We start from the raw sequence: 72,089 nt of genomic DNA on the forward strand, positions 1-72,089 counted from the left end.
GTGCGGAGACAAGTTACACATTGGAGAGGGCAGTGAGCGAGCAGGGTGCAGGGCAGGGAAAAGCTGGAAGGCCAGCGTGAGGTGGGGCGGGGTAACGAGAGAGAGGTGTTGCAGGATGCAAAATGAAGTCTCACCCATCTGTCTCCACTCTTGTGACCGCAGGAGATAGTAGCAACCCAAAGCCACAGAAGAAGACGAGGGGGCCAAGTGATTCTCAACCTGGTGCACAGTAGTAGCTCAGGCAAGCAAATTACAAAACACTGGTCTCTCGAGCCCCTGGCCCATGATGGAGTCCAACCTGAAAGGCCAGAGCCCCTCGGGAGTCAGAGGAGGATGCAATGAAAACCCCACTCATTTCTCCAACGGGAGTCACTCTTACAGGTGGGCTTCCTCCCCTTTACATAAAATGTGTAAACAGATCTTCTAGCCCACCCTGGCGCGTCTGCTTGATACTTTCTGGAAACTACTCAGCCCAAAGTTTACTACCCAACCAAATCCCTCCAGTGAAATTGCACCCACTGCAGTGCAAGTCACGACCTTTAAAGGTAACGTTAGCAGTGGAAAGAAGAGTAGGGGAGGGAAGAGATCTTAAACCCTACCTTAAGAAACATTTTATTAAAGCAAGATAAGAACAGTACCTTTGAGCTCGAGCAAAACCTGGAGTAAAAAAAAAAAAAGGGGGGGGTTGCGAAAGTGGCGCGAAGATAATATCATGTGATCTGACCCCAGGGCGTCTCCTTCCCCTTTTGCCAAACTCCCCTCCCCCCCAAAAGGGGGGTAGGGGAGCTACATCCGCTCCTCACAAACTATTAGCATAATTAATTGTGTCCTGCAGCTGCAGACCTAGCTCCCGGTCAATGAGTAAACAAATCCTCATCCTCTTCATTATCAGAACAAAAAGACCCATTACCCTGATTTTGGAAAATGTTTCCAAATAAATCTCGTTATCCTTAACGTCAAAAGTTTTAATCTGGTGTTCTGACTTTGTCTATGTGCGTTGTTTCGAAAGAAGAGAATTAGAAAAGAATTAAATCATCCTGTTAAAAGGGAACTAGCAGAAGTACCGCCCCAAAAGTGAGAGGCTTTAAATGGAAATACATTTTGGAGGTAATTCACTAGTTTAAAATTTTCCAAAACTTTTAAACAGTTCTTCAAACAAGACATCCTCCCAGAGTCTTCCTATTCGGCCCCTCAACTCCCACCCCTCCTCCCACCCCTCCTTCCCTTTAAAGCCAGAACAATACCCGGAATAAGATATTTTGAGATTGCTTTACCAGGATATTTTCTTCTTAATTTTTTTAGAGGGTTGCAATCTATAGAATGTCTGGATCAAGTTCCCAACTGACAAAAATAATTTATTCCATTTCAGTACCTGTCTAGCACAAGGTAAAATTAAGTACAAGATACAGGTTACTAAAAAACCTAGGATATTTTGATACACAAACTAATTTATTTTTCTCCTTTTCTCTTGGAAAGAAATGTAATCATCAGCCAAAATACCTAGAGAATAAAAAAAAAAAAGCTGAAGAACAAAGCAGTTCACACACACACACACACACACACACACACACACACACCCAGAAAGTCAGAATAACTAACAGCTCAAAGAAAAGCACGTGATCCCTTCATGCTTTAAAACTTGTGGTCATGCTGAGGCTAAAAGCTAAGAGCTTGTGACCCCACAACCCCGTCCCCTCCCCCAGACCACAGCCCAGGGCTTAAGGCTCCAGGCTCCCACCAGGCTCCTGCTTGCTCCCAGCATTGTGAGACAAACAATACTTAGGCATTCTGCAAAATAAAGGAGCCGCAGCTCCTAACCCCAGTCCCTTCATTTATGCCCAAAGAGAGTGACCTGTGTATGTATGCGTATATGTGTGTATATATGATATATATGTCATATAGAATATATGCTTACACTGGAGCTGAGTTGTTCTAATAGAATGTGTAAGAAAAGGTAACGAAAACTGGCCAAAGGGAGGGGCTACTTGTTACCTTCTGAGACTAAAAATGCTAATCACAATTTTAAAATCTTGCCACTATTTTGAGTTTATAATGAATTTAAAAAACAACAGATATCTTGTATTTTCCCTAAAATCAAGATACTCCGACCTTTTATCTATCTGAAAAGGGAAGGAGGGGCTTCTCTATACTGACCTCTAGATTTCATTGTGCCGTATAAAGCAGCAATCTAAAGTAGTTTGGATTTTAGCGCCTTTAAAAATACTAGTAACTGACAATTACCCAGTTGAGAAATCATTTCATTTGATTTAGAAATAATATTAAGTGGCTCCGTTAAACCTAATGATTGGTATCTTATAACAAAAAGGTCCCCATGGAAACCAGAAAGTAATTTAAGAGTATTATGTTCCTCACACAACTAGAATAGAGCTTTTGTTCTATGTGTATTTACTACTTTAATTTTTTGGACTACACTTGCATTTAAGGTCTCTCACACTCTAGTTTTGGCTGGCATCAGAAATTCATTGTCCTAGTGCAATATGCGTTTTGCTACATTTGTGTGGTTCTACCTTCACGCAGGAGTGTGTGTGTGTGCACATGAGGCCTAAAACAAAGCCAGTAGATCAGAGCACTCAGTGAACAAAATGGGGTATGTGTGTGGGGTGGGGAGGTTCCAAGGAGAAAGTATTTCAGATGCTATTATGCTATTTGATTCTAGAGCAAAAACTGTGATTTCCTTAGAGTCAGATAAAACTGGTCTTCACTAACTTTGTTTAAATATATATTCCTTTATTTACAAACATTCAATATTTTTTAAATGAATCCGTCTTGTTTTAATGGTCAGAATATTAAGATAAATCAACACGATTTAAAATTTCTAGGCCTTCATTTGCTCATGAAAATTTATGTCAGCAAAACAAAGGAAAAAATTAGAGTTAATGAGTAGCTGCATGTTATTTCTTTTCAACAGCCTATACCAAAGTCCATCATAGAAATAAACTAGTACATCTCCAGCTAAATAGTGTCAGTGAGAGTTAAATCTCAATTTCAGAAGATTTACCCCTTGATAAGAAGCAGAAAATTCCACTAACTGAATATGCACAGTTAATATAATTTGGTTTAAAAATGTAGGAATTAAAAATGTATTTATATCAGTCTCAAAGGATTCTATCAAGATCTATGGCAGCAGGAAGTAGATTGACCTTCTGAAATGAATATAAGTTTAAGATACACAATTTATTAGATTTCATTTGTTAGTAAGCTTTACTTTTATAAACTGGTCTTGGCTAACTTTGATTTTTAAAATAATAAGTGTTTTATTATTTACAATCATTTCTTGTTTTTATTAATGAGTTAATATTTTGAATGATAAGAATAAATTACAATAGCTTACATCTTTAATAATTCAGATGAAGTATGTTGGTACTGGATCTTATAACATGGCACTAATTTTGTTAATATATGGTGGCTTTAAAATCACCTTGTTCTGTGGATCTTTGCTTCTTTCAGTAGTATGTTGAAATAGTTTCCTTTCACTAACAACTGTATTTTTACATGCTGAATATTTTAAGTCAAAATACTTATGTAAATATTGAAAATATATAAAATAACCTGCCTTCCATCAGTAGAAGAAATGTTTCTCAAATTAATTCTCCGACCTTGAGAATAGAGTCAGTAGACATTAAAGTGATTCACTATTAAGATTAAATAGTGTTAAAGGTATTTTTACACTGTTTGAAACACTTTGATTTTCCTGTTTATGTGACCTTAGAAGTGGAACTTCTGGTATTACAAACCATAAAATTGCTAGCAGACTGTAATACTATAATCAAAGAAAAAGCTATAAAATAGAAATGTTTTACACACATCCCTTTTTTTCAATCACTTTTCTGATTAAATTTGTCCATCTTTGCACCATTACAGATTTTCTAAGTGAAAAAATAGTCATGGTATGGACCATGATGAAAAATGAAGCTTTATTTTCAAAACACAATCTCTAAAATCTTACCACCATAATAACATTTTCTTCTAAAGCCAGCAAATCATGGTGTTAAATATTATCTAATTATATAATAATTTTACACTAGTAAGTTTGTTAATTGAAAAATGTCATGATGAAGAAGTAAAAATTCTAGATCACAAACATTCACTTAAAGTTAGAAAAATTTAAATCATTTCGTATTCTCTCTGTTACAACTGAAATAAAGCATGATAAGATTCTACTACCTACATTGAAAGAGAGCACAATGGCATTTTTAGGGCTTGTCTCTTTTTTTTCTCCTCGAAGATAACCTTTATCCTCAGCTTGGTAGTCCTTTTAAAGTTAGAGATTCACTTTAACTGTCTCCTGACTTGTGATTGCTGAAGGAAGTAGAACTATTGTCTGGCCTTTTTCATGCTGAGGAGGAAGACACAGTGAAATGTGTTGAATTATCCAGATGCCTGAAAGGACTGCAATGAAAACATACAACCACCTAAATAACAGCTAACATTCACTATAAAAGAGAATCTTTCAACAGATACAGCCTACAGAGGACATCAACTTTAAAAATGAGATTTTATTTTCTCAGAACAAATGCAATCTAGCTTACTTTTTAAAATTTTAGAAGGTTGTACAAGTCAACAGGGAGACTAATGATTAAAACTCAAACATGGAAAGACACATTTTTTTTAAATCATATAATTTATATACCTGCTTGGAGTGCTACATGTATTTTTATTCTTTCAGAAAGGAGTGTTCTAGACATACCACCTTACACTGTTTCAAGTCCTAATGAATTGAACTACTTGAAATTTTACTCCCTAAATTTAAAAAAATGATTCACATCACTAAGACAAACAGCTCTTTATGGCTGTTAGTGATCCCATTTCTATTGCTACAACTTATTAAAATATCTTTAAGAACTAAAACAGTTTATGTGCTAGAAGAATAAAGAAAGAAGAAAATGTGGAACTTATGATTCAACATGGGTTGCAGATTTGTGAAAATGTTTAGATATCAAATTGATGAACTTGCTGAACTAAATAACATTATTATAGGATGTTTTAAGTACTGAAGAACTCAAGGTTAAAGAAGCAAACATGTTGGTTGTATTACAAAAAAGTCAGTACTACAGCATGTTAAAACTTTTAATGTTTTTTATAATTAATTAACTAGACCAAAGTTCAGTGTTTCCTTGGAGGATATCAAGACTAATAAACAAAACCATTTTAAATATAGAGTCTGAGTCTGCTTGTTGATTTTGGAGAAATGGCAAGACAAATAACCATAGTGAATGAATATCTAGGGTTAAATTATATTTTTAGAATGTAATACTTGACTAATCTGTAAATCCTTTCATGTTTATTTCATTTTTAAGTTTGTTTCAAAATGCATTTAAACAAAGGCATGGAAATCACTAGATCTTCATGAACAATAGTATGTAGCTTCTTTAGAGTAAGATATATGTATACCTTGCTAATGGTAACAGCCTTCAGATTCAATTATACTACTTGGGGCTTCCTTTAATTTGATCTAAAATAAAATTTGTCTTCTTCCTTTGTATGTTTTAATCATGCTTTTCCAGTTCTCAGAAATATTCCTCTGACATTATTTATATGTGTCTGGATGTTATATCTTTTATTAGTTACCAGATATATTTATAGCCTTATATTTATTCCTCAACCTAAATTATTTTTAATTTTTTAATATGTCTAAGGATAATAAACAAAGTAGAATTTGAATAAACTCCATCAGTTTGGTTAATCACCTAACAAACACAAGGCCAATTTTTATTTGTTGCATTAGTCCCACTCAACTAATTACCCCTTTTCATTAAGCTTCAAAAGGCTCTTCATAAAATACTACTTTATAACATCTTTTAAAATCTGCTGGGGGGAAAATCATACACTTACTTGATTTTTACTTTCAGAAATTTAAATATGAAAATTAAGATAATTTATTTTATATTTTGATTTCCAAAGTGCCCCATTTATGCTTGTTTTCAGGCTACAGTTCTTTGGTTTTCTGCAATTTCAACTATTTCATTTACAATTCAAACCCACCATTCTTAAACTAATCTCTATATTTGGTTAATCCCTGAATGCATACTGCTTCTTTCTTAAACTCCAGTAACAAAGTTACCAAGTTTACACAAAAAAGTCTTGATATTTAAGATCTAAAGCTCTTATCATATTAGTTCTAAAATTATTTTTTTAGCTTTCAACACTACCACATATTTTCAGCTACAGAAGTTGATCCTAGTATTTGACATATTAGCACAGACTGTAAAAAAAAAACAAATTCCAATTTGCTTTTCATTACGCCTATCTCCTAGTCAAGTTCTTATATTCTTTTCAGTATTAAGTTTATGATGAAATAGTGTACCTAACATCATTAAATTTTGAAATGGCAGAGCAGGGTATCTTTTAAAAGATAGTTTGAGCCAATATTTTAGGTTGGCAATTTTTTAGTGGGCCTCTAACCTAATTACTTCATTTTACAGACGAGGAAACTGACCCTCCCCCCAATAACTTGACTAGACTAAGATGTCTCCACTAATTGTCACAGAGCCAGAATAAAGAAAAGCACTAGTTTGGTCAATTTTGAAAGGTAATTTAGATAGTCCTTGATTTATATTCAATCTTGATTTTCCTGTAAGGCTGTTTCGAAGGTTAAATTAGATAATGTGTGAGAAAGCAACAGAATGATCAACAATGCATAGCACTACAGAGTGCCCAATAAATGTCCTTTTACCACTTATTTCTTTCCTGTGGATGACTTATGACTATTTCACAGAAACTTTGCCAAGATCTTGACTTCTTATCAACATATGTGGGGCACCAGAGATGCAAGCAAGACATTGAAAGAGGGTTTGGGGAGAATCATGCTACCAAAAATCTAATATTCCAGTCATCCTCACACTTGAAACACAATCTGATTAAACCATCCGAAAAGACACAAAAACCACCATCCTCCTGCTCAAATGTTCCAAGAAACCTAACACAGGGAAATGAGTGCATGCTTTATTTTTCACCCCTCACACCCTCACTTCAGATTGTGATCTCAAATCGTGATATCAAATTGAATGGAACCAAATTTTTGCCACCCTGAGCTGCTCTGGGGGATATTGGTTTTAAGCTGTTTATTAAAAAACAAGTCTCAGAAAGAACCTTTGCCCCCCCCCCCACTTTCCTGCCCAAGAGACTCAGACAGAGAAACCTGCACCTAATTTGAATTAAGTATGGTAGATGGCTTCAAGCAGGAGCCTGTTAGCTAGATATTCCCTTTGTCCCCTTGTTTCTGAGTTGCCTAGCAAAAACTTTTCCGACTTGTATATGTTCCATTCTTTGTCAACTACCTGTAAATAGCCCATTCTCACTTGAAATCTAATACCCTGGCCCCCTTTTATCCTTTGTCCAAAATTGTCTTCAATACCCAATGTTGCCTCACTGTCTTTGGAATTTTCATGCCTATGTGAATTTCCCACGTACATGTATTAAACTTTGGTTTGTCTCCTGTTACTCTGTCTCTGTTAATTTGATGATTAGCCCAGCCAGAAAAACCTAGAAGGTAGGAGGGAAAGTATTAATATTTTAGCTTCCACAAAATAATGAACATTTGACCAACAAATTGCTACTATATATTCAACTTCATAAGCTGCAATTAAAATTTTCCTCAGATGTTAACTGCTTCTTAGTTTTTCTTCAACTATATAGTTAAAAAGGAGAAACACAACTCACTCTCTGATGCCTTTATATATACTAGCTTGACATTAAAAGAGCTGTTAATATTATATAAACTGTTATACCATCTGTGTTATAATTCTGCCTCATCAGGTTTTATGGAATGCCCCCCCCCCCGCCATTTCCTTCATTCCACCAGGCATGTCATCAAAGGAGAATAAATTAAGTATTGTGCCAGGAAATGTGGTCTACTTTCTAAAAGGCATCTATCTCTAGCTCTCAGAAATGCCTTTTGGAATGAGCAATGTGAAAACAGTGTCTCCATTGTTGTATAGGAATGTCATGAATTGGATCCCCACCCCAGCCTTTTATAGAGAAAAAGAATAAAGAGCGTTCATCTGAGTTTAAAATTATCATATTTTATAGCATATGCTAACATGCTAATGAGATGAGGTATTATCATCTTTGCTGAAGCCATTATGGATAATTGAGCTTTGTCCATCCGCCCGCCTAACTAGATTGTAAACTCTGTGATGGTGGAGACTTCAACTTTGTAGTTTTATGAGACCCCTGTTAGAGCGTGTTGACACTCCTATTGTTGATCTAGTGACTAGGTTGAATATTTGTATTGAGGGAATATCAGAAATGCCAGCTCTTTTGAACTTTGTAAATTCCATTTCAACACTGTTTACTAGTAACTAAAAACCGTACAGATAACGTGGGCAATTCTTTAACTCTGTGTAAAATATGTAATGGACAGATCAATGTTCCCCTAGTAAATAAAGATAACTGGAGGGAGTTTCTCTGTAAAGATTTAGACAGTTTACAGAGAAGTTCCTTTTGGTGGTTTGTAATAGAAAGGAGTAGAAGATTAAGGGATATGCCAGTTCAAAGTGTTCGACAGAGGTTTTTGCATCTCAAAGAGGGGGAGGGGTTGGGAATCTAAGAAGACTGAGGCTAGGAATTTGGCCCTTTTCCTTCCTACTGACTTCTCTAAACTCTCTCTCCCAAAACCTCACGGTGGCGTCAAAAGGGACCTGGAGTGAGAATCAGAAGATCTCAGCTTGAGTCTGCACTCTGTCACTAACTACCTGAATGACATTTCAGCAATCACTTACCAGATTACCTCTGAAGTCTCTTCCCACTCCATAAATCTTTGCTCTTTATCTCATTCTTGCCCCTTTTTTGTTCTTCCTTTCCCCCCACCCCCACCCATTCTTCCTGGTCTTCTTTTTAACTGCAATAATAGTAATAATTAATTAGTTACCTCTGGAGAGAGCTGAGATGGTGTGTGGAGAATTAATGGAGACTTTGGCTTTTTATCTCTATCATGAACTTTTTTCTCTATTTCTGTGGGTTTTCTTTATTGATTGAATTGCAATTGCTCATAAATATAAGATGCTTATTACATTTAAGTATTCAATAATCTACCAAAAATGTTTCTTCTTTGTAGATATAAATGTTAACACAAAACATTTGGCCACAAAGATAAATTAGAGATTAATGTGGAATTATTCTACACAGACTCACCGTGTAGAAAAATACTCCACAAAAGTAAGCGTTGGAATCCGTGGCTTATGTTACATTTTGTTTCATCTTCTAAGCTATAAATAAGGGTTTGCATTCATGTATGTCAGCAGAAAGATTCTGCGAACCTGTTTGACTATGATAGTGTCTGAAGTGGATTAATGTTTTATCTCATGACAGGGACACGTGACTGGCAGAGGTTTGAGCAGGTCAGTGGTCTCCAGTTCTCTGTCCTCCCATTCTCTAAGGACTCTTTCAAGTCACACCTCCTGTAGGAAGCCTTCCTGATTAAGTTGAGCACACCATGATTCCTGCCTTCTATGAACTACCATGGCATTAGAGTACCATTTGGTTTAAATTGTGTACTTGGGTATTTAGACAATAATCTAAACACAATATTCACCTGGGTTTTCTGTTTCAGAGCTCACCACTTTTAAACATCAACATGCATATATTATTTTGTTTAAAATTTATCTGAAACCTGCCCTGACTGGTGTAGCTCAGTGGACTGAGTGCCAGCCTGTGAACCAAAGAGTTGTCAGTTCAATCCCCAGTCAGGGCACATGCCTGGGTTGTGGGCCAGGTCCCCAGTAGGGATTGTTCTAGAGGCAACCACATGTTGATGTTTCTCTCTCTCTCTTTCTCCTTCCTTTCCTTTCCCTCTGTCTGAAAATAAATAAATGAAATCTTTTTAAAGCATAAAATAAAATTCATCTGAAATCTGTAAGATAGATGGTTTAAATTATTCCTATTTCCCCTGGCAGAAAATGGAGCATACAGGGGTTGAGTGAAGAACTCAGATCTCCACATCCCTTCATCAGTCACCCCTTCTCAGCAGTCCAAAATGCCACAATTCCTCACAATCTCTACCCCTTTATCTGTGTCACTTTCACCAAGTGCGCTCTTCACTCCCACCTGGCCCCTAAAAAATGATTTGAGTTGCTATCTCTACTTCATCAGTTCCCTTAAATAAGGAATACCAGTACCTGAAATGTGAAATCTTTGGTGATTCTGTCACTTTATCATTCATCAGCAGAATAGCCTGAGTAAATTTTTCACCAAAACTCAAAACAGAAGTAATAATTCAGACCTCTCACCCCAAAAAACACACCAGGCAAAGATGGGTTTAATAATCTACAACACTGATTGAGGGCTTACTATATGCCACGTACTGCTGTAAATACTTTATATAAATATCTCGCACCATGACCCCGTTAGATAGGTATTAGTGTTATCTTCTGTTTTAGATGATGAACGGAGGCTCTGAGAGGATATATAATTTGGCCTGATGGAGCTTGAGCTAGAAGCTGGGCTGGCCTGTTACTGAGCACCATTTCAGAAATCTTTATTTTCACCACAGAGGAGACACAGCAATGCCATGCTAGGAACATTTGGATTAGTAAAATCAGAATGAAGCCCGGTGCTGGTGTCAGTGATAGAATGTGACTTCCCTCAGAGCTTCTAAGGGGGAGGGAAAAAGAACTTTGTGAGACAGAGTCACATGGTGATTTACCCTCTAATGAGAGATTTATTGAGGAAAAAGTTTAAAGACAGGGACAGTTGGCTCCTTAAACACTGCAGTGTCCAATAGAAACATAATGTAAGTTGCACATGTAATTTAAATTTTTGGTGGTCAAGTTAAAAAGTAAACAGGAACAGGCAAAATTAATTTTAATACTATATATTAGTTAACCCAATGTATCCAAAATATATTCAGTTGAATGTGTAATCAATATAAAATCAGTAGTGAGCTATTTTACCTTTTATTGGTATTAAGTATTTCAAACCTGGTGCGTATGTTATACTTATGGCACATCGCACGTCAGACAAAACACATTTCAAGTGCTGCATAGCACATGTGGCTAGTGGTGACCATATTGGACAGCACAGACTCAGGGGATTTTTGCTGCCTTCAGGCACTGATCACTCTAAGTCTAGCTATTCTGTCTCCATCTTTCTTGTTCATCATCCACAGTGTGGCTGTTAGCTGTTAATATTGCTTTGCCAATGTTTTCAAGTCATCAAGCCATCTCTGTATCAAAGGGTTCCATATTCATCTCATAATAACAGGCAGCATTTATTGAGCATGTATTATGTGCCAGGCATGCTTCTAAGTGCTTTAGCTTTATATATATTAAGTTATAAAATCCTCACAGCAACCCTATTAGCAAATCTTTTTACCATCTCCCCATTTTACAATTGAGGAAACTAAAGTTGCTTGACTGCCCAAAGGTACCCAACTATTAAGTACAGGAGGCTTGATTCCAGCCCCACAAGTTTTACCACTTCTCCACCCAGCTCCCCCTCCCACGCCCACCCCACCCCTTTTCGCCCCCTGCTCTAAAACTAGGGCAGCAGACAATCGGTGGCTAGGCAGCACTTCATTTCAGTCAGCGACAGAAGAACAACTTGGTCTCAGCAACTCATGGGCCCTCCAGACCTGTGCAAGATTTGGACACAGCTGTTCTTTTCTGTGGTGGTTATCCATAGTAACTAGTACACAGTACATATGCAGGGTTTGTGTCTATCTGTATGGGTCTGTACTACACACACACAAATTATACAGTTCACAAAAAACATAGACTTTTAAAGTAACAAGGGCTCTTCAATGTTGTCTCATCAAGAAAGTGCAGCACAGCATGTTAACAAGACTTGCCCAAAGTTCCACAATTGAACTAGAATCCAGATCATCTGGCTTCAAGAAATTTCTTTTTATTAAAGATTTTATTTATTTATTTTTAGAGAGAAGGGAAGGGAGGGAGTAAGAGAGGGAGAGAGACACCAGTGTGTGGTTGCCTCCCACATGCCCCCCACTGGGAACCCAGCCTGCAACCCAGGCATCTGCCCTGACTGGGAATCAAACCGAAAACCCTTTGGTTCACAGGCCCACTGAGCTACACCAGCCAGGGCTTCAAGAAATTTCATAGGCACCAAATGCCTATTATTTAGGCATCACAGTGCTTCCTATTTGTGATGTAGGAGATGCAAGTGTGTAGCAAGTCTATTCTCACTAATATGCACTTTATCAAATGTTTATTTTCCCTGCCAAAATATTTTTTTAAATTTTGTCAGCATTCACAAAAAGCATTTATGCTTTTTAGAAATGTAAGTTTGGAGAAGTCAGAGTTAAAGTGGATTCCTCTTGCCTTACCTTGTTCTCGCCTGTAGTTAAACATTTACATTGTTTTCTAAATGTTTTATCAGGTCAACAGCATATTGAACTCTTTAAGGATTAAGACACTATTGTATGCTTATTTAACTTCCTGACCACCTTAATTCTGAGCCCTTAATAAATGTGTAATTAACAAAATTGAAATTGTACAATTATCAGTGGGAAGAGGTTTGGGCTTAGCCTGTTCATTTCATAGATGTGTGTTTTTAAATGCTGTTAAAATGCACTTCTCAGAAGACATTGTCACCAGCTTGACCTCTGGGATTAGTGCTGGTCACCATTTCAGCCAAAGGGACAGCAGTAACATCTCACAAACATTCTTTCTTTCAACAACAAACCAGCCATCGCTCTTTCCTCGGATCCTTCTATTTCAAAGTCAAGAGCTTGACCATATTTTAAATGTTGAAATGTTTCCCACTTAAGCACACTTGATTTCTTATTTTAGAAAAAAAAACCAGGCTTTCATATATTATGTTTCAAAGTGGAGATGGCTGTGAAACTTGAGCCCTGACACACAACCTCAACCTGACTTTTTTAAAGTGCTCAGAAAACTGTTCTTCTAATAAGCATGACGACAGCCTACTCTTTAATGATTTTTTGTCATCCTACATAATTTATTCTAAATCATTAAAAATCAAAATAGTTTACATTAAATAAATCCTTGAGTATGTAAGAGGATGCACTCACCCATTGTTTAATAAAGACGGAAAGATGAGGACAGAAAACACAAGGCTAATTCCAGTGTAGAAGAGTGACTCAGTAATGACGGATTGTCAGAAGCTGATGCTTAATAGAATTTTTTTTTAATGACATATTCTTGAATTATTTATAAAATCATTTAAAAAACACATTAGGGAGTATGGAAATAAGTTTTATTCTGTCTTTTAACATTTTCAGAGCTTGCCTCAGTGAATAAAATACTAAGTAGAAAAACAGTTGGGTTAATATGAAGGTGGTTGAGCCAGACTCTTGTTTTGTGTTTATTGCTCTTTGATTTTTTTATTTTAATAGTCCATTGTAGAAGCCCTGGGGCACACCTTTAGAATACATGAATGTCAATAATAACTAATACAGCCTGCTATGGAAATTACTCTGTTTTCAAAACCACAGGTTAGTTCCTGGAAGTCAGCCTGTCAGAGAAAGGATGTGGTATAGCAGCAAGTTTAAATAGCTTGTGCAACAAAGGGAAGAGAGATCTGTTGACTTCTGCCTCCTAGAGGGTTGTAATCGGAAAGAACTATACTTGAATATAGCTCATTCAGAAAGCATTGAAGATGAAGACTTCATCACATTTTGAAAAGCTTCACTAATCACTTTTGCAAAATTGGGTGAGAAAGGAACTAATGTAGCAGGATAAGGGTAAGATGAAAATGTATTAACTTTGGGTTCAACAAATCAGCCCCATTCATTTTGGTTGTTATACAGAAGGCATTAACTTCACTTTTTAAATGAACCACCAAATCCCATTTCTCATTGTTGCGAATTGAAAGAGTCATTGCAAAACACCTGGCTTAAAATTTCTGTGCAATTGTAGAGTTTTGTAGCCAAATAAGTTCCACAAAATAAACTCATCGCAGGCGCACAGGAAAAGCAGCTCTTTTGAAAATACCTTGTGATCGGGCTCTAGGTCACGACCTGGGTCTTGAGAAACTTGAGTTAGTAGATGTTAGTTTTTCTTAGCTCTTTGTTTACCCTGGACTTAGACATTTTGTATTATTAAAAACCTGTGGCTTTTAAGGACATTCTATTTATCTTTCCAGGCTTTTTTGATGGAAATGCCTGGATTTTCTTGGAAACAAGGATTTTATTGTGGATTCCTGGTGCCCCTTGGAGAGGCTTATTTTTCTGGACAATAGTTTTCCTTAGTGTCACTACTCTTTTCATCTCCCAATGGTCACAAGCTCCCAAGGTCGAGAAAAGTGCATCCTTTTGTTCTAATGAATCTGAAATTCCATTTCAAAAACTGCAAAAGGGGCTCTGGGTTAGTAACTAAAGGCATATTTCCACTGCATGAAGTATCCAGGGGGTTAGCCCTCAAGACATTTGGACAAAAAGGAAATCCAACTCAGTTAAAGTCAGAGTATTGTGCCGAATTACAATTGATCTTTGCCACCTAAGAGTTTAACATTTTGTTATCTGTACTTTAAAATGCATTGTAAAACATAGGTATGCTTGCTTGCCTTTCTTAAAAGAACAGGACCCAGTAAACTTTGCATAAGGAAGTAAATTAGCATTGTCTCTAACTATAAGTGGAATTCTCAGGGTGTCAAAAGTTCTGTTGTTCCAGACTGCATCTAGTCCTCATGATAGTATGAATATTAAAATGCTTTGTGAGTTCATGTTGTTTGGGTGCATGGAGTTTTTGTCAATAAACTGATCTTTCAGGGAAAAGTTAAGATGTTTCTTTTGTTTTTTTTGTTTTTTTAATATTAAATTTTATTTAGTTACCTTTCAAGTACATTTTCTTTTATCTATTTCTCCCATCCCACCCCACCCCCCCGCCCGGTCTCCCCCCTCCCTCCCATTCCCTCCCCCCAGTCCTCATCTCTGTGTCTTTCATACTTGTTCCTCAAAATCCCTCCCCCTTTTTCCCCTTAAGTTCCCTTCCCTCTCCCCTCTGGTCGCTGCCCACTTGTTCTCTATTTCAGTGTCTTTGTTTTTGTCAATAAACTGATCTTTCAGGGAAAAGTTAAGATGTTTCTTTTGAACATCAGTGTTTCTCTCTCTCTTTCTCCTTTCCTTCCCCTGCCTGTAAAAATGAATAAATAAAATCTTAAAACATAAAGTGTTTGGCTTCCCTTACTGGACTGTAAGGTCATTGGCACAAAAGATCTTGGTCTTACTCATTACTCGATTCCTCCACGTACTTGTCACAGAGCTGTTGCTATAGACACGGGAAATTATACCAATTTTCTGAATATACACACAAGATTTCTTTGAGTTTCATCTCCATTGACAAGTCAAAGGCAGTGCCATTCACACGTGGCTTTATATTAAGTTTTATCAAATATTTTACCCACGTCAATTCTTTCGGCTTATACAGATTATTTGTAATGGCACCACAGTTATAGATATATTTCTCTTACCATATTGTACTCATGTGAGCTAATAAAAAAGAAATTGGGCTATAGCAATATGAAGTCTGGTTATAGTTAAATCTAGATTGCATTAACACTTGACAAGACAACATATCAAATTGACATCGACTAAAGAGCTTGATCAAACAGTGTTGATATGGGGAAACAGACTTATTTATTTCAGGTGGGAATATAAATTGGTACAATTTCTGTGGAAGGCAATTTGGTAATTTGGTAATAGCCATCAAAATAAAAAATGGAACAAGAAATTTCACTCAGAGGAATATATTCGACAAATGTCCACCTATATACCAGATTGCTTATGGCCTCCTGAGGAAAGCGCACAGTACCACCTAGGAAATATTCTTGCCTAAGCATTAAAGCTGAATCTGATAAACTCTCCTGATAAAAGCACCTGTGTGCAGGAAATACAAGGAAGAGAGAACTTTTTAAATAACACCATGCAACGCAGTCAGCAAAATCCAAAATATGAGAAATCGTAAGACAAAGGATCCAGTTTTGCCAACAAATAAATTGAAAGAAGAAAAAGAGAGAGGAAGCTTATAAATTAAAAGAGACTTAAGAGGCATGTCAATCAAATGCAATGTGTGGGCCTTGTTTGGATTCTGATTTTAACATTAGCTGTAAACAATTGTCTGTAGGGGAAATTTGAACACTGACAGCATGTTATTGACATCAAGAAATTAGTGTTAATATGTTTAGTTATGGTAATGATATGAAGTTATTTTTGAAGGAGTTATTATCTTTATAGATATATAATGAAGTATTTCTGGAAGAAATATTTTGTAAAATAATCTGGTCGGGGGGTCGGTGGACAAGTATAGATGAAACACCTTTGCCCATGAGTTAGCTGATTACCATTAAATGTGGGTGTTCAAGATAGAGATTATTGTGCTGTTTTCTCTATTATTGTATATATTTCATATTTTCTCTTTAAAGGGCAGAGACATAATGTTTTATCACAGTATTGTTTGTAATAGTAAAGAAACCTAGGAACAACATATATACCAAGAATAAGGACTGGTTAAATAAAGTTATATATAATCACACAATGACATACTATGGTATTGTTAAAAAATAAAGATAGGAGATACAGAGATCTGCTATGGAACAATATCTAAGTTATAGTAAGTAATAAATAATGTAGGACAATATGAATAATATTCTCCCATTATGTAAACAGGAGGGGATAAATATACATATATGAAGGGGGAAGAAGGTACAGAAAATAAGTAGCATAGACAGTAGATAGAAAATAGATGGAGGGGCAAGAATAGTATGGGAAATATAGAATCTAAAGAACTTGAGACACATGGTCATAAACTAAAGGGGGGTAATGGGGACGGGGAGGTAGGGTGGAGGGGAATGAAGGGGGAATAGAACAACTGTAATGGCATAATCAATAAAAAATAAATTAATAAAAAATATATATACATATATGTACATGTATTTGTATAGGTTATTTCTAAAAGTATTTTTAAGAAATTGCTAACAGTGGTAGTCCCTGGAGAAGGGGGGGACTGTTCTAGGAAAATTGAATGATACAGAGACATTAACTAGTTTTCTAACTTAAAACAACTACATCTCATTCTTAATACTTTAAAATACGTTCCAAACCAGTAGTTAAGAACTAAACTTTTTGAATTTACTCATGCTCATTGCCAATAGGTGCTAGAATCATTTTGCTGACTGGTAAGTTTGGGGGTTAGAAACGCTTTGAAATTATCTGCAAATTGGCATGCATTAATGCTTTCCTTTGTGTCAAAGGAAATGCATGCATTTCTCACTCACAAACAAGAGAAACATTCCCATTTAGAGATTCCCCAGAGGGACCTATATTTATAACTAAACACATGTTTTCAAGGGCTACGAAACTGCAGAGGAAATTTGACCCTCTACAGCAGTGGCAGAGATAATCTGAAACAGCAGATAATCCAAACCTCGAAACATTTTGTTTTGAAATGCACAATATTATTTTTAAGCAGTCCATTATGTTCTGAATTGTGTTTGCTGAGGATAATAGACACATTAAAGTGAATTTGTAGTCTCTGAGCACCCACCAGCAGAAGGTGGTGAAAAACATGGGCCTGAAATACACTTTGTGGTCGAGCAGATACTGATAATTTATAAGTAGGTCAGGAGGTGGTGAATGTAGATTTTTATTTCACTTCCCACCACCATTTAGACATTCTCCCTTTGCCTTCATATGCCATCCCTTCCAGAATCTTTCTGGGAGCATTCCATCTACTTTTCCTCCTAAACCAAAGTTTAAAATAACAATACTGATTTGTAAGAAGAGAAAAAAATCATTAGCATCCTTTCTATTTATAAAGCAAAAAGATTATAGTATTTTTCAATTAATATGTTCTACATGGACAACTCTATTATTCCTGCCTAGTGAAAGGTGAGTGCCCTATATACCATTTCCTGCAGGTATACAGTTTAACAAGTAGGGCAGAAGCCTTACATAAACCATGTGGAAAGCTGTAGATTACTGACAAAAAGGCATTGCTTTAAAAGTTTTTATTGTTGTTTTGGGAGTTTTGTTATTGTTGTTGAGGATGGAACTGGTAGCTAAAGCAAAACCTGCCCAAGATGAAAGAATGAAACAAAATGCTTTTCTAACCACCGCCAGCCTGACATTCTACACATGGTACCTTGTTTCATCCTCAGAAATACCTAGTAAAAGAAGGAAGGACAAGAAGCAGCTGCACAGGGCAGAGAAAGAAATGGTGATACTCCCCAGATTTCTAGCTTTTCAGGCTGGATATATGTGATGCCTTTAACAGAGACAGGGAACACAGCAGGGGCTACAGATTTGGGTGAAAATTAGGAAGAGTTAGTGAGTTCCATTTTCCACAGGATAATTGGTGGGTCAGTAGGTCCTGACAGGTCACGTGGTGCATGGTGGGTCATAACCTTTTAGCCAGTGAAACAAGCCATTCTTTCTATCCCTCTGAAAATCTTAATTCCCACCATATGTTTTACTGCCTATGGCACTTTACAGATCATTGGTTGATTTTTTAAGTGCCAGAAAACTGTATTACCATTGTTCTTGTCTTTGTACCTTTCACACTTATATTAGCAATAGAAAAGTTTTATTTCTATAAAGTGCAAGTAACATGGACATATATTTTATTTACTATGACAGCTGTGTTCCCCTAAAGTGGCATATATATCCATTCATTTTCAACCCTCTTTAGGGAAGTACTACTTTAAAGAAATACAGTTATCCAGGAAAACATAATAAAATGTTCACAGTTAACGAATGCATGTTAAAACTCACCTTCTCATTTTGGAGGAAACGATAGACGCTCTCCAAACAATAACAGTTGGGATGTAAATTCCTGCAACCTCTTTAGGGCCAATGTCCATGCACTTAATCACTTTCTACCACTCCAATCCAAGATATTTTTGTGAATTTCTCCTACAAATATACGCCAACAAGTACAGCAAATGTTGTTTAAGAATACTTATTGCAGCCCTGGCTGGTGTAGCTCAGTGGATTGAGTGTCGGCCTGTGAACTGAAAGGTCACCAGTTTGATTCCCCATCAGGGTACATGCCTGAGTTGTGGACCAGGTCCCCAATAAGGGGTGTATGAGAAGAAGAGATTCATGTATCTCATGCACACTGCTGTTTCTCTCCCCCTCTTCCTCTCTCTCTAAAAGTAAGTAAAATCTTCGAAAAAGAATATTCATTTCCAATATTGAAATAGCGAATGTATAGAAAGATCTTAAATATATACGAATAAGTCACTAGTGTAATAAATAAAGGTACATCAAACAATGGAATAACCTGCAGCTGTTAAAAAGAATAAAAAAGAGCTATTAGTATTGGACTCTGTGTTTAGAGTGATCTCATTGGTGTCCAAAAAACCTAAAAACCTTCTCTTTCTGCTTATATATTGTAGAAAATTTGGGGATGAATTCTTAGGAGGCTATCAATAATGGTAATTGCTAGGGACGAGATTAGGGTGGGGCAAGGACAGAGGAAGACTTTCCATTTCTATCTTAACTTTGTTGCTTGACTTAAAAAAATACATATCCACACTGCCCTGACCAGTGTGGCTCAGATGGTTGCGGGTTGTTCCGTAGAGCAAAGGATTCCCCAGGGCGCCTGCCTGGGTTGCAGACCAGGTCCCTGTTTGAGGGTATGTGAGAGGCAACCCATCAATGTTTCTCTCCCTCTCTTTGTCCCTTTCTTCCCCTCTCTTTAGATATAAATAAATAAAATCACTTCAAATCCATGCACATGCATCCAAAACAATAGAAAAAGAAATGCTGAACCCTAGTGGTTGTGGCTCAGTGCACTGAGCGCTGGCCTACCAACTGAAAGGTTGCTGGTTCTGTTCCCAGTCAGGGTACATGCCTGGGTTGCTGGCCAGGTCCCCATTTGAGGGCAAGCAGGAGACCACTGTATTTCTCTCACATCGATGTTTCTTTTCCTCTCTTTCTCCTTCCCTTCCCCTTTCTCTAAAAATAAATAAATCTATATTTTATTTACTTATTTTTAATTTTTTATTTATCTTTAGAGGGGAAGGGAAGGAGAGAGGGAAAGAAATAATCAATGTATGGGTGCCTCTTGTGCGTCCCCTGCTGGGAACTGGCCTGCAACCCAGGCAAGTGCCCTGACTGGGAATCGAACCGCAATCCTTTAGTTCACAGGCCCAAGCTCAATCCACTGACCTACACTAGCCAGGGCAAATAAATCTATATTAAAAAAAAAAAGAAATGCTGAAAAAGTTCTTTGAAAAGAACATGTATTAATTTTGTAACCCTTTAAAACCTGTGCCTTTCTCCCTTCTTCCCTTCTTCTCTCACTAAAAAGGGATAAAAAATGTCCTTATGCTCTAGCTGGTGTAGCTCATTGGGTTGAGCACGATCCTGCAAAGCAAAGGGTGGTGGGTTCAATTCCTAGTCACAGCACATTCTTAGGTTGCGGACCGGGTTCTCCAATGAGGGGCGCACAAGAGGCAACCACACATTGACGTTTCTCTCCTTCTCTTTCTCCCTCTCTTCCTGTCTGCCTAAAAATAAATAAGTAAAATCTTTAATTAAAAAGTCCTCATGTGAAAATATCGGTTTCAAAGAACCTATGCACCACAATGTTCATAGCAGCACAATTTGCAATAGCCAAGAGTTGGTAGTAACCTAGGTGCCCAAGAGTAAATGAATGGATCAAAAAATTGTGGTACATATACACAATGGAATTCTATGCAGCAAAGAGAAAGAAGGAGTTACTACCCTTTGCAACCACATGGATGGAACTGGAAAGCATTATGCTGAGTGAAATAGGCCAGGTGTTTAAAGACAAATACCATATAATCTCACCTTTAACAGGAAGCTAAACAACAAAACTAACAAGCAAGCAGAATAAAAACAAAAACACTGAAATAGAGAACAAGGGGACAGTGACCAGAGGGGAGCAGGAAGGGAATTTAAGGGGAAAAACGGGGAAGGATTTGGAGGACGAAATATGAAGGACACAGGGACGAGAACTAAGGGGGGTGGAAATGGGAGGGAGGTGGGGAGCAAGGGGCGGGGGGACTGGGATGGGAGAAATAGACAAAAAACTGTACTTGAAAAAAAGATGTTGGGGAAAATTAAAAAAAAATACAAGGTAGAAAAAACACCCAGACACAGAGCAGCACAAAGAAAAAAGAAGTTAAGAAAGAGGAGAGCTTAAGGAATATTTTGGACAACAAGAAAAGTAACAACATCTACGTTATAGGAATGTCAGAAGGAGAAAAGAGTGAGCAAGGGACTGAGAACCTATTTGAAGAAATAATGACTAAAATTTTTCCTAATCTAGTGAAGTAAAAAGGCACAGAAGTCCAGAAAGCTCAGAGAGTCCCAAACAAATTGGACCCAAAGAGGTCTACACTGAGACACATCATAATTAAAATGACAAGCCTTAAAGACAAGGAGAAAATCCTAAAAGCTGCAAGAAAAAAACAGGTAATTACCTATGACACCGCACCAATTAGACAGGTATCTGATTACTCATAAGAAACATTTCAGGCCAGAAGGGAGTGGTGTTACATATTCAAGATGATCACAAGAAAGGACCTACAAGCAAGACTACTTTACTCAGCAAGTCTATCAGTTAAAATTGAAGGAGACTGTCCCTGATCTGGGTTAAGTTGCACCTGGTTTGGTGGTGCTTGTCTCATATCAACCAGGGACAAAGTAACTCCATGTTTATCCCAGGTTGGTTTTTGGTCTGTGCCTATTCCTGGTTCATGCCTTGGACACATGGAATATATATATATATAAATCTGAAGGAGAAATAAAAAGCATCCTGGACAAGGCAAAGCTAAAGGACTTTATTTTATTTTTGAAACATATGTTATTGATTATGCTATTACAGTTGTCCCATTTCCCCCCTTCATTCCGCTCCACCCTGCACACCCTCTCCCACCCACATTTCCCATCTTTAGTTCATGTCCATGTGTCTTAAGTTCTTTAGCTTTTACGTTTCCCATACTATTCTTGCCCCCCGTCTATTTTCTCCCCAGTGTCTGTGCTACTTATTCTCTGTACCTTCTCCCCCTCTCTCCTCCTCCCACTCTCCTGTTCTAATGCTCCATGTGATCTCCATTTCTGTGGTTCTGTTCCTGTTCTATTTGTTTCCTTAGTTTGTTTATTAGGTGTGGTTGTTAATAATTGTGAGTTTGCTGTCATTTTAATGTTCATATTTTTTCCTTCTTTTTCTTAGATAAATCCCTTTTAACATTTCATAAAATAAGGGCTTGGTGATGATCAACTATTTAAACTTGACCTTATCTGTGAAGCACTTTATCTGCCCTTCCATTCTAAATGAAAGCTTTACTGTATAGATCAATCTTGGATGTAGGTCTTTGGATTTCATGACTTGGAATACTTTTTTCCAGACTCTTCTTGCCTGCAAGGTCTCTTTTGAGAAATCAGCTAACAGTCTGATAGGAACTCCTTTGTAGGTAACTGTCTCCTTATCTCTTGCTGCTTCTAGGATTCTCTCCTTCATTTTAATCTTGGCTAATGTAATTATGATGTGACTTGGTGTGTTCCTTCTTGGGTCCAACTTCTTTGGGACTCTCTGAGCTTCCTGGACTTCCCAGAAGTCTATTTCCTTTGCCAGATTGGGGAAGTTCTCTTTTATTATTTGTTCAAATAAAGTTTCCACTCGTGACTGTTCCTCTTCCCCTTCTGGTACCCCTATAATTCGAATGTTGGAGTGTTTAAAGATGTCCTGGAGGTTCCTAAGCCTCTCCTCATTTTTTTTAAGTTCTTGTTTCTTCATTCTGTTCTGGTTGAATGTTTCTTTCTTCCTTCCAGTCCACTCCATCAATCTGAGTCCCAGTTTCCTTCCCATCACTATTGGTTCCCTGTGCATTTTGCTTTATTTCACTAAGCCTTCATATGTTCCTCTAATTTGTGACCAAATTCAACCAATTCTGTAAGCATCCTGATCACCAGTGTTTTGAACTGTGCATCCGATAGGTTGGCCTTCTCTTGGTCACTTAATTGTATTATTTCTGGAGCTTTGATCTATTCTTCCTTTTTGGCCATTTTTTTTTGTCTTGTCCTGCCTGTTACGTAGTAAGGGGCAGAGCCTCGGGTGTTCACCAATGCAGGTCAACCAACTCACTGGGTTGTGATGGTGTATGTGGCGGCAAGGTCCAATGGGAACAATGGTGCTTGCTCCACTCTCTGTTGGACCTCAGTCCCTTCCACCACTTACTCCAAGGAAACTGGTCTTTTATGGTGCTGATTACCATGTGGGTGGGCTTGTGTGAGTTCTAGAACCCTGTGGGTCTCTCCAATGAAGTCTCCTATGAGGCTGGGAATCTCTCCCTGTTCCTCAACCCCCACAGGTATTTTCAATCAGTGTTTTGAGGCTTTATTTCCTGGTGCTAGAGCCCTGGGTTGTGTGATCTTTCTCACTCCCCGGTTATCTGCTCACAAATGTGGGACCCCCTGCTCAGTCAGCCAGCCATCTTGCACACGGTGTCCCGCATCTCAATCGCCGGCTTGCAGGGTCTTCCCATTGCCACCCCACACCTGGGTTCTGCCATTATGGGTGCCCAGGATCTGCCTGGTGCTTTCTTGCATGTCTGAAGTGCCTTGCACACCCCAGTCACCGCTTGCTGTGCTGTGACTCCTTTCCAATCAGCCGCTCAACTCTGCCCCGCCTACTGGTCTGGATGAATGTGTCTATTTCAGCTCCTTGGCTGTCCGACTTCCATACAGCTCAATTTTCTGTTAGTTTCGGTTGTTATTTTATTTCTAAATTTTTATTGTTTTTATTTTGGTTGTGCAAGGAGGCACAGTGTGTCTATCTATGCCTCCATCTTGGCCGGAAGTTAGTACTTTCTTAACACCAAAACAGCACAGCAACAAATGTTAAAGGGCTTGCTTTAAGAAGAAGGAAAAAAAAGAAAAAGAAAACAAAGGAAAACAGTCTAACAGTAAAATGGTACTACATTCATATCTATCAATAATCATCTTAAATGTAAATAGCTTAAATGCTACAATCAAAAGACACAGGGTAGCTGAATGGATAAGAAAAAAAGATCCTTATATATGCTACCTCCAAGAAACCCATCTCAGATAGAAAGATACACACAGACTGAAAGTAAAAGAATGGAGACAAATATTTCATGCAAATGGAAAATAAAAAAGTACTTATATCTGACAAAGTACTTATATCTGACAAAGTAGACTTTAAAACCAAGGCTATAGTTTGATCTGTTCTTCTACATAATGACACAAAGAAGGACACTACATAACGATAAAGGGGACAATCCAACAAGAGGCTATAATCCTAATAAACATTTACCCACCCAACATAGGGGCACCTAAATATGTGAAGGAAATCTTGATGGACATAAAAGGAGAGACTGACAGAAATACAGTCATAGTCAAAGATTTTAACACCCCATTGAATTCACTGGATAGATCTTCCAGGCAGAAAATCAATAAGGAGACAGCAGCCTTAAGCGACACACTAGATCAAATGGATTTAATTGATGTCTTCAGAGTATTTCACCCGAAAGCAGTAGAATAGACATACTTTTCAAGTGCACATGGAATGTTTCTTAGGATAGACCACATGTTAGGACACAAAATGAGTCTCAATCAATTTAAGAAGATTGAAATTATATCAAGCACCTTTTTGACTACAATTCTGTGAATATAGAAATCAATCACAAGAAGAACATTGAAAAACATATGAAGATATGGCAGCTAAATAACATGTTATTAAATAATGAATGAGTCAACAATGACATCAAGGAAGAAATCAAAAGACACCTTGTAACAAATTAAAGTGAAGACACAACAATCCAAAATCTGTGGGACACTGGGAAAGCAATCCTAACAGGGAAATTCATAGCATTACAGGCCAATCTCAAACAAACAAACAAAAACCCAAAAAGCTCAAATAAAGAATCTAACTTTACACTTAAAGGAACTTGAAAAAGAACAATAAACAAAACCCAAAGGGAGTAGAAGGAAGGAAATGAGAAAGATTGGAGCAGAAGTAAATGAAATGGAATCTAAAAGAATAATACAGAAGATCAATTAATCCAGAACCTAGTTCTTTGAAAGATTAAAAAAGATTGATAAACCTTTCACCACACTCATCAAGGAAAAAAGAGAAAGTATCTAAATAAGTAAAATCAGAAATGAAAGAAGAGAAATAACAACTGACATAAAACAAATACAAAGGACTGTGGAGGACTTCCACCAAGATGGAGGTGTAGGTGGACGCACTGTACCTCCTCCCACAACCAAGTTTAAAAACAACAAAGTTTTAGCAACAAAAACGCAGCCAAAACCACAAAAAATTGAACTTCACAGAAGTCTGACAACAACGAACCCTTCAGCCAGCAGCAGAGCAGGGTCGTGCAGGAAAGATCCACCAAACTGACCTGGGCGTGCGACCCAGGCGCGCTGGCAGCCGCGGATCCAGGTGTGGAAAAGCGGGCTGACTCCCTGAGGGTGCGGGGCTGCGGACTCACTGAGGGCTGACCACGGTCACACATTTGCGTGCAGATAAACCGGTGAAGGAGGGAGCATTGAGACAGACCGTGCAGGCCCCAGTGTCAGGAAGTGGCAGAGGGGACCTCCATTGTCCCTCTCTGACCCCACCCCCACCACAGCATCACAAACCAGGGACCTGGGTGGCCCCGCCCTGGTGAACAACTAAGGCTCTGCTCCTCATATGTAACAAGCACGAACAGATCAAAACATGGCTCAAGAACAACTCAGAGCCCCAGAGCCCATAACTCTAAGCAATGAAGAAATAGCTAAACTTTCAGATGCACAATTCAAAACACTGGTGATCAGAATGCTCAGGTGAACTGGTTGATTTCAGTCACAAATTAGAGGAACAAATGAAGGCTAAACTAATTGAAATGAAGGAAATGCACAAGAAACCAATAGAGATAGAAAGGAAACTGGGACTCAAATCAAAGGAGTGGACCAGAAAGAGGAAAAAAATGACCAAACAGAAAAGAATGTAGAAACAAGAATTCAAAAAAATGAGGAGAGGCTTAGAAACCTCCAGGAAATCTTTAAATGTTCCAACATCTTAATTATAGGGGTGCCAGAAGGGGAAGAGGAACAGCCACGAGTGGAAAACTTATTTGAACAAATAATAAAGGAGAACTTCCCCAATCTGGCAAAGGAAATAGACCTCCAGGAAATCCAGGAAGCTCAGAGAGTCCCCAAGAAGTTGGACCCAAGAAGGAACACACCAAGGCACATCATAATTACATTAGCCAAGATTAAAATGAAGGAGAGAATCCTAGAAGCAGCAAGAGCTAAGGGGACAGTCACCTACAAAGGAGTTCCCATCAGACTGTCAGCTGATTTCTCCAAAGAGACCTTACAGGCAAGAAGGAGCTGGAAAGAAGTATTCCAAGTCATGAAATCCAAAGACCTACATCCAAGATTGCTCTAACCAGCAAAGCTTTCATTTAGAATGGAAGGGCAGATAAAGTGCTTCTCAGATAACATCAAATTCAAGGAGTTCATCATCACCAAGCCCTTACTATAGGAAATGTTAAAGGGACTTGCCTAAGAAAAAGAAGATAAAAAAGATGAACAGTGAAAGGACAGCAAATCACAGTTATTAAGAACCACACCTAAAACAAAAGCATACTAAGAGGACAGCTAGATCAGGAGCAGAACCATAGAAATGGAGATCACATGGAGGGTTAGCGACAGGGGAGTGGGAGAAGGAGAAGCGGGCAGAAGATAAAGAAAATAAGTAGCATAGATGGTAGGTAGAAAATAGATAGGGGGCAAGAATAATAGGGGAGATATAGAATCTAAAGAACTTGAGACACATGGTCATAAACTAAAGGGGGGAACGGTGGGGGAGGGGTGTGCATGGTGGAGGGGAATGAAGGAGGGAATAGAACAACTGCAATGGCATAATCAATAAAATATATTTAAAAATACAAAGGATTTTAAGAAAATATTTTTTAAAAAATGACATGCCAACAAACTGGACAACCTGGACTAAATTGATAACTTCCTAAAAACAAACACTTCCAAAACTAAATCAGGAAGTATCAGAGGATCTAAATAGACAGGTCACGTCTAGTGAAATTGAAGCAGTAATCAAAAAACTCCCAACAAACAAAAGCCCTGGACCAGATGGTTTCACAGGTCAATTTTGTCAAACATTTTTTTAAATTTATTTTGAGAGGGGTAGGGAAAGAGAAAGAGGAGAGATCTATCAATGCATGGTTGCCTCTCATGAGCCCCCTACTGGGAACCTGTCCCACAACCTAGGCATGTGCCCTGACTGGGAATCAAACCAGTGACCCTTTGGTTCACAGGCCTGCACTCAATCCACTGAGCTACATCAGCCAGGGCTTTGAATTTTACCAAACATTTTGAGAAGAAATAAAACCTCTCTTTTTCAGTCTATTTCATAAAATTCAACGGGAGGGAAGCCTTCCAAATTCATTTCATGAGGCCAGCATTATCCTAATTCCAAAATCAGATAAAGACACTACAAAGAAAGAAAATTGTAGGTCAATGTTGCTGAGAACATAGGTGCTAAAACTTTCCTGAAAATAATAGCAAACTGAATACAGCAATGCATCAAAAAGATTTTACACTGTGATCAAGTGGGATTTATTCCAGGAATGCAAGTTTGGTAGAACATTCAGAAACTAATAAATGATTTACCACATAAACAAAATGATGGATAAAAACCACATGATCATATCAAGAGATGCAGAAAAGCATTTGATAAAATCCAGCACCCGTTTAATGATAAAAACTCTCAGCAAAGAGGGAATAGAGGGAACAAACCTAAACATAGTAAAGGTCATATATGACAAACCCACTGCCAGCATCATACACAATGAGCAAAAAGTACAAATGTTCCCCTTAAGATCGGGAACAAGACAGGGATATTCACTTTCATTTTTCTTATTCAACTTGGTACCAGAAAGCCTAGCCACAGCAATCACACAAGAACAAGAAATAAAAGGCATTCAAATTGGAAAGGAAGAAGTAAAACCATCTTTCTTTACAGATGACATGATACTGTACATATAGAACCCCAATGATTTCACCAAGAAACTGCTAGAATTTATAAATGAATGTAGCAAAGTAAAAGGAGAAAAATTAATATCCAGAAATCAGGTGCATTTTTATATGCCAATAACAAACTAACAGAAAGGGAAATTAAGAAATAATTTCATTTAAAATTGCTTCAAAAAGAGTAAAATATCTAGGAATAAACCTAACCAAGTATGTAAAAGACCTGTAGACAGAAAAATATAAGACACTGAAGAAAGGAATTAAAGAAGATACACATAAGTGGAAGCACATACTGTGTTTATGGATAGGAAGAATTAAAATCATTAAAATGCCCATACTACCCAAAGCATTCTATAGATTCAACAAAATTCCTGTCAAAATTCCAATGATGTATTTCACAGAACTACAACAAATATTTCAAAAATTTATATGGAACCACAAGAGGCCCTGTATTGCAACAGTGATTCTGAGAAAGAAGAACAAAGTTAGAGGAATCACACTACTTAATATCAAACTATTATAAGGCCATAGTAATCAAAATAGCATGGTACTGGCACAAAAACAGACACATAGATCAGTGGAACTGAACAGACAGCCCAGAAATAAACCTACACCTTTATAGTCGACTAATACTCAACTGAGGAAACAAGCACATACAGTGGGCTAAAGATAGTTTATTCCATAAATGGTGTTGGAAAAACTGGACAGATAGGTGTAAAAAAATGAAACTGGATCACTTTCTTATACCATACACAATTATAAATTCAAGCCCTAGCTGGTATGGCTCAGTGGTTGAGTGCTGGCCTGTGAATCAAAGGGTTGCTGGTTTGATTCTCAGTCATGGCACATGACTGGGTTGCGGGCCAGGTCTCCAGTTTCAGGTGTGTGAGAAGCAACCCGCACATTGATGTTTTCCCCCTCTTTCTCCCTCCCTTGCCCTCTCTAAATAAACAAATAAACAAATAAAATCTTTAGAAAAGAAAGTTTAAAAAAAAGAATAAATTCAAAATGGATCAAAGACTTAAATGTTAGATCTGAAACCATAAAAATCCTAGAAGAAAACATAAGCAGCAAAATCTCAGTCATTGCTTGTAGCCACGTTTTACTGGTTATATCTCCCCAGGCAAGGGAAACAAAAGAAAAAATAAACAAATGGGACTGCATTTAACTAAAAAGTTTTTGCACAAAAAAAGAATCACCAACAAAATGAAAAGACAACCCACAGAATGGGAGGACATGTTTGCTAATACAGCTGATAAGGGGTTAATATCTAAAATTTATAAAGTACTTACAAAATTCAACAGCAACAAAAAAACAAATAAGGCAATTGAAAAATGGGCAAAGGACATGAACAGACACTTCTCCAAAGAAAACATACAGATGGTCAATAGTCATATGAAGGGATTTTCAATGCCAGAAATCATCAGAGAAATGCCTATTAAAACCACAATGGGGGTGCCATCTCACACCTGTCAGAATGGCTATCATCAGTAACTCAATAAACAATTCCTGGCCAGGATGTGAAGTAGCTGAAACCTTTTGCACTATTGGTGGGAATGCAGATTGGTACAGCCACTGTGGGAAGCAGTACACAGATACCCTGAAAAATTAAAAATGGAAATGCCTTTTGACCCAGTGATCCCACTTCTGGGAATATATCAGAAGGAACCCAAAACATGAATTTGAAAGAACATAAGCACTCCTATGTTCATTTCAGAGGTATTTACAATTGTCAAGATATGGAAGCAGCACAAGTGTCCATCAATGGATGAGTGGATAAAACAACTATGGGACATTTACACAATAGAATACTACTTGGCTATAAAAAAGAAGAAAATTTTAGCCTTTGTGACAGTATGGATGGACCTGGAGAACATTATGCTAAGTGAAATAACCCAGTCAGAGAAAGAGAAATACCATATGATTTCATTCATATGTGGAATTTAATGAACAAACTGAACTAACAAGAAAAATGGGGACAGACTCATAGATGGAGAACAGATGACAGCTAGTGGGGAGGGGATATTATTGGGTGGAGGGATTGAGCAAAAAAGGAAAAAGGACTCATAGGCACGTATAACATTGTGGTGATTGATGGGAGGCGGGGGGTATAAAAGGTCTAAATGGTAATGGGAAAATGCAATAAAGATTAAATAAAACTTATAGGAAAGTTGAAAATTATAAACATCAGTATAGAAAGGCAGAGATAGAATAAACCAGTCCCCCTTTTTCCCTGGAGCGTAAGTTCTAAGACCCCCAGTAAATGCCTGAAACAGCAGTACCGACCCTATATATACTATATTTTCCTATGCATACATACCTATGATAAACTTTAATGTATAAAATATGCAATTTCACAGGTAGAAGGTTCGTCCTTACCCTAGATCTTAGCAACCAAAGCATTGTTTTTGCTTGCCTTACTGTTAACTTTCACCTTTTCACTTAAGGGAAGTACTTATGGCTTCTCTTTGGTATATTCAAATTGCCAGCATCATTACATTTGCACTTGGGGCCATTATTAAGTATAATGTGCATTACTTGAACAGAAATAGTCAATCTGATAGACAAGACAGCTACTAACTGACTAATGGGTGGGTAGCATATACACCATGGGTAAACTGGACAAAAGCATGATTGACATTCAGGTGGGATGGGGTAGAATGGTGAGAGGCTTCATCATGTTACTCAGAATAGCAGACAATTTAAAGTTTATGAATTGTTTGTTTCTGGAATTTTCCATTTAATATTTTTGGAGCATGGTTAACCATGGGTAACTGAACCTGCAGAAGTGAAACTGTTGGTAAGTGGAGAACTACTGTATATGAAAGAGGATAGAAAATGATTTTCTAGCTAGGTTTTGCTATTGTTTGGTAAGTTTCAAATCAAGTTACATAACATCTATTAGCTAAAGATTTTTTTTCTGAAAAAAGATAGAAGAGAGCAAACAAGAAATAAACTTGGAACTTAGAGTGATTGACTCAGGTGCAAATCAGATTTCCAGAAGGAAAGGAGACAGAGGCAATAGTTGAGAGCTTTCAGAACTGAGAAGAAACACCAGGTAGAGCATCCAAAGAGAAAGACAGATTACTTTCAAAGAAAGGAGAGCACTAGACAGCTGACAGCTAATTCCCAATAGGAACATTGGAGCCAAAAGACAGTTGAATGATAGCTTTAATATGCCAACAGAAAATAACTACCAATCTATAATTTTATGACTTGCAAAAGTATTTCTCATGAGAGAATGTACCATCAGTAGAACCTCAGTAAAGGAGATTCCAATGGTAGAATAAAAATTATCTCATTCCTGGCTGATGTGACTCAGTGGGTTGAGTGCCAGTCTGCAAAGTAGGAGGTTGTTGGTGCGATTCCAAGTTGGGGCACATGCCTGCATTGTAGGCCAGGTCCTTGGGTGGGGGTAGGTGAGGGGCAACCACACATTGATGTTTCTTTCCCTCTCTCCCTCCTTTCCCCTCTTTAAAAATAAAGTTTAAAAAATTATCTCAGACATCAGGGATGCAGGTAGGAGAGAAGAGCAAAGCATGTGAAAAATATATGGATAAACCTACATAAATATTAACTGTATAAAAAAGTAAATGAGTCTTACAGGGTTAAAGTATATAAATATATAGAATTAAAATACAATGTTAGCACATATTGAGAGGAGCAGTAAATGAATCTAGTATTTAAAGTTTCTTATGTTGTCTAGAAAGAGAATATTGATTAGTTTAAAATTTTTGTGTTTTCGTATTGTGGTCTGAGGGATAACCATTTAAAAATAAAATCAGAGGACATAAACTAGAAATCGGAAGAACAAAAAAAAGCGTGGAATAAGAAAAGGTGAAAGAGAAGGGAAACAAACTTGGAAAAGAGGAACTTATAATACAAAAATAAGGTGGTAGATTTAATCCAAATATTCAAGAAGCTGAAATGAACAAAGATTGTCAGAAAAGTACAACCAGTTATTTACTGAGAAATATTAAAAACATAATGAAGCAAGAAGTTGGAAGGAAAAACCTGGAGAAACTATATACCATAAAATACTATACAACCCAACTTGATCTATAGATTCAAGATAAGTCCTATAAAAATCTCGGCTAATGCCCTGGTTGGTGTGACTCAGGTGCTTGGAGTGTCATCTCATAACTGAAACTTTGTGGGTTCAATTCCCAGTCAGGGCACATACTCAGTTGTGATTTTGATCTCTGGTCTGGGCATATATGATCCCTGCTTCTGGCACATACAAGAGGCAACCAATTCATGTTTCTATCTAGCATTGATATTTCTCTCTCTCCCTACCTCTCTCCCTTCTTGCTCTAAAAGCAATGAAATAATGTCCATGGATGAGGATAAAACAATCTCAGCTAGCTTCCTTGTAGAAATTAATAAGTTTACCCTAAAATTAATATGAAAATCCAAGGTGATCAAAACAGCCAAAAACCCTGAAGAAGAAGAACAAAGTTGAAGGACTCACATATTTCAACTTCAAAACTTACTACAAAGCTATAGTAATCAAGACTGTGGTACTGGCACAAAAATAGACATAGAAATCAATGAAATAAATAGAGACATAGAGAGCAATGAAAGTGCACAGAAATAAATTCTCAAATTGACAGTCAATTGATTTTTGATAAGGGTGCCAAGACATTCAAAGAGGAAAAAATAATCTCTTTAACAAATAATTTTGGGACAGCTGGATGCTCATATGCAAAAGAACGGTTGGTCAAGTCTCTCTTTTTCTTACTCATTTTTAAAAAATATCTCTTGGATTTATTACTGGGTTTCATGGAATCAACACAAGTACATACTTTGCTGTCTGTGCATGAACTTGGTAACAGCTGTGAAGTGATCGATTGCCAACAAACTGTGAAAGTGTTGTGATTGGTAATTGATCATGATGCACATCTGTTACTTATGTAGTTATCTGTGCACTGAAGAACTAGCAGCAAAGTCTACTTTATGCACTAACTGGCGTTGTTCACCTTAAGAGTGGTAACTGAAGTTTGCATATTGCAACCAAGCAAAGTGAGAACAATCTGTATACATGGTTTCCTTATTAGATTCTACTTGCAAGTGATACACAACACTCACACATAGTATAGGAACCTTGCAGTATCATGTTTCTATTTCTTCCCTTCCAAATTTATGCTATTTTTGTCATGCTTTACTTTTACATGTTAAAATCCACAAAATATTGGTCATTTTTGCTTTAGACTGTTGACTATCTTTAAAGAGATTTAACTCGGGCCTGTGAACCAAAGGATTGTGGTTCGATTCCCAGTCAGGGGACATCCCTGGGTTACAGGCCAGTTCCCAGCAGGGGATGCATGAGGGGCAACCATACATTGATATTTCTCTCCCTCTCTCCTTCCCTTCCCCTTTAAAAATAAATAAATTAAAAATCTTTTAAAAAGAGATTTAAATAAGAAAAAAGTCATTATACCTACCCACTTGTTTACTATTTCCAGTGCTCTGCATTCCTTTGTACAGATCCAGATTTTCATCCTGTAACAGTACTGAAGGACTTCTTTTAACATTTCTTGGAGTTCAGGTCTTCTGGTGATTAATTCTTTCAGCTTTTTAATATTTGAATAAGTCTTTATTTTGGCTTTGTTTTTTTTCTACAGAGTTTATTTATTTACCTTTAGATGGAAAGGGAAGGAGAGAGGGAGAGAAACATCAATGTATGGTTGCCTCTCTTGTGTCCCCTGCTGGGAACTGGCCTGCAACCCAGGCATGTGCCCTGACTGGGAATTGAACTGCAATCCCTTAGTTCACAGGCCCATGCTCAATCCACTGAGCTACACCACCCAGGGCTATTTTGCCTCTTTTTTGAAAGATACATTTACTGGGCAAAAAGTTTAGGTTGATTTCTGTTTCTTTCACTACTTTTGAGATATTACACTTCTGACTTGCATTTTTCTGATGAGAAATCTCCTGCCCTCTGTATGTAATATGTCTTTTTTACCTCTGGCTGCTTTTAAGATTTTCTCTATCACTGGTTTTAAGCAATTTCATAATCACATGCCTTCATACATGTGCCTTAGTTTTTCCCATGTTTCCTGTGCTTGGGGTTCACTGATCTAATTTTTGAGTGCTAACTACTTAGCACACTTACGTGACATGTTTCACATATATCTGTAAATATTTCCTGAATCAAATTGAATGATTTGGTAAGGTATATCAACTGTATGAATGCATTTATTTGGATTTTAAAGTATTTCAATTGGTTAAACAAAGTCACTTTCACCAACAAGTATTATTTTTTTCTCTGGGCCTTACTCTCCCTCCAGCTTTTCCCATCTACTGCCTTGTGCTTTAAGATCCACTATACCCAGTTTATTTTAAGTGTTCAAATCTGTTATGATGTTTCATGCTTCTGTGCCTTTGCACATGCTATTCTTCCTGCTTTTACCTCTTCTGTCTGCCTGGAGAACTGCTATTAATCTTTCAGGACCCACCTCAGTTGATTCAATTCCAAGGAGCTTAAGACCTTCTTGACTCAAATACCTTTCCCATCTGATTGACCACTTCTTCATTTGAGACCACTTTTATTTTGTAAAGAGTTCCATTATATCATTTATCACATTCATCTACCTGAATACTTCTAGCACTTAGCCCAGTTCCAGGCATTTTGAGGTGCTTAGCAATTATTACTTGAATAGATTGGAGTTGGGGAAAGTTTAAGAAAAGGAATTTTAAAATTATGATAAAGTGATATGAAGCTAGATTAAGTTATTTTCAAATAAAAATATGTTGAGGTACACAAACAGAAAATATATGCAAATCTTAAGCATACAACTTCATGATTTTCCACAAAGAAAATGCATTCATGTAGCCAGTGTCCGATGAAGAAATAGAATATTACCAAACTCCCAGAGGTTTGCCTGGTGCCCTTTCCTAGTCACTACCTCCCCTATGGTAACCATGATTCTAACATAAGAGATAAGTTTTACCTGTATAACAACTTCCACATTTTAGGCAAGTCTGAGTCAAAATTTGATAGTCTGATCACACATGACTACAACTACCAATGGCTAAGACTTGCTGAACACTTTCTGTATACCAAGCACAGCTCTAATTGCTTTACATACATTAATTTATCCTCAGAACCTCCCTGTGAGGTAGGTACTATCATTGCTTCCAATTTTGCAATGAGGAGCCTGGGATACAAAAACAGTAAGCAATTGCTCAAAGGCACGTAATAGCTACATGGCAGAGCTGGTATTTGAACCTAGATAGCAAGTCTCCAGTGTTTGGGCAATGCAATGCAAAATATGATAAACCTGTACTTTTAAAAGTATTATGGTTCATTGCCTGCCTTTGGAAAAATGTGAATGTCAAAACAAGGGTAGCTTGATATAGGGTTTCCAGGCAATAGGGTGAGGTGCCCTTTATATTCCAGGGCTACATAGTTGTTGAAGATAAACCTGCCTGAATTCAAAAGCAAGCTCCACCGTGTATTAAACATGTGACCTTAGGAACTTACTTAACCCTTGTTGTGCCTCAGTTTTCTCATCTGTGAAACATAGGTAATAATAGTACCTACGTGCTAAGATTGTTGTGAAGGTTAAAGGAAACACTCCCAGAATGTGATATGAGCTTCATTCATCCATCTATCCACTCAACAAATATTTTTTTTCAGTGCCTACCACGTGCCAGGCCCTGCTCTTGGTGCTCAGGATGCATGAGTGGAAAAAAAAAATTCATGGTCCCTGCCCTCTTGGAACAGCCCAGAAGGGGTGAGGATGGAGAGAACAGAGTAAAAGTTTTAATATAGTGTGTTAGAAAATAAATACTATATTCTTTAAAAGTAGAGTCAGGAGTAGTAGAAATGTTGCAGAGGTTGAAAGCTGACAGTATTAAATAGAAGGGGCAGGGAAAACCTCACAGAGAAGCTAAGATTTAAACAAAGACTGGAAGAAGATAAGGAACTAAGCAAGATATGTGGATATCGTGTACCTTTTGAAGAGCATTCAAAGCAGAGGGATCAAGTTGAACAAAGCCCCTAATGGTGGGAGCGTGCTTGGGTGTTCTAGGAACAAGGCAGCTAGTACTGCTGTACTAGGACCACCAAGGCACAAAGTGGCAGGAGAGGAGGTCAGAGAGGTAATGTAGGTGTTTGGGGGAGGGGAATGGTCTTGTAGGTTATTATTAGGATTTTGGTTTTTAGTGAAAGTCAAACTGAGAGATGTTGTGGGCTTTTGAGCATAATTATAACATGATCAGATTTCATATTTTATAATGATCTTTCTGGATCTGTGCTGAGAATAGATCATGGGTGGGTATTGTGGATTGAATTGTGTCCCTACAAAAGATACGTTCAATTCCTTACCCCTAAATCTATGAATATGCCCTTATTGGAAACAGGGTCTTAGCAGATGTACTCAAGTTAAGATGAGGCCAGCCCTGGCTGGTATAGCTCAGTGGATTGAGACCATGGGCCTGCAAACCAAACAACCACAGTTTGATTCCCAGTCAGGGCACATGACTGGGTTGCAGGCCAGTTCTCAGCAGGGGACTCAGGAGAGGCAATCATACATTGATATTTCTCTCCCTCTGTCCTTCCCTTCCCCTCTAAAGACAAATAAATAAAACCTTAAAAAAAAAAGATGAGGCCAAATGGGCCCTGGCCAGTGTGGCTCAGTTGGTTGGAGCATTGTTGGTAACCACAGGGTCAAGGGTTTGGTTCTTGGTCAGGGCACACACCTAAGCTGTGGGTTTGATCCCAGGTCTAGGTACGTACGATCCCCAGTCCGGGCATATACTGGAGGCAAATAATTGATGTTTCTCTCTCACATCAATGTTTTTCTTTTAAAAAAGGCAATGAAAAATGTCCTCAGGTGAGGATTAAAAAAAAAAACCAAGATGAGGAGGTCATATTCAATTAAAGTGGGCCCCAATTTACTAATTGATGTTCTTATTAGAGGAATGGAATTTGGGCACACAGACACACACAGAGGGAAGACAGATATGTGAAGACACACACACACACACACACACACACACACACGTGTGCGCATAAGGAGAACACCTTGTGAATACAGACAGAAACTGTCATGATGTATCTATAAGCCAAGGAAGGCCATAGATTACTGGCAACCAACAGAGGTTAGGAGAGACAAACTGTCTTTCAGAGTCCTCAGAAAGAATCAACCCTGCTGAATTTTTGATTTGAGACTTTTGGCCACTAGAACTGTGATAAAATGTGTCTGTTGTTTAAAGCCACCCGTTTATGATACTTTGATGTGGCAGCCCAAGGAACCTAACACAGTGGGCAAAGGTAGAAGCAGTCAGAAGGTTATTGCAATAGTCTAGTCCAGTCAAGGGATGATGGGGGTCAGGATCAGGTTGTCAATCCTGTAAATGTAAAGTGGAGATGGTGAGAAGCCATCAGATTCTAGATACATTATGAAGGCAGAGCCAACGGAATCTGCTGATGTATAGGATATGAGGTGTGGCAAATGTTAGATATATTATCTCCGTGAATAATTTAAATGTTTACCTATATGTAACATATACCTATGAATGTGTATTTTCATTGCCCCCGATGCCCTAGGTTTGAGGCTAATCAAACAAGGATAATTTGCCAGGGAAATCAAAAGAACCTTATTTTGCTGTGTGATCAAAGGGTAAATCACATTACTTCATTGGGTCTCAGTATCCTTCTTGGGCTCCATTGTATGGCTGTATGATTCTATTATTAGCAAGTGCCTTTTAGATGATAGTAAACTGTTTTCTGACTTTCACATTAGAAAACCTTTCTCCAAGTCTACAGTGACTTTGATTAAGAAAACTCTGTCCTCGTTGTTGATTCTCCGCCATTTGATACTTTGGGTGCATTGAAAGGGGCATCCGCCATACTTAAAAATAGAATTACAGCAAGACCAAAGTAACACTTTGTGCATTTTTTTCAGGGATATGGGAATGAGATGGGTTTGCCTAATGGGAGCCTGAAGTGAACATTTGGAATTCTGGGTCTCAAGACTTCAGATTCCACTTCCCAGAGCACAGCCTGAGTTATCACCATCAGCGTGTTTATATTTATATTTTAGGAGAGTGATGAATTTATAAGATGAGGTAACAATAACAATAGCAAACATTTATATAGGATTTGCTATATGTACGGTATTGCTCTCAGGGTTTTAAAAATATTTATTTGCTCACTCCTTACAATACTCCTATGAGGTAGGTACAATGACTATCCCTATTGCACAAATGAGAAAACTGAGGCATAGAGCAATTAATAAAGTTTATTTTATTACACTAATAAGGAACCTTATGTCAAGCAGAAAAGTGGGACCTTTTAAAAATAATTAAGACATGGGGGGTGAGCTGGGATGGGAGTAAAAGACACAAAACTGTACTTGAACAACAAATTTATTTATTTTAATTTTTACTTAAAAATTAAAAATAAATTTTTTAAAAGTGGGTATTAGAAAGCAAAAAATATATTTAAAACAGAAATGGTAAATACAAGGCAATGTGCAGACATATTATCAGGAAAAAAGTTTCGTCAGGATCCCACAAACTAATTCTGATGGGGCCCATTTTATATATATATATATATTGCCTATCCCTGTCTCCAATCCTTGTTGACATTGGTTCTCTAAAGAGGGTAAAGGAAACTAAGAAGTGGGCTTCAGGCCCCTAAAATGCAACCTTGCCAGCTCCCAAACCCATGTTAGATTCCATTACCAAGAAGTTTTGAAGTTTTGAAATGTATTATGGGATTGTTTCTAAGTCACTCCCTTGCTTGGTCTTGATAAAGTAGACTGTCACTTTTTTTGTTTTGATCTATTAAAATGCTTACACAAGGATATGTTTTATTGATTTGAGAGAGAGAGATCATTGCCTCTCTTAGGCGCCCCAACTAGGATCAAACCTAGGTATGTGCCCTGATTGGGGATCAAACCAGCAATCTTTTGGTATTTGGGATGATACTCCAACCAACTGAGTAACCCATGCAGGGCTAAACGTTCACTTTTAAATGTGTTTCAATCTGTTTTCACTTGAGATCCTGAAGCTAATGTTTCCTTTCAACTTCATGCTTCTTAGAAAATACTAGGTTTCCTAAAAGTCACTATTATTACTATTTTAGACACCCCAGTTCCACTCTGTTTCAGGCCCCACAAACTTTGCCAGCTCCATCTTTCAGTCTGGCTTTGGATGGGTCAGAATCAGACTATAAACAGTGTAGGTGATCGAGTTGTTGATCTAGTTCTTTTTTTTTAAATTTGTATTTAGTTATTTTTCAAGTACAGTTTTCTGTTTATTTCTCCCATCCCAGCCCACCCCTCCCCCATGCATCCCACCTCCCTCCCATTTCCACTCCCCTTAGTTATTGTCCCTGTGTCCTTTATACTTATTCCTCTAAATCCCTCCCATTTTTTCCCCTTAAAGTCCCTAGTTCTTAAAGCCAATGGAGGAATCAGCACTGAGCAACCAGGCCAAGATGAAAAGTCTAGAAGATCATTAATTATGTAACAAAATACCACGACTGAAATGTTATAGTGAAGAATATGGGCTTGTTCCCCAATCAAATCCTGGAAGTTATGAACAACTCATGAAGCTCTAAGAGAGTAGTTTTGCAGCTGACAGAAGGAAATTATTTTATAGTGCTAGTAGTGTAAACTAGTTGCTCCCAACAGGTTTTAAATTCAAATAGGTACAAGAGAGGTTTAGAGAAATTCCGGACTCATAAACGAGGAACCCATGGGCTAGCTGAGTTACAAAGTCAGTCTTCCACAGAGGCACAACCAGGGGATAATGTTCTCCTGACACAAGTCCTTGGAGCCTTGGCCAGAGGCAGAAATTCTGGCCTGACCACAATGCTGAGGGGCAGAGGTGTATGTGTGGATGGGTAGTGAGATGCAACTGTACATTCTTAGGGACCCTGAACCAAATCCAAGCGATCTTTCAGAGATAACCCTCCTCAACAGTCAGGTTACTGACATTCTTCAGGCCTAGGGATTAAGTCTGTGCCACTCCCTTTTTCCCCTGACAACCACTATGTCCAGGGGGCTTTATGAGTCACCCGGACCCTCCCTAATAAATCCACCGTGGACGGGGCTGCCTCGCAGTTTCTTGCCCCTTCCCATCCAGACTGGCTCTCCCGATTTGAGCTCTCCTTTTCTGAAGCCAGAAACCACTGGAAGAACCGCCTCACCAAGCATGCGCAGAGCTTAGCTGGGCTGTGACCGCCATTCAGCAGCACCCGGGTCCTTTTAAATCAGGCCGGTCGGTTGCTAGGCAACAGAGAGAGCCGCGCTGGCGCACTGCAGAGGCTTCGCTAGGCGCCGGTCTGGCCTGGGCGCGGTGGCCAGCTCCACCTGGCCAGTTCCCGATATAAGGGCTTCCTCCAGCCGGTGGTGGCCAGCTTCGGGGAAGAGGATAACGGATACCGACCCCACCTACATCGAGAGGTACAACTGCGCGCGGGAAAACCAGGCTTGTCGCGGTCCGTCCCTCTTTTTCCCCGAGCTCGCCTCGCTGTTTGGGACGTCCGCCACCTCTGCCACACCGCGGGTTTCCTCTCTCTTTAGCCCAGGAGGTGGGGAGAGCCTGGAAGGGAAGGGAACAGGGAATGGGAGTCGGGGAAAGAAAGGAGGAGTGGGGTCGGGCCCCGCCGGCTGCCCCTCCCACCCACGCCGCCTGCCAGCGAAACCGTATGGACTGAGGATGAGCACAGTGTCACCTGCGGTGGGGGTTGGGCAGAGCCCTGACCCAAGCCACTTTCTCTCTACTAGAAGCCGTGGATGGCAGGAGTTTCATTTAACCATTTACAGAGAAAACCCCCAAACTAAGCATGCACAGATACAGCTTTGTAGCAGGAATGTGACTTCCATGCTAATAAAGTACTCAGCCTTCAGAATTAAGGGAACTCCATCTGTTCTAGAAGGAATCATTTCACACTGATAACAAAGAATTGTTCACAGGGCCCCGTTTTAAATGGCACTTGGCTTTGCTCTGAATATGTTGCAAACAATAGAGAATACAATTTGTCCTGTAAAGTGGACACTTGGCTTATGTGTTAGGACCCTGAAAGATTAAGACACAGATTGGAATAACTGCCCTTTTAAATGTTTTCTTTTTTTTTTTTTTCAAATTAACTGTGCTCCGAGGGAGGAGGTGAGGCTTAGGCTCCAGCCCTTTGCTAATGTGGCTCTTGGCATTCTCATTAATAACAAGTATAATGCTGCTTGCTGCAGCCACCAGCAGTGGCTCATTTGTTCAATAGATGCTGAAGGCAGGTGTAACTACTGTGTTCAGCTACAGTGCCACCATCATTCTTGTCCCATTAGATACTTGCATTGCTTGGGAAAGAAAGACTGAGTGGCGTCATAGTTGGGAAAGTATATTGACAAGTTAAAAAGAAAATTTTCTTCCAAGTGTCTGGCATCACATTTCAGATGGGCCAAATGAAATTCTAAGTATATCACTTGTAATTTTAAGGTACATCTCAGATAGAAATATTCTGGTTAATTATATTTTCTAATTATGCTGGGGGGTTTTATTTTTCAGTTCAAACTGGAGAAATAGAATAATGGCATCAAATAGAAGACCTTGGGCATCACGAAGTGTAAGTACACTTGTTCTGGCTAATGTCTTGTTATGGGCATTTAGAAGCACAGAGCCGCCCTGGCTGGCGTGGCTCAGTGGATTGGGCGCGGGCCTGTGAACCAGAGTATCGCGGTTCGATTCCCGGTCGGGGCGCATGCCTGGGTTGCAGGCCAGTTCCCAGCGGGGGACACATGAGAGGCAACCATACATTGATATTTCTCTCCTACTCTTTCTCCTTCCCTTCCCCTCTCTCGAAAAATAAATAAATAAAATATTTAAAAAAAAAAGAAGCACAGAGCCTCACCCAAAATACATCTTCAACCTTGTAACTAGATTATTAATTTGCAGTTAGTATGCTATCAAGAAAGCCTCATAAAAATGCAAAATAAGAGTGTGCTCAATATTTTAGCTGAACCAAATAAACTTTGAGGGAAAAACAAAAGTTCTTTCCCTAAAATATCACACAAAACACTTCATAAGCCACAAGACAAATTATAAGTACTTACAAAAACTCAAATAGAATCAAAGCATTATAGAATTTTCAGGAAGAATATTAAGGATCACTTTGTTCAACACTATTTATTGAGGGCTGCTATGTATCAGATAATAGGCAGGGATACAAAGAGGAGGAAGATGCCTGGAGATCACAGTGTGTTGTTTGTTAGAATAAAAGTCTGTATGAAATGCTGTTGAAGCACAGGAAAAACTGAGTGCAGCATCATCCTTTCTGAACTCCAAACTGATACTCCAGTTGTACTATTTCAAAGAACTAATTGGGGGCTCTGAAAAACACTGGGGCATTTGGAAAGTTCTCGGTAAAGCAATTGCTGATAAAAATGAAAATGTCTTTGGTTGTTAAAGAAACATGACCACTTCTCTGCTTATAAGAATCCATTTAGCTTCAGAAATTTGGGGGTATAAACAACTTGCAGAATGTAGGGCTAATTCTTCCCTGAGGATTCAGGCTAAATTAATTTAATATTTGAGTTTAGGTTCCCCTCTGGTTACTGTAATACCACCTATGTGGTTTATTCTGTTTTTTGTTGGTTTGTTTTGGTTTTTTTTGCAAATCGCCCTTTTCTGATGACTTCAGCCTGGCAACTTTGAAGCACTAATGTTTGGAGAAGAGTTGAGTTATTTAACTGGCTGGTTTATGTTCCAAAGTTGGATAAGGAAAACTAAAAAAAAATAAATAAACAAGACCCATTATTTACAGAGTATGCTTTGAAATTATTTCCATTTTCCTTTTTTTTTAAACTCGTAAAAAAATTTGAAAAATGTATTGGAGCAGCATTGGTTAATAGGATCATATTGGTTTAAAGTATACATTCCTATGACAATAAATCTGTATATTGCACTGTGTGCCCACCACCTAAAGTCAGACCAGCTTCTGTCACCATGTATGAGGCCCCCTTCACTTCCACCCCACACGCCCTTCCCTCTGGCAACCCCCACATTGCTGTATGTTTTCACAAGTTTCAGTTTTATATCCTACATTAGTGAAACCATGTGGTTCTTGGCTTTTTCTGTGTGACTTATTTTGCTTAGTGTGATATTCTCAAGGTCCATCCATGTTGTTGCAAATGCCAGTACTTCATCTTTTCTTATGGCTGAGCAGTATTCCATTGTACATAATGAACCACATCTTCCTTACCTAATCCTCTATTGAAGGACACTGTGGTTGTCTCTGTGTCTAGACCACCATGAGTAATGCTGCAGTGAATGTAGGGGTGCATATAACTTTGCAAATACATGTTTTTCCATTTTTCGGGTACATACCCAGGAGATGGATTGCTGGCTCATGTGGTAACTCTATTCTTAATTTTTTGAGGAACTTCCGTACTTTTCTCTATAGTGGCTGTACCAGTCTACATTCCCACCACCAGTGAATGAGGGTTGCCTTTTCTCCACAAACTCTCCCACACTTGTTATTACCTGTCTTGTTCATAATAGCCATTCTGAAAGGTATAAGGTGCCATTTCATTGAAGTTTTCATTTGCATCTATCTCCCTAATAGCTAGTGATATTGAACTTTTCATATATCTGTTCACCATTTGTGTGTCTTCTTGAGAGATGTGTCTGTTCAGGTCCTCTGCCCATTTTTCTTTTTTTTTCTTATTTTCTTTTTTAAATATATATTTTTATTTTATTGATTATGCCATTACATTTGTTCTATTCCCCCCTTCATTCCCCTCCACCCTGCACACCCCTCCCCCACCATCCCCCCTTTAGTTCATGACCATGTGTCTCGAGTTCTTTAGATTCTATATTTCCCCTACTATTCTTACCCTCCCCCTATCTATTTTCTATCTACTGTCTATGCTACTTATTTTCTGTACCTTCTCCCCCCTTCTCCTTCTCCCCTGTTGCTAACCCTCCTCATGATCTTCATTTCTATGGTTCACTCCTGATCTAGCTGTCCTCTTAGTTTGCTTTTGTTTTAGATGTGGTTGTTAATAACTGTGAGTTTGCTGTCCTTTCACTGTTCATCTTTTTTATCTTCTTTTTCTTAGGTAAGTCCCTTTAACATTTCATATAATAAGGGCTTGGTGATGATGAACTCCTTGAATTTGATGTTATCTGAGAAGCACTTTATCTGCCCTTCCATTCTAAATGAAAGCTTTGCTGGATAGAGCAATCTTGGATGTAGGTCTTTGGATTTCAGGACTTGGAATATTTCTTTCCAGCCCCTTCTTGCCTGTAAGGGCTCTTTTGAGAAATCAGCTGACAGTCTGATGGGAACTCCTTTGTAGGTGACTGTCCCCTTATCTCTTGCTGCTTCTAGAATTCTCTCCTTCATTTTAATTTTGGCTAATGTAATGATGATATGCCTTGGTGTGTTCCTTCTTGGGTCCAACTTCTTTGGGACCCTCTGAGCTTCCTGGATTTCCCGGAAGTCTATTTCCTTTGCCAGATTGGGGAAGTTCTCCTTTATTATTTGTTCAAATAAGTTTTCCACTCGTGGCTGTTCCTCTTCCCCTTCTGGTACCCCTATAATTTGGATGTTGGAACATTTAAAGATGTCCTAAAGGTTCCTAAGCCCCTTCTCATTTTTTTGAATTCTTGTTTCTTCATTCTTTTCTGTTTGGTCATTTTTTCCTTCCTTCTGGTCCGCTTCCTTGATTTGATTCCCAGTTTCCTTTCTATCTCTATTGGTTTCCTGTGCATTTCCCTTCATTTCAATTAGTTTAGCCTTCATATGTTCCTCTAATTTGTGACTAAAATCAACCAGTTCTGTGAGCATCCTGATCACCAGTGTTTTGAACTGTGCCTCTGAAAGTTTGGCTATTTCTTGATGGCTTAGATTTATCAGCTCTGGGGCTCTGAGTTGTTCTTGAGCCATGTTTTGATCTGTTCGGACTGTTATGTTTGAGGAGAGGTGCCTTAGATGTTCACCAGGGCGGGGCCACCCAGGTCGATAGTTTGTGATGCTGTATGTGGGGATGGGGCCAGAGAGGGAGCAATGGTGGTCCTCACCGCTTGCCCCCTGCCTGTTTATCTGCGCACAAATGTGCGACCCACCACAGACAGACAGCCGCCCCGTGTCTTCCCTGGGTTCTGCCCGTAGCTAGCCTGCACCTGGGATCCGTCCGGCTGCCTGCATTGCTGCCTTGGTCGGGGGATCTTTTTCGCCAGACTCTCTGCTGCTGGCTCCGCCCCTCTCACTAGTTTAGCTGAGCAGTTTGTTGTTTTCGGACTCCATATTGTTTGATTTTCTGTGGCTTGGCTGCGTTTATTGTTGCTAAAACTTTGTTGTTTTTAGATGTGTTGTGCGAGGAGGCAAAGTGTTTCCACCTATGCCTCCATCTTGGCGGAAGTCCCCATTTTTCAATGTACCTTTTTTTTCCTCTTGCCTTATTGCTCTGGCTTGGCCTTCCAGAATTATGTTGAATAAGTGGAAAGAATAAAAGGGTAGGTTTCAAATCCTTGTCTTGTTCTTGATTTTAAAGGAAAAGCTTTCAGTTTTTAGTCATTGAGTATGACATTGGCTGAGGGTTTGTCATATGTGGACTTTATTATATTGAGGTACTTTCCTTGTATTCCTGTTTTTATTTATTGTTTAGTCATAAATGGATGTTGTATCTTAAGAAATGTTTTTTCTACATCTGTCGATAAGATCATATGATTTTTCTCCTTTCTTTTGTTAATGCAGTATATTACATTGATTGATTTGTATATGTTAAACCATTTCTGTGACCCTGCAATGAACTGCACTTGATCATGATACAGTATTTTTTAAGATGTTATTTATTTATCTTTAGAGGTGAAGGGAATGAGAGAGGGAGAGAAATGTCAATCAATGTATGGTTGCCTCTCGTGTGACCCCTGCGGGGAACAGGGAACTGGCCTGCAACACAGGCATGTGCCCTGACTGGGAATCGAACCTTGGTCCTCTGGTTTGCAGGCCCACACTCAGTCCACTGAGCACGGCCTGTGACCCAGAAGGTCACCAGTTCGATTCCCAGTGAGAGCACGTATCTGGGTTGCAGGCCAGGTCCCAGATTTGGTGTGTGTGAGACGAAGCTGATGGATGTTTCTCTCCCTCTCTTTCTCCTTCCCTTCTCTCACTTCTAAAGAATAAAGAAATAAAATCTTTTAAAAATGTATTGTTGTATTTGATTTGCTAGTTTTTTTGTTTAAGATTTTTTCATCTGTATTCATCAGAGATATTGATCTGTAGTTTTCTTTTTTTGTGTGTTGTCCTTGCCAGGTTTGGGTATCAGGGTTATGTTGGCCTCATAAAATGTGTTAGGAACTATTGCTGCTTCTTCAGATTTTTGGAAGAATTTGAAAAGGGTAGGTTTCAAATCTTCTTTGAATATTTGATAGAATTCACTGGCGAAACTGTCTGGCCCTGGACTTTCACTTTCTGGGAGGTTTTTGATGGATGCTTTAGTTTCCTTACTGCTGATTGTCCTATTGAGATTTTCTACCTTTTCATGATTCAGTCTTAGAAAGTTATACATTTCTAGGAATCCATCCATTTCTTCTAGGTTATTGAATTTGGTAGCATATAGTCTTTCATAGTATTCTAATATGATCCTTTGTGTATCTGTGACATCTGTGGTAATTTCTCTTTCATTTCTGATTTTGTTTATATGAGTCTTTATTTTCCTTAGTGAGTCTAGCCAGGTTTTTTTTTTTAAATTTTATTAATTTTTTTCAAAGAACCAGCTCTCTGCTGCATTAATTTTTTTTAATTTTATTTATTTATTTTTAGACAGAGGGAAAGAAAGGGAGAAAAAGAGGGAGAGAAACATCAGTGTGTGGTTGCCTCTCATGCACCCCCTACTGGGGAACCTGGCCCGCAACCCAGGCATGTGCCTTGACCAGGTTATCTAACTGGAGACCCTATTTTCACAGACTAGCACTCAGTGCACTGAGCCACACCAGCCAGGAATCTGGTTCTGTTTTGCTTATTTTTTTCTTTTGTTGATTAGGTTCCACTTACAGACCAGATCATATGACACTTGTCTTTCACTGACTGGATTATTTCATTTAGCATAATGCTCTCCAGATCCATACATGCTGTCGCAAAGGGTAGGAGTTCCTTCTTTCTTTCTGTTGTGCTGTATGCCATTGTGTAAATGTACTGTGGTTTGGTTTTTTTTTTTAAGATTTTATTTATTTATTTTCGGAGAGGGGAAGGGAGGGAGAAAGAGAGGGAGAGAAGCATCAATGTATGGTGGCCTCTCACCCAGGCATGTGCCCTGACTGGGAATTGAACCAGCACCCCTCTGGTTCACAGGCCAGTGCTCAATCCACTGAGCCACACCAGCCAGGGCTGTACCATGGATTTTTGGTCCACTCATTTACTGATAAGCACTTAGGCTTTTTGCAGCACTTGGTTATTGTAAATAATGCTGCTATGAACATTGGGGTGCACAGGTTCTTTTGAATTGGTGTTTCAGGGTTCTTAGGGTATAGTTCCAGCAGTGGAATCACTGGGTCAAAAGGCAGCTCCATTTTTAGTGTTTTGAGGAAATTCCACACTGTTTTCCACAGTGGCTGCACCAGTCTGCATTCCCACCAACAGTGCACTAGGGTTTCCTTTTTCTTTTTCTTTTTTAATTATCTCATTGTTTTTCAATTAGAGTTGTCTGCATTTACTCCCCACCACTCTTGCCTACACCAGCCAAACCCACTTCCCTCCCTTGCTTCCACTCCCACTTGTTTTTTTCCATGTGTCCTTTGTAGTTGTTTTCTCCACAACCTGGCCAGCACTTGTTGTTTGTTGATATGTTTATGATGGCCATTCTGACGGGTGTGAAGTGCTATCTCATTGTGGTTTTAATTTGCATCTCTCTGATGGTCACTAACAGATTTCTATGAAGAGTTCTTTCTACTATTTTCCAGTAGGTGATGCTAAAATCACAGATTTTTAAGCTCTGTGAAATCCCAAAGCTGGCCTCTGCAGCTGTCATCAGTATAACTGCATATAGCCGCAAAGTATGCAGGTGGGATTTGTTTTGCCCTCTAGGTAATGTTGACTGAAGACTTTTGTGGAGGTCTCCCTCCACATGCCCCAACCAGAAATCAGTCACAGAAGGAAATAGCGATTCTGATGTAAAAGTTCTTAGGTTTGAGGATAATGTGCTCTGAAACCCAGTACCAAGGACCACAGGAGGTGAGTTTTTGGTTTTTAAAAGACATCAGGTCTCTGTGGCTCCATTTCTTTGTTTGGAGCACTGACCACCTGACAGCCAGAGCAGAACCCCTGCAGCTGGTTCAGCCAGTTTGCACCACTCACTTGCAGTAGTGCCCATTGAGATTCTCCACTCCTCCTGGCTGGCATAAGGAAGAGCTGGCTGGAGCCAGCTTCATCCCGTCTCAGAGCTGAGCCCACTCAGTGGACTGCAGGCTACAGGGCCACATCCATGGCCCGTCTGAGCTCTCTTCCCTTCTGGCCTCCTCTCTTTGTTCCTGTTTGCCCACCTTTAAATGCCTCAATATGCAGATCTCTCAGATGTCCCTGTATGTTGAGCAGGGAATCCTGTTTAGTTATAGCTGATCAACTTGTTGACATTTCAGGGAGGGGAGACAAAGGGGATCTCTTACGCCACCATTCCTCTGACTTCACTCTCATTAATTTATTTAACTACTTGGGAAATAATTTAAATTGTCCGTACTTTACACCTGAAGAAACTGAGGCTCACAAAAAATAAATTTTCACTTAATTCTAAAGTGTGGAAGCCAAGATAACTGACTCCTTCAGTCTTTTTTTTCCACCATAGTCCACACTCAATTCCTTTCTCAAGAACTTCCTTTCCTTTGTTCCCCACAATTCTGCAGAGTAAAACATATTCACCCACCTTGATTTCAGACAGTTCCTTTGAGTCCTAATTGTGGTATTTAATAGTGTTCTGCAAGCCAGTAATTGTCAAAAGGTTGGGGAATGGCAAGCCTCCCCTAGATGGGGCAGCTCAGAATCTTCTTGAATTAGGAGAGAGGGTAATGTTGTCATTGTTTTGTGCCTGGGGACAGTGGAAGCAGGAAAAGATGTTGAGAACTACTGCTTTTAAATGAGAACAAGTTGGACAATTGAGTAAAAAAGGTCAGTGATTTTCTTTGTAGCAGACTCCACCCCTCCGCACCAGCCCCTATTTTCACCAAGCAGTTTTTCTAAGGATTGGGAGAGCTGAAAACTTCCGAGAATAATGGGGGAAAGTTCCTTAGGCTAAGAAGGGCCCTTTGTCTTCCTCTTATTGCGGCTGGGCTTTGATTAAAAGTCAGGGCTGTAGTTGAAAGGGGCTAAGGGTGTGACAGGTTGCCCATAACAGATTGGAGATGACCTTTTCCAACCATCATTTCCAATTCACAAAGTTTGGGATGAAGTAGCCTTGTGAAGTGGGAAAAATCTTCTGGAGATTTTCCAGAACTATTTCCCCGTACCTGCATACCCCTGCCTGGAGAATAATCTCTTTTTGCAGACATATATCTAGAGCTGTGCAAAAGAGGTGATCCTTAAATTTTGAAAATCAAATTGTAATGTAAATGAGATAAGGCAACAAAAAAAACTCTTTGATTTTTAGGTCTTCAAATTTCCCTAAAGTAGGCGACTTAAAATATGAATATTTTAGAAAAACAGATTTTACTCATTTGATCACTCATCCATCTTACTATGAGTGTATTCCTCAGGGACCCATTCCTTCAAAATGAAACTCAGATGTTTTTTGGGGGGTTTCTCCTTTCATAATAAACAGCAGTGTATTATTTTCTGGAACTATTTGAGGATAGGTATACTTTCACCTAGCACTTTTATGGAATGATTTACCCCAAAATCCATACCAAATGATCACTCTTTGCTTAGCTCTCAACAATTATATTATATCACATTACATTGCAAATCCATTTTCAACTGCTTTTATCAATGCTTTCCAAATTCCTTAGGTGAATATGAACCAAGGTGAATCTTGACTGATTTCATCAGTCAAAAGATCCCTCGCTCCACCAAAATGCCCTACTACTTTGCCACTGCAAAAAGAAGAAGGTCACCAGAGGATCAATGGTGATATTTTCAGGCCGGAGTCCATTATTTATCATATCAGACACAAATGAATAGATGTAGCTATATTATGGACACCCAGGCATTGAGAGTTCAGTCCCAAGGACTTCTGGGAGATCACTGTATTTAGAGGACCACTAATGTTATTTTTTTTCTAAAGTTTTTGTTTTATTTTATTTCTTGTTTTATTTTATTTCTTTATCTTTAGAAGGGAAGGGAAGGACAGAAGGAGAGAAATATCAATGTATGGTTGCTTTTGGTGCATCCCCTCCTGGGAACTGGCCCCTGCTGGGAACTGGCCCCTGCTGGGAACTGGCCTGCAACCCAGGCATGTGCCCTGACTGGTTCGCAGGCCCGTGCTCAATCCACTGAGCTACACCAGCCAGGGCTACTAATGTTATTTTTGTAATATGACTTTATATCATTTTCCTTGTTCTGGCTTAGTTCTTTAAAATTTTTTATTTCTCTTAGATCTCATTCCCCTACCCTTTAGCCCTTCAGTCTCCAATATGATGTTGGGTAATAATAATAAATATAACAAATGTTCAGAATTCATCTACTAAAAAGTCATACCTGTACTTTCAATAAGGGTTTCTGGTTTGATTTGCCTTATGCTGCAAAAAATTACCTAATCGATTTTATTGAGGGCAAAATGGCTACCACACCAGGGTAGAGGAGTGTTGTTTCAAAGCATATTCCTTATCTTTGTCAGAGAATACTAATGTTATACTTATTCTCCATAAAAAAAACAAACAATGCACTATTACTCAGCTGTAAAAAAGAAGAAAAATTGTTTTTTTGACAGCATGGATGGACCCAGAGAACATTATGCTATGTGAACTAAGCCAGTCAGAGAAAGACAAATACCATATGATTTCATTCATATGTGGAATCTAATGAACAAACTGAACTAACCAGGGAAGTGGGTAGAGTCATAGATGGAGAGCAGGATGACAGCTGGTGGTGAGGAAGTGAAGGGATAGAGAGATAGAGCAAAAAAGAAAAAAGGACTCATGGACGTGGACAACTGTGTGGTCATTGTGAGGTGGGGCAGGGTAAGGGGACTAAATGGTAATGGAAAATACAATAGAAAAGAAAAACAAACAATGCAGTTTACAAAGAGAAGATAAGACTGGCAGCTTTTACCCCTAGGTGGGCTTTGCTATGTTCTAAGTAGATCTGGGAACAAAGCATTAAAGGCTATCTTGCCAATGAAAGAAAAAAGAGAAGAGAGAGGAGACAGGAAGAAAGAAAGAAAGAAGGAAAGAATGAGATAGAGAAGAGGAGAGAAGAAGCTGAGACCCCTGACCCTTCTCTGGGAGGGGAATTCCAAAGGCTTTTCAAACCTTTTTTTCCTGTCCTTTGATATGTGACATGCAATTCTCCTTACCCTGCCCCCCTTTATTTTTTCTCTGTCCTTTTGTGACCCTTTAAAAAACACCTAAGCTCTGAAAATAGTGCATTGTTTTCTTTCAATTTTTGGAGTAAAACCTAGCAGAATAATAAAGAGGAATTTTAAAACAAGCACTGACCTGGGAAACAGGGTTTCAGGTTTACCATTACAGGCTGTATGGCCTTGGTCAAGTTACTTAACTTCTCTGAGCTTCAGTTATAAAATAAGCGTACTCTTCATATTTCTGTGAAAATTGTTGGCTGTATCAGGAAATTGTACAGAAGTTCAGGGAAAAGGGTAGTGAAATTTGTATATTTATGAAAGATTTGAAATATAAGTCGCTTTTTCAAGGTGCAAATTATTTATAAAAAGTTTTCTATTTTAATCTTTATCTTGACTCACATCTCTATCTGAGACTTGCCATTATTACCACCTCCAGGTGTAAAGTGCCCTCACCTGACTTGCCCCTCTGCATACTTCCTTCCTGATCAATCTCACCAAAGCCTTTCGTTCAGAATAGCAGTCTCTCACCCATTGCTACCTAATTAGAAGCATTGTTTAGTAAACAGAATTGTTTGGTAAAAATTGTTCTGTGAAATTTTGACAGAATTGTTTAGTAAAAATCTGCTTTAAAAATGTGACTGGCAATTAGCATCACTGTCTTTTCCTCTTCTTCTGTTTCTTTCCTTTGTGATCGCTGTAATAATCCCCACTCATTTGCATTCATAATACTAGAGAGGAAAGAAAGCAGAATTATGATTACCTTTCCCCTTTAAGAACAGGTAGATCATTGGTACTTCTGGATGGTGACTAGTCGAATAATTTAAAGTCAGAAATAACTATTTCAAGAGAAAGGAGATGCTGCATCCAATGGCAAATGTATACCATGCATTTCAATTGTCAGCTTATTACTCTGGTCTGATTGACCAAACTTTAATAAAGTTTGGCCTATGGCTTTTCAACCCATCATTTTAACACCTGCATTGGCTATTTGCAGCTTCTCCTTTCCTCAAAGCCAAGTAGTTGCCGTACCCTTGGGGTTAGTGAGTGAGTCCCTTTCTTCTTTTTTGGGGGGAAGGGTGTGAGGCATATTCAGTACATGTAGAGACCAAGTTTATTCTGTCATTGTCTGTAGCAAGGAAATCTGCTAGAATTTAAACTATTGTTGCTAAAAATAAAATACTGGAGAGATAATACAACAAAAAGTGGTTATCTTCGAGCCATGGCATTATGAGGAAGACTCCTTTTCTGCATTTTTCAAAATCCTACAAATAACATACTACTATTATCTTTAACATGATATGAAATATGTGAATATATATTATATGTTAAATAATATAATCGTTAATAATATTAAATAAAATGTTAATTAAAAATAAATACAACAGTTGCCATTTTTGTTACCATGATAAAATTATATTTGTATGTATGGGAAAAATAGATGCAAGCATACTTTGATTTTTCTCAGTGGTGATACTAAACAAATATAGTAAATTAATGTGTAAAATGAATGAAGTGGCCTCTTCCTCCTCCTTCTCACCCTTTAGCAGTAACTGCAGTTATCAGTTTATTGACTTCAGGTGCCAGTGGCCCTTCAGCGTGTTCCCTGGTTCCTTCTTTCTCCCTTCTCTCAGAAGTAGGAGCTGATCAAATATTTCCATGCTTTAGGAGAGCTGTATGTTAAAGATTCCCTTTGAATAAGGGGAAAAAAACAAATAAATATCCTCTAATTGTTACGTATTAGAAAATTGGTTGTGATTTAGCATATTAAGTTTTCACCTAAAAATTACACTTGGAGTCGTGGCTGGTGTTGCTCAGTGGATCGAGCACTAGCCTGTGAACCAAAAGGTTGCCAGTTTAATTCCCAGTCAGGGCACATGCCTGGGCTGCAGGCCTGTCCCTGGTTGGGGGTGTGTGACAGATACCTGATAGATTTTTCTCTCCATCTGTTTCTCCCTCCCTTTCTCTCTCTCTGAAAATAAATTAATAAAATAAAGAAAAAAACTTACACTTGGAGTCAGTATCTCGAGAAATACACATTTGGTGGCATTAATATTTTCAGTTATTTACATTCGGTTCTCATCATGAAATTGTTGTCAAAACAGATAGAATTCTGTACACTTGGCAGTCTCGCCTAAAAGCAAAGCCCAAGACTGGAATAGCAAGAATTTACAGGTCAAGATAGAAGGGCATTTGGCAGAGTTACTCACGAGGAAGTCTGCATGGTATACTTTACCAAAAGCAGCTCACATTGCACTAAGCCCTGATATTTTAGTCACTTTTGGGAATGAATAAACACTGGTCCAACCCAAAAGAACTAAACAAAAATCTGGGACACTGAAAGCACAATTATTAGCCCATTATTAATATTAGTCTATTATCTTTAAATCATGTTTACTCTTTTTGAAGCAATCTGTTCTCATAGAATTATTTTTCTACCTATAATAAATAGCCATATGTGCCTATTTATTGTATTGGTTATATTTCATAGGATCAGAGGACTTTAAGGCTGGAATGATCTGTAGAACTTACCTAGTTTAGCCCTTCCAATTTACAAATCAGGGCACTGTGGCCAGGCCACTTCATCTGTTACAGGGAGAGCCAGCCTTCAGATACTTAGGTTCCTTCACCCATGAGCCAGCATTCTTTGTTCTTTTCACTACACCAGCTGCCAGTGTAAATAATGTGCCTCGATTTTAAATTTTGTTTTTCAGGAGTTGGACAAGATGCTTGAAGAAATGGATGACAGGAGAAGGCGCTGGAAGGAGAATACATTTACTCCTTTTTCCAGTGCTCGGGATGTTCTAAATGAGGCTTTACAGCCTGAATCTTCTGCTGAACCAATGTCTTTAGGTAAGAGCAAGAGAATGGAAGGAATTTATCATTTGTCCGAGAGAAAGTTTCCAGAAGATCCTATATTCAAAAGGAAAGACTTTATTTACCAACCAAATGAAAAAGAACAAGAACCAAATTTAAGAGAAAGAAAGATGAACATTTTCAAGAACGAAGCAGATGCAAACTCTGTCTCCTGTGAATCATCTAATTTGGATGTTGGAACTGAAGAAAGCTTTGATAGCACAGAAGATGATTACATGTGGAATACAAAGGGATTACCAATTCCAAGGCGACAAGACAAGAAGAAAAAATATACTGAAGGAACGTATCCAAAACTTAGCCTGAATATTATGAATGAAGAACTGGAAGAACTTAATATAAAATGTAAAAAAATACAAGAAGAATATGAAAATGCTGAAAAAGAACTTGTGAAAGCCAAAAAGGAAGTCTCTGCAAAATCCCTAAATTTTCAGGAAACTTGGAAGAAACACCGGGAACTTCAAGCTTTAAGAAATGACCTATTTGAAAAAGCAACAAATGTCAGAAAGTTAACCGAAGAGCTTCAGGAAGCTGAAGAAGTCATCCACAAGTTGACCCTAGAGAACAAACATTTAAAAGAATCTGTGAGGGAGTTAAAGCATCAGAGTGAGGTTGGAAATGCACTCATAAAAGAAGAAATAAAAATTTATTATGAACTAGAAATGGAAAAGATGCGCGGAGAGCTGGATGCTCTCAAGGAGGAACTGAGAGTTGAGAAGACCCTGCAAGCAAGAAATAACAGAGCCCTGGAGTTGCTGAGAAAACACTTCTCTACTGTAACATCAAGTACCCTTGACAGCTTTACAGGGGATGTTTTTTCACACTTGAAAAATTAAAAGCCTTTAATTAGGCAAATCTTTGAGCCAAATCAGTGTTTCTGGTGCTTTTTTGGTGTGCTACTTCAAATGTGTTTGCTGGGATGTAATTTTCATTTTTGGTGAATCAAGACATCTGTACAGTGTATATATTCTAACTTCAAAGTGTCTGCTTTCTCTTTCTAGTGGAGTTATTAGAGGTCCAAATGGAAATGAAGCTTCAGAAATCTTTTTTTTAAAATATCATTTTAATCAGACCTGTAGTGATTCACCAGATCATTTATGAATACAAGTCAACAGCCATGTTGTGATCTTGTGAGCATTACGCCCTTGGCTCATGAATATTCTTCCATCTGTGTTCATTGATGTCAACAATAAAAATCACGTTTATGTGCATAAGCATAACATATGTCTATGGCTCTTATAGCTGCCTGTTCAGACTCAGTGGAATACAAAAATGTGTCTCCTTTCTTTGATATGTAACCTTAATTAGGCACATATAAACATTTCAAGAAAAAATGCAGATTTTTATCCTCCCTGTTGTCTTCCCCATGCTTTCTCCTTTGACCTGGCCATGGTTCCCATAGACTAGAAGATGACATATAAACATGGCTGTGACCTTTGCTAAAGCCCTGATTTGTCAGCAATGGCTTTTGTGTTCTCTTACGTTGACCACCAAGGGGCATTGTTTACACAGTTCTTCCAAAATTCTACCGGAGTGTGGGCTTGGGGGATTTATAGGTTTCCCGTGCAGTTTACACAGCCAGCTGATTGGGACTCAGTGGAAAATACTGGGTGTCAGCTAGGTAACCCGTTAGTGAGCAGGCTTGATTTAGACAGGAACCCAGTTCTGTAAGCAGCCTGGGCAATGATAATTTATTTCATACTTTAAGAGAATAAAAAATGTACTGCCTCAATCCTGTGATAGAAACTATGGGCCAGTTGATTCTTTCCGTTTGTTTGTATCAATCAAGATTTTTTTTCCATTGGCGCTCCATTGGTTTGCTATTTTTAAGTCCAATGAGCCAAATGTAATTACAAGCTATGAGGGTGGGATACAATTGTAAGGGTTTAGGTATGTTCCTATATGGGAAATCCCCAGACTGGCAGTCTGAGCATTTGCATTTGAGTTCTAGGACCTGCTTTGCAATTAACTAGCTCAGTAAAAGTCCTAAAAATATTCATCTGTATAATGAGGGAGTAGAACTGTCATCTAGATTTTCTTTGCTTCTAATGTTCTGTGATGTCACCACAGTGATTTTATTTGCAGATGTAACTGTACCTGTGAAGAAGTAAATCTATGGCATCAGATTCACTCAGTTCTAGTATCTGAGGGACCTACATTTCAGACATCCCCCTTCAAAGAAATATACAAAGTCTCTATAGTTTGAACATTTCCAAATACTGTGTCATTACTAATCAGGAGAGGATGTAAATGAGGTTCTTCCTTCTCCTTTCTATTGTTACATTTTTACTTGTTAAGGTTGGAGAAGGCATGATAGAGACCAACTAAGCTGACCCAAGGCTGAGCAGGGCTGGTCTAGCCTGGGAAGGTTGGACTCAATTAGAAGATAATCATCTTTGGCACTTTCTGATTTAGCCCTGATAACCCAGGTACTACTGGCAGCCTAAAAGGGAAAGATGACTTCCAGGTTTTTGGGGGTCACTGGCTTCTCAAAAAGGGGCTTGGTACAAAAGCAAACTAAGAACTCTGCCCTATTTGACTGTCTTCCTCACCACCCCCCTCAAAAACTATCCCTTTGTCTTTGCCCCAGAAAGACTCTCAGTCCTCGACTGCTAGTGTATAGAACTATCGACATGTTAAAATATTTCACAAATTGTATTAATTAAGCTACCAGGCACAATCTTTGTAGTATATTTTAGTTTTTAGAGAGGAGCTTTACTCCAGGAGAATTTCTATCAACCAACCACCGGTGTGAAATCTTAAGTGAAAACTTGGCCTCTGCCTGGTGTGGCTCACTGGATTGAGCACCAGACTGAACCAAAGGGTGAGTGGTTCAATTTCCAGTCAGGACACATGCCCTATAGGGGGCGCTAAAGAGGCAGCCACACACTGATGTTTCCTTCTTCCCCTCCTTTTAAATAAATAAAACCTTTAAAAAAAACTTGGTTGGTCTTTCATGTGTGTGTATGTGTGCTTATGCATGTTCGAGGTTCAGGGAAAGAGTGTGCTGGAGGGAGGTCCAGAAAAAAACTGCATGGCTTGGCTCAGCTCTAGGGTAGTGTGTTTGTATTTCTGGGAAGAACCTGGAAAACAGATACTTATTGAGACAGGCCTGGGGTGCTGAGCTCTAGCAAGGCCCAGCCTATGGAAAGCCTAGATCCAAACACTAACCAGGGATACAATAGACAATCACGAGGTCCAGAGGGCTAAAAAGAAATGGAAGCCAAGGTAACAGAGCCAACATTTTGGAGCTAGGAAGGGTTCTCATATTTTGACACTTTTATTTTTAAAAACAGGCCTGCAATAAGCTTGGAGAAAGCTAAGCAATTCCTCTTCCTGGGCAGATGGGAACAACAGTGGGCTGAAGTGGCTTAAAGAACCAGAATCAAGGCAGATACTAGTATTCTGTCCCATTGTCTCTGTGATCATATTCTCTTGTTGCATAGGTGGCTCCTGATTTTTATCGGAATATATTGTCATTATCCCTTTTAGCATATTGAATTGGAGATGTACAGGGTTGGTTTTTTTTTTCCTCCAAGATTTTATTTCTTTTTAGAGAGAGGCTAAGGGTGTGAGAGGTACAGAGATCAGTTGTCTTTCCCATGCCCCATACTGGGGACCTGGCCCACAACCCAGGCATGTGCCCTGACTGGGAATCGAACTGGTGACCTTTTGGTTCACAGGCTAGTGCTCAATTCACTGACCCACACCAGCCAGGGCTAAAGGTTTTTTGTTTTGTTTGAACAGAAATGGTATATCATGCTACTCATCCCTTTGATCTGTTTGGTAAAATACTTGAAATCAGCAATGCAGTTGCATACCATTCCCCACCAAATTCCAGTTTCTTACTAAGAGGTGTGGGGTGTCATAGGGCTCTAGGAATATCTCCTCCGTGTTCAGTTTACAATCCAGTTCTAGAAACATTTCCCGATCACTTCTTACCAGAGTTAATCACTTCTAAGACACACTTAAAAATATTTTGACATCCCTGAATTTGTGACACATCTTGAAATCAATGGCATGTCATAGTGTAATAGTGTTTGGGTTTTTTAAAACCTTCCTTAACTGTTCATAAAATAATGGTTCAGTGGGGTTTTAGATTTGATGGAATGTGGTATGTGCTAGGCTGGGGATGTGGGGATAAAAGGGTTTATGAATAAGACAGGTCTCTGACCTCAGTGACCTTACTTATGTGACTAACTGAAAGAACGTGGTAAATGCTATACTAGCAGTGCTAATACAAAGTGCTGTGGGAGCACAGAGGAGGATCAATTAATTCTGCCTGTGGGGCTGGGAAGGACTTCATAAAGGAGGTGACATTTGAGCTGAGCCTTGAAGGATAAGAAGGATTTTTCCAAGCCAAGCATGGGGGCGGGGGCATTTCTGGAATGTGAATGTGGAAGGTCTATTTGGCTTCAAAGAGGATTGGTAACAGCAATGAATTAGAACATTAGGCTGTTACATTTAGCTGACTTTTAAAGTCCCATTTGAGGTTCTACTCTGAAAGGTACTGTGATTCCAAATTTTGCTCATTTGCAGGTAGACTAGACAATACAGTTATGATATAAAGACCAGGTTCCAGATAACAAACTGTAGTAAAAGACTTTTTTTGCTGGTGTCATTGTACCTTTGGTTGCCATCATTTTTGTTTTGGAAACAAAAGGCCTAAGAGATTTTGCTCATAATATCCAGCTAAGTCCACTGTGAGCAGCCTGATTTCAAAGACATGTATAAAAGAGAAACACCACAGTCACCCTTCTCTGTGAAAGCACAGTATAGCAGAGATTAAGTGCACAAACTTTGATTATCCACTTAGTAGCAGTGTGAGCTTGAGAAAGTTGTATAATTACCAGTAGCTCAGTTCCCTCATTTTGTAGGACAGGTTTAATGAAGAGTGTTGTTGGGAGAATAAAATGAGATCACATACAGTGAATAAATGTCACTATTGTTGTCAACATTATTATTATTATTATTATTATTATTATTTTATACAGCTGACAAGGGGAAATAGACCAAGTCCGGCTATTGTCCCCCAAACTATCACTGTCACCAAGGTCTACACATACAGGGTGAGCAAAAGTAGGTTTACAGTTCATGTGAAAAATAATACAATAATTAATAAATAATAAGACGAAGAAATGCTGTGTTTGCATACTCACACTGTATATTCCTCAAATTGTGTTCTCTGGAGAGGGCATGCTAAACTAACCCATAGTATGAGTTTCAGTGATGTGTGATACATTTGGAAAGTTGGAAGAAGTTGCAGGGAAGATATTTTTATTTTATTAGCATATGAAGTCCTAAGCCAAAGTCATGAATTTGTTACAATGGTCTTTCTGGCCTCAAGGCAGACCCTGTAAAGGGAATATTCTTGGGTCAGAGCCTACCCGGCCCCTCTCCAATTGGGTTGGTGTAAGGCTGGCCCCTGGCCCTGGCAGGCAGAATACCAGAAGGGGATAGAAAGCCCTGCTCTAGTGCTCTGGGAGGGAGAAACTTATCTAGGAAAAGGGAATGGAGACAAGAGGGGCTATTATAACATTTTTATTTCCCCTTGGCACAGGGAGCCATGCAGCTGGGGACCTGCTACTACAGCTGCTCAGATAAAATAAGAATAAGTCATTGTCTTGTTCTTTGTACTCATAAGACACGGACGCTGTAGTTCTCCGTGTATTGTAGGTGCACCCTCCTTTCATACTGAGTATCAAGATGGTGTCTCCCCTGTTCAGTGGCCAAAGCTACTTTTCACAGAGTCTCTCCCCCACTACTTCTCTCACTATTGATCATGCCCAGCTTTTTGGCATTTGCTACATTTCACAGGGCTCAGGTTGCCATTTCCCAGGAGACTGAATTCATGCCTGGTTCTCTGAGAATGTGTTCTGGGACATCCTTGAAGCATTTATTTTGCCTGTCAGCTTATGCCTGTTGACTGTTGTCATGTATTATATTCCAGACCATAATAAAAGACATATCTGAAAAATTCCCCTTATGTCACTAGTATCCTAGCCTGAATTTGAATTGTTGGTTAAAGCCTAGTTAAAAAACTTTATTATGTGTTATACACTCCATGTATGACATCTTATATAATCTGGACAAAAATACTAGTAAATAGTAAATCTGAGATTCAAACCTAGACTGTCCCACGTCACATATGATACTTGTTCCGTTATATCAGACTACATTTTGTGCTGAAATTAATGAGCCAGATGTTCAATCAGGATTAAGGCTAGTTAAATTTCTCAAAGCTAAACTGGTTTATTACTACAATCTGGACTCTACTTGAGTCAGCCATCTCTTAAATGGCTGAGATGTACAGTGAAGATGGGTCTCATTATTGAAGAGACCATAAAGTGTTCATATCTTCTGATGATGGTGTATAAGGTTTACATGAAGGACTCTTCCTATAACAATGAACTTGACTATAATAATAACCTAAACAAAAACAATTGAAATATGAAGCCCAATTGACAGTCTTTAAAGCAGGCTCCAGCACTGATGGAACAAAATTAATAAGCACCCAGGATTCTTTAATCAGCACTCATCGTGGCTTTGGGGATCTGTTTTTTCTTTAATAATTCAAAGTTATTTATCATATTTAATATAATACTTCCCCTTTGAATATTTGTCTCCTAAAGTGTTTTTATTGAAAGCTGACTTCTTCCACCAAGATGGAGGCATAGGTGGGAACACTTTACATACTTGCACAACCAAATCTAAAAACAACAAAGTTTTAACAACAATAAATGCAACCAAATCACACAGAAAATCGAATACGGAGCCTGAAAATAACGGATCACTCAGCTAAACAGGTGAGAGGGGCGAAGCCAGCAGGGGAGCAGGTCGGGCAAAAAAGATCCCCTGACCCGGGCAGTGCACAGGCAGCCAAGGGCACGGATCCCAGGTGTGGGCTAGCTACGGGCAGACCCAGGGAAGACGCATGGCTGGCTGTCTGCGGTCTGTCACACATTTGCATGCAGATAAACCAGTGAAGAGGCGAGCATTGAGACAGATCACGCAGGCCCCATGGCAGGCACCAGGTGGCGAGCTTGCACATTTGTGCTCGGATAAGCAGGCAGGGGTGAGCAGTGAGGCAGACTGGGCGAGTGGAGAGGACCACCATTGCTCCCTCTCAGACCACAGTCCCACATTCAGCATCACAAACCAGCGACCCGGGTGGCCCCACCCTGGTGAACATCTAAAGCTTTGCTCCTCATATATTACAGGTGCAGACAGATCAAAACATGGCTCAAGAACAACTCAGAGCCCCAGAGCTGATAAATCTAAGCCATCAAGAAATAGTCAAACTTTCAGATGCATAGTTCAAAACACTGGTGATCAGGATGCTCACAGAACTGGTTGATTTTAGTCACAAATTAGAGGAACATATGAAGGCTAAACTAATTGAAATGAAGGGAATTGCACAGGAAACCAATAGTGATGAAAAGGAAACTGGGACTCAAATCAAGGGAGTGGATCAGAAGGAAGAAAAAAATGGCCAAACAGGAAAATATGAAGAAACAAGAATTCAAAAAAATGAGAAAAGACTTAGGAACCTCCAGGACATCTTTAAACGCTCCAACATACGAATTATAAGAGTACCAGAAGGGGAAGAGGAACAGCCACGAGTGGAAAATTTATTTGAACAAATAATAAAAGAGAACTTCCCCATTCTGGCAAAGGAAATAGACTTCCGGGAAATCCAGGAAGCTCAGAGAGTCCCAAAGAAGGTGGATCCAAGAAGGAACACACCAAGGCACATCATCATTACATTAGCCAAGATTAAAATAAAGGAGAGAATCCTAGAAGCAGCAAGAGATAAGGGGACAGTCACCTACAAAGAAGTTCCCATCAGACTGTCAGCTGATTTCTCCAAAGAGACCTTACAGGCAAGAAGGGGCTGGAAAGAAGTATTCCAAGTCATGAAAACCAAAGACCTACATCCAAGATTGCTCTATCCAGCAAAGCTTTCATTTAGAATGGAAGGACAGATAAAGTGCTTCTCAGATAAGACCAAATTCAAGGAGTTCATCATCACCAAGCCCTTATTATATGAAATGTTAAAGGGACTTGCCTAAGAAAAAGAAGATAAAAAAGATGAACAGTGAAAGGACAGCAAACTCACAGTTATGAACAACCACACCTAAAACAAAAGCAAACTAAGAGGACAGTTAGATCAGGAGCAGAACCATAGAAATGAAGATCTCATTGAGGGTTAGCAACAGGGGAGTGGGAGAAGGAAAAGCGGGGAGAAGGTACAGAAAAATAAGTAGCATAGACGGTAGGTAGAAAATAGATGGGGGGAGGGTAAGAATAGTAGGGGAAATACAGAATGTAAAGAACTTGAGACACGTGTTCATGAACTAAAGGGGGAGAATGGTGGGGGAGGGGTGTGCAGGGTGGAGGGGAACAGAGGGGGAAATAGAACAAATGTAATGGCATAATCGATAAAATAAAATAAAATAAAATAAAATAAAGAAAGCTGACTACTTTTTTTAAGAAAAAAATGCTGTGAGCCTTCTTGATGCTTTCAAAGTGTTAAATATACTAGTTGATTATATAAGTGATATATATAAATAAATATATATATATCAATCACTGCAAAAGTAGGGTTACAGTTTTTCATATGGAAAATAATAAAATAATAATATGAGAATAAATTGTGTTTCACATACAACTGTAAACTTACTTTTGCCTTGCTCTGTACATTTCACTCATGTTGTTTTCTTGACACCCTGGTAACTTTCTCAGAGTTACAATAAAGAAGTAATATTCTGTTCACCTATAACAATGATTCTGGAAAAGCACTATTTCAGGACCTCTTTATGAAAGAAAATATTTTCAATAACAAGACAAAATGTTTTCTTTAAATTTACAAATTTAATCAAGATTTTACCAAATAACAACTCCTTTTTATGTAATAAGTTAGAAGAAAAGCTACAGAGCTGCTTTTGGCATTCATAAATATGGGTTATATCAACAAACAGCCTGGAGGACATTTCTGGTTTTAAGGTAATCAATTTATTTAAATGCATAATATACTTTTATGTGGTTTTAGTTAGTTAATTTATTTTTAGAGAGAGAGAAAGAGAGGAAGAGAAACATCGATATGAGACAGAAACACTGATCGTTTCTCTTCTGAATGTGCCCTGACTGGGGACCAAACCCACAATCTAGTAATGTACCCTGATGGGAAATCAAACTAATGACCTTTGGGTAGGTGGGACAATAGCCAACCAACTGATCCACACCAGTCAAGGCTTTTCTGTAGTTTTAATGAGTACAAAACAAAACAAAACAAAACAAAACAAAAGAACAACATGTGCATGTAGCATAAAGACTTTACCCCATAAAATATAAATTATCTGAAATCTTTTATTTTTAGGCATATATCAAGCTATGTCTATAAAGAAACCGCTGAGAGCAAAAGGCTCCAGTTCCTATGTTTGTGCCAGGGTAAAAGATGTAACAGAAAAAGTGAGATGTGGCTTGTGCCCAGTTGGATTACCGATAAAAGATACTGAGATGGAGCCCTGGCTGGTGTGACTCAGTGGATTGAGCACCAGCCTGTAAACTGAAGGGTCACTGGTTTGATTCCTAGTCAGGCCACATACTTGGGTTGTGGGCCAGGTCCCTGGTGGGGCATGCATGAAAGTCAACTCCACATTGATGTTTTTCTCCCTCTCTTTCTTTTCCCTTCCTTTCTCTAAAAATAAATAAATAAGTCCTTTTATGTCACACAATGGCAAAAATTATTTTTAAAAAAGAATATACTGAGATGGAGCGCCAGAAGTTTATTAGGGATCAACACCTCTGAAGGAAAGGGAGACAAAGTAGGATTGAAGAGAGAGTGAAGTCAAGTTGCCATGCAAACCTAACACAGCCTTGTCAACCAGGCAGAGAGTTCTGGAGTACTATCAGTGACCCGCAGTCGGTGGAAATGGCTGGGCCTTTATACCCTATCTTAGTCAGTCACCAGCCATGAGTTGCCACTGGAAGAGTACAATCGGGGGCAGAGTGGCTCTCTGCAGATAAGGCAGACCCTAAATGAACTACCAGCTGGAGACTCTGCTGACCTCATGTTTTTTGTTTTTATTTTTTGTCGGGCAGTAAGTCCTTCCCTGAGGGAGACCTGTTTGGTGCCTCTTTGTGTCTACCACTGTCCATCCCTTGCACCTCTCCTTCTGGATTCCTTCCAGCACCTCTTCCAGAGGTCTCAGAAGAGTACCGTTAGTGGGACTAACTACAGCCCCCACCTGGGCAGCTAGTCTTGGACTGCAATTGACAGCACCTCCTTCCTTCACTATCCATTCTGGCTAGGCCAATGTCACCCTTAGCTACTGCCCTCTGGTGGCCTCAGTAGCTTACTGGTTGGCCTGACCTAGACCCTCATTTTGAAGGGACTGAGCTCCTGGTCATGATGCCCTTCTCAGGCCGGGGCTGCTGTACCTGCCTCCATACAGTCACCATTGAGCAAGGGAGTACTAACATATGCCCAGGTGGCAACATCTTTCCACGCATATTTCTCTGTACCCCAGTGTGTAACAGAGTATTGCCTGTTTGCCTCCACCTAATCATCAGAGTCAATTACCCCTGCCAAGTCACTAGGCCCCCTTCTGGCCCGTTGGTCCCTGGACACAAGGAGCCCAAAGTGCCTAGGCAGAAGCTGTAGCTTTTGCTCTGTCCCCTCAAAAGGTATGCCCCCTTTAGAGACCATTCCTCCAGCTTGAGTGGATTTGATGGGGTCCCCATAAAGCTGTAGGCACAAACTAAGGAAGGCACACTTATACCACAGTAGTGTGTGCCATGGGCATCTGAGCAACATGATCTTGAAGTTTTATTGTGCCATTTAATCCTGTTTATGATCATTCCTGAATGCTATTTCATCTTTTGCTAGATTGTTTCTGGGTCCCCTGACCTTATGATTTAGTAGATCTGATAGGGTCCAGTTCATGATGGGCTGTTCAAATTGCATGGTTACTTGATGCCCCATGGTCACCAGGGCCCAGCTGCATATCAGAAGTTGGTTTTTGAAAGGCATATGATTCTCTTTTGCATTGGCATGGCCTTACTCTAGAATCCCATGAGCCTGTATTGTGATTCTGCCCCAGGATTTTGCCACAGATTCCGAATTGCATCTTTTTCCACCATTGACATTTCCGATTTAATATGATCTGCCATATTGTATGGGCCAGGTGGCAGGTCAGCTTGCATGACAGCCTGAACTTCTTGCAGAGCCCTTTGATTCTCTGGGACCCAGTCATAGCTGGCAGCCTTCCTTGTCACCTCGTATAAGAGATGGAGTAGAGCCCCTAAGTGTGGGATATGCTGCCTCTAGCACCCAATGAAGCCTACTAGGTATTATGATTCCTTCTTTGTAGCAAGAGGTGGAATGTACAAAAAGTAGTCTTTTAGTTTAAAGAAAATGTCCCAGCATACTCTTGAGCACTGGACCTCTAAAATCTGTGTGGATATGGTAAGCCTCTGAATCTTTGTGAGGATTTTATCTCCCATCATGGGGAATGCATGTGTCTTACCAAGAGGTGGCACACTCGCTATCTCTTGCTCTTTTGGTCCAATCAATGCCACCAATGTACTAAGTTAATGTGATATTCTGCAGGATGTCCACAAAATTCTGATCTCTTCAGACTAAATTATTACAGAGCATAGGGGAGCTAATATAGCCTTGGGACAAAACTAGAAATTTATACTATTTCCTATTCCATTTGAATGCTAACTCTTTCTGCATCTCTTCTCTGAGACAGAAAATAAAGTATTTGCCAAATCAACAACCATAAACATGTATTTGAGATTATGTTAATCTGCTCCCACAAAGATATTGCATCTAGCACAGAAGCTGTGATTGGAGCTATGACTTGGTTGAGATAGTCTATAGTTATCTCCCATCTGGCACAAGACTGGTAAATTAAGTGGAGCTATGATAAGAATTACCACCATCATTTAAATCCTTAAGGGTGGTCCTAATCTCCACCCTTGCCCCCATGTGATGATATACTATCTTGGCCAAGGGAGATGGTGGTGGTGGTGGTGGTGGTTTAGTATCAGATGCTTCAACTTGGCCTTTCCTACTGTGATAACTCTTATCTCACTGCCCAAAGACACAAAACAGTGGCTGTGTCAACTGCCCAATCATACACTTGGAGATGGGTGATTGATGTGGACCCTGGCCAGGAGGGTCCGTCTGTTGTGGCTGCAACCAACAAATTCACACAGACTAAAGAAGTCCTGTGGAGAAAAAGGTACAGCATGGCCACTCTCTTGAGTGAGAGAGGGCCTCGACCCTTGCCTGGACAAACTTTTATTGCTTTTCTGAGCATATTACATTGAGGATGGTCTTCATTTACTATGCACAGGTTTGCTGTAAGTGGTTACCTTTTACAGAAAACAAAGGAGAGGATGTTGCTAATTACATATATCACAGAAGGATATTTGCAAAAGCAAAGGGAAAAGTGGTTGAACTGGTTACACTGGTCCTTGGGAGGTTTCCCTTAGATTTTAGGAAGTTACTTCAAATATATGCAGTAAACATTTCCTGCCTCAATTCAGGGTGAGGGAGTTTTAGCAAAAGCAAGCCTCAAAGCAGTCTAGGTACAGTGCAGGCCTAATTCCCCACGGGAAAACCTATCCATTGGCATGGGTTCTGTGTACCAGACCTCGCTCCCCATTGTCCTTTCCAAGTGGAGTCTGGGCTGCATTTCCCATGCCACGAGGAACAGTTCCCTATAGGTGACGACATCAGAGTTCTTGCATCCAGTGAACCTCCTGTGAACTGGATCTTACCTAAAAGGCCATTAAATTATGTAGTCCTCATATGTTCCCATTCTTATGATGATGTTTTGGGTCTCCAGTTATCTATGTCAACTCAGAATCTATATTCAATAGTTGTCAAAATATCTGTGTATACCTGTATACCCCTTCACCAATGCACAGTTACACAAACAAATGGCCAGAGGTCCATTTGTAGAAGGGAAGAGAGGAATCACTAGTGTATACTTGTTGTATAATTGCAGGGTTCTTTATTCAAGGGACCCAGCCACTTCTTTTATCAGTGAATTATGGGTTTAAAAAATGGCTAAGGTCTGGGAATTGGACAGTGGATAATAATTTTTTATTGAAACAATTTCCCTCAGCCTCCTAGATTTTTTTCTGCTATTACAAGATGAGTGGTACCCATTTCACTTGTCCATAAATTTTGCCCCTTGAGGGTACCATGTTATATTAACCATCTCCATAACTCTGTGGGTCAGGCCCTTTGACTACCACATAAACATTGTCTTATAATAATTTCAAGCTTTCAGCTTCTGGCAATTAAGCATCACCTTTTGACCTCTGTTGTTTTGGGTCTTATCATCTACACTGCTGTCATTGAGTTAAGTTTATAGTAGCTTTCTCCACTGTCAGTCCTGGACTGCAGAGGAGGTCAATGCTGAACTTTTGAGTGGTGCTTGTACCCTCCTACCAGTGCATTCTTTATGACCTTGTTAAATAGTGTGCCCTCTGCATCTTCCCACCATGGAGTGCAGTCTTCTGGTGAGTCTTGTGGCTGCACATGGTGATATCCATTCCAGCATTCCCATCCACTTCCCTGAGCCTTCCAATCTCATCCTCAACTATTTGCCACAGCAATTCTGACATTTCAACTTCAGTCAGCATAGCTATCTCATTTTCCTTCTAGGAACCATCCTAGTAGAACCCTTTCCTGAGGTCCTTTAACAGAGTTTGCTAAATCCTGTCTCTCAGGAAAGCACTCAATAAACTGAATAACTTCTTATTGACTGTATCTGTCCCCACCTTGAAAGCATGCAATCCAGTTTTACCTATATTCCTTTTTCTCCTGCTGGTATAAACCGGCTACTTCTCGCAGCTTCTTCGGAGTATAATCCATTTCCTCTCCTATCAGGGCTAACATATTCCCAACTGAGTTATCCTTAGACTTACCTCAGCTATCAGACTGATACCAGGAAAGGAGGTGGGAGTGAGTCCTGAGAGGGAGCACATGTTGCCTTGTGAGGACAGGCTGCTCCTTGGTCTTCCAGCATCAGGGTGGGAGGGTACTGGCTCTTAATAGGGATGCAGTGCTTCATGTCTACTAACTCAGAAGGTTCAGGGAAATCTGAAGAGTCCAAATCTTTGACTCTCACTTAGAAGACTCCATCCATGCATCAGGATGCCAGATTTTCCCAACCAAGGGCCTTGTCTTGTTTGGGTGTTTAACCTTAATTGAAGTTCAGCTACTCTATGTAAGTCCTATGTTTAATTCTCAGAGTTCTAAGCCCTCCCCATGCAGGAGATGAGAGCTCTTTTGTATTTAGCCAAAGAGGGCTTCTTGGCTTTCATACCTGGCTCTCAATTTCCTGTCTACTTATAAGTTCATTAAACCTATAGTTATTTGATCTTGTTAGCGATTTAGTTAATATTCTGTCCTATATATTTTTTATTATTTGAATAAAATATAGATATTATTTTATTTTGAATTTATTGATTTTAGGGTATACAGTGTAATGATTGAATATGTGTATGTGCTGTGAAATAATTACAACAATCAATTAACACATCAATGACCTCACATAGTTACCGTGTGTGTGTGTGTGTGTGTGTGTGTGTGTGTCTATGGTGAGACACTTAAGATCTATCCTCTTAGCAAATTTCACATATAAGACGCAGTATTATTAATTATAGTCACCATGCTGCATATCGATCCCCAGAACTTATTCATCTATTACTGAAAATTTTGTACCCTTTAACCAACCTCTCCCCATTCTCCCTAGTTCCCCCACCCCCTAGCCACTGGCAACCACCATTCTACTCTCTGTTTTTAAGAATTTGGCTTTTTTTCAAAAGATTTTATTTCTTTATTTTAGAGAGAAGGGGAGAGATGGAAAAAGAGAGGAAGAGAAACATCAATGTGTGGTTGCCTCTCATGCTCCCTACTGGGGACCTGACCTGCAACCCAGGCATGTGCCCTGACTGGGAATCAAACCGGCAACCCTTTGGTTCACAGGCCGGTGCTCAATCCACTGAGCCATACCAGCCAGGGTCAAAATAAATAAAATCTTTTAAAAAATGCCCATATATTACTGAAAGCAATCTACAGATTTAATGCAATCTCTATCAAATTTCAAATGGCATTTTTTTTTAAATAGAAAGAAACAATTGTAAAATTTGTATGGAACTGCAGAAGACTGAATAGCCAAAGCAATCTTGAGAAAGAAGAGCAAGGCTGGAGGCACCACACTTTCTGATGTCAGACTATGTTATAAAGCAATCAAAACAGTATGACATGGTAGGAAAACAGACACAGATATCAATAGAACAGAATAGAGCACCCAGAAATAAATCCACACATATAGGTCAACTCATTTTTGACAAGAGTGTGAAAAATACAAAATGGTGTTGGAAAAACTGGATACCTAGATGCAAAAGAATGAAATTAGACTCTTATCTTACCCTACACACAAAAATTAACTAAAATAGATTAAACAGTTAAATGTAAGACATGAAATCATAAAACTCCTGGAAGAAAACACAGGGGAGAAATCTCCTTGTTATTAGTCTTGGCAATAACTTTCTGACTTTTCCCCAAGTACAGGCAACAGAAGCAAAAATGATCAAGTGGGATTACTTCAAACCAAAAAGCTTTTCTTTTTTAACAGCAAAGGAAACAATCAACAAAATAAAAAAGCAGCCTACAGAATGGGAGAAAATATTTGCAAATCATATATCTGATAAGGGATTAATATCCAAAACATATAAGGAACTCATACAACTCAATTACAAAAAAATTAAAAATAACCCAATAAAAAGTGGGCAGGGGACCCGAATAGACTTTTTTCCAAAGAAGACATACAAATGGCCAACAGATATATAAAGAGTTGTTTAACACCACTAATCATCAGAGAAATGTAAATCAAAACCACAGTGAGCTATCACATCACCCTTGTTAGTATGACTATTACTAAAAACACAAGAGGTAACAAGTATTGGTGAAGGTGTTGAGAAAAGGGAACTCTTATGCACTCTCAGTGGGAATGTAAATTAGTGCAGTCGCTATGGAAAAACAGTATGGAGGGCCCTCAAAAAGTTAAAGGTAGAAGTGTCTTAAGATTCAGCAATCTGACATCTGGATATATATCCAAAGAAATGAAATTGTTATCTTAAAGAGCTATCTACACTCTCATGTTCAATGAAGAACTATTCACAATAGCCAAGATATGGAAACAACCTTAATATCCCTCAGTAGATGAGTGGATAAATAATATGAATAAGTGTGTGTGCATGTGTGTATAATGGAATATTATTTAATTATAAAAATATAAGGAAATCCGGTCCTTTGTGACAGAATGCATGAACTTGGAGGACATTATGCTAAGTTAAAGAAGCCATGCAGTTAAAGAAACACAAATACTGTATGATCTCCTTTATATATAATCTTAAAAAGCCAAATTCTCCCCGACTGGTATGGCTTTGGCTATTCAGAGTCTTTTGCAGTTCCATACAAATTTTAGAATTGTTTTCATTAAAAAAAATGCCATTGGAGATTTTATAGAGATTGCATTAAATCTGTAGATTGCTTTCAGTAAAATGAACATTTTTAAAAAAGATTTTCATCTTGGCCCTGGCTGATGTGGTTCAGTGGATTGACACTGGCCTTGAACCAAAGGGTCATCAGTAGGATTCCCAGTCAGGCCACATGCCTGGGTTGCGGGGCAACTTTTCATTGTTGTTCACGACAACTGTACTTCAACAACAATAAAAAAAACAGTATAGGATATGGAAAAGCCAAAGAACTTGTATGGATGACCCATGGACAAAAACTAAGGGGGTGATTGCTGGAGGGAATGGGGGGTGCCATGTGGAGGAGAGCAAAGGGGGGGAAATTGGACAACTATAATAGCATAATCAATCAAATATATTTTAAAAGACACCTCAATGAAATGCCACTTCATACCCTCTAAGATGGCTATAATAACAAAAATGACACTAACAAATGTTTGTGAGGATATGAAGAAAATTGAACCCTCACACATGCTGGTGTAATGCAAAATGGTGCTGGTTTGGAAAACACTTTGCTATTTCCTCAAAACTTTAAACATAGTTACCATATGACCTAGAAAGTCCACTTCTAAGTACACACCCAAGAGAAATGAAATATACATTCTCACAAAAACTTGTATATGAATGTTTACAGCAACATTATATGTAATAGCTAAAATGTGAAAACAATCCAAGTGTTTATCGATAAAGTAATGAACACAATGTGGTATTTCCATACAATGTAGGGTTAATCATCCAAAGCGGAATGAAGTACTGATACATGCCACAACATAGACGAACCTTGAAAAACATGATATTAAGTCAAAGAAGCCAGACACAAAGGCCTCATACATATAGATAATTTCATTCATTTGAATGCCCAGAATAGGCAAATCCATAGAGACAGAACATAAATTAGAGGTCCTGGTCACATGACCTTGTAAATATACTAAAAAGCACTAAATTTTACACTTTAAAATATGTGGCATGTGAATTGTATCTTGGAAAATAACAGGAAGAAGAGGAGGGAGGAAAAGTACCACTAACAAGCAAGTGAAATTGCTGATATTTTTGCAGATCCGCCTAAGATGCCAATTATTTTCTCTATGAAGGGAGAGAGTAGGATCCTGTTAAAGCCAACATCTAATTAGAAATGGCTGTACTCCAGGAACCTGCAGAAGAAATTTTAATAACACTCTTTTAATAGTTACTGTAGTAACTTCTGCAGAGACGTGTGC

At 38.9% G+C, this 72,089-nt stretch overlaps 1 protein-coding gene and 1 non-coding gene across 2 annotated transcripts; both read left to right on the plus strand.

The window, feature by feature from the left end:
* The first annotated feature begins 21,544 nt into the window (after positions 1–21,544).
* LOC128626935 (small nucleolar RNA SNORA48) lies at positions 21,545–21,680 on the plus strand. The gene has a single exon (XR_008391060.1). It is a non-coding gene; the product is annotated as a small nucleolar RNA SNORA48 (small nucleolar RNA).
* Positions 21,681–40,277: 18,597 nt separating this feature from the next.
* CCDC160 (coiled-coil domain containing 160) lies at positions 40,278–55,158 on the plus strand. Its single transcript, XM_037146367.2, has 3 exons — positions 40,278–40,392; positions 41,492–41,549; positions 54,144–55,158. Exons 2-3 carry the CDS (start codon positions 41,514–41,516, stop codon positions 55,137–55,139), a joined length of 1,032 nt encoding a protein of 343 aa, XP_037002262.2. The 5' UTR covers positions 40,278–40,392; positions 41,492–41,513; the 3' UTR covers positions 55,140–55,158.
* The last annotated feature ends 16,931 nt before the right edge of the window (positions 55,159–72,089 follow it).

The sequence above is a fragment of the Artibeus jamaicensis genome, unplaced genomic scaffold (assembly GCF_021234435.1).
Source record: "Artibeus jamaicensis isolate MK-2021 breed Jamaican fruit bat unplaced genomic scaffold, CSHL_Jam_final contig_240, whole genome shotgun sequence".
NCBI classification, from domain to species: domain Eukaryota; kingdom Metazoa; phylum Chordata; class Mammalia; order Chiroptera; family Phyllostomidae; genus Artibeus; species Artibeus jamaicensis.

Excerpts from the sequence above, each read along its gene's own strand:
- CCDC160 (XM_037146367.2), top strand. The coding sequence starts at position 41,514 with ATGGCATCAAATAGAAGACCTTGGGCATCACGAAGT. Across the intron at positions 41,550-54,143 it reads GACCTTGGGCATCACGAAGT|GAGTTGGACAAGATGCTTGA; the intron begins GTAAGTACACTT and ends TTTGTTTTTCAG.